A 72,089-nucleotide genomic window follows, 5' to 3' on the forward strand; every position below is an offset into this window, starting at 1 on the left:
TGTCAGTTAGCCCGTGTGCTTTATTGATATCGCAGAGTTCTAATGGTTTAATCAGAATGTCAGGTGGTACTAAGTCAAACACTTTACAAAAGTCTAAGTATATTACATCTACACCATTACCTTTTAAAAATCAAATTTGTCAGCTCAATGAATGCAATCAAGTTTGTTTGACAAGACCTACTTTCTATAAAACCATGTTGACTGGCATTAATTATATTCCTACCCTTTAATTCCTTATCAGCTGACTCCTGTATCAGCATTTCCATTATTTTGCCTGGGATTGACATCAGACTAATTGGTCTAGAGATTCCCAAGTCATCCCACTTGCGCTTTTTGAATACTGGCCTATTATTGTTATTTCCATAGCCCCTTGGAGCCCTTTTCCTATCTTCTGGAATTACCCTGGTATTCTGAGGCCTGGCCTACACTACGCGTTTAAACCGATTTTAGCAGCGTTAAACCGATTTAATGCCGCACCCGTCCACACTACGAGGCCCTTTATATCGATATAAAGGGCTCTTTACTTCGGTTTCTGTACTCCTCCCCGACGAGAGGAGTAGCGCTAAAATCGATATTACCATATCGGATTAGGGTTAGTGTGGCCGCAAATCAACGGTATTGGCCTCTGGGTGGTATCCCACAGTGCACCACTGTGACCGCTCTGGACAGCAGTCTGAACTCGGATGCAGTGGCCAGGTAAACAGGAAAAGCCCCGTGAACTTTTGACTTTCATTTCCTGTTTGGCCAGCATGGAGCTGTGATCAGCACAGGTGACCACATAGAGCTCATCAGCACAGGTAGCAATGCAGTCTCCTGAGAATCAAAAAAGAGCTCCAGCATGGACCACACGGGAGGTACTGGATCTGATCGCTGTATGGGGAGAGGATTCCGTGCTAACAGAACTCTGTTCCAAAAGACGAAATGAAAAAATATTTGAACAAGTTTCCAAGGCTATGGTGGCCAAAGGCCACACCAGGGACTCAGTGCAGTGCAGAGTGAAAGTTAAGGAGCTCAGACAAGCCTACCAGAAAACTAAAGCAGCAAACGGAAGGTCCGGGTCAGGGCCGAAAACATGCAGCTTCTACGCTGAGCTGCATGCAATTTTAGGGGGCTGCGCCACCACTACCCCACCCCTGTCCGTGGATTCCGAGGTGGGGGTTGTAATCTCAACCATGGCTGAGGATTCTGCGGAGGGGGAAGATGAGGAGGAGGAGGAGGAAGAGGAAGAGGAGGACGACCTTGCAGCGAGCACACAGCACTCCGTTAGCCCCAACAGCCAGGAGCTTTTTGTGACTCAGACAGAATTACCCTCCCAGCCCTCCCAAGCCACTAGCCCAGACAGTGAAGCCATGGAAGCGACCTCTGGTGAGCGTACCTTTGTAAATATAAAACATGGTTTAAAAAAAAGCGTTTTTTAGTGATTGATTTGCCATGAGGGCTTGGGATGCATTCGCGGCCAGTAAAGTTACTGGAAAAGTTTGTTAACATGTCTGGGGATGGAGCAGAAATCCTCCAGGGACATCTTCATGAAGCGCTCCTGGAGGTACTCCAAAAGCCTTTACAGAAGGTTTCTGGGCAAGGCAGCCTTGTTCCGTCCACCATGGTAGGACACTTTACCACACCATGCATGAAGCAAGTAATCGGGTATCATTGCATGACAAAGCATAGCTGCGTATGGTCCCGGCGATTGCTGGCATTCAAGAAACATCCGTTCTTTATCTCATTCTGTTATTCTCAGCAGAGTGATATCGTTCATGGTAACCTGGTTGAAAGTCAGGAATTTAATTAAGGGGACAGAAATGGCCATTTTCCTACTGGGCTGTTGCTTAAAATAAATCCTTCCTTGCACGTAGCCAAGTAGGGGGAGGGGAGGAAGGATAGCACTAAGCTTTTTTGCGTTTGGCTAGCAGGAATCGTCCCGGCTACCAGCCAAGCGGTGGGGGGCGGGGGAGCGGTGATTAGCAGTGATTTTCCATGATACCAGCCATGCGGTGGGGGGAGGGGTAAAGCAATCATCCTAGAGAATTGGATGGGGTAGTTAGCTTCTTCTGCTGCATGTTAACAGGAAAGAAGCATCAGAGGGCACTGTGTATATGAAGGCTGGAGAAGCCAAAAGACAATGGCTTACCATGGCCGCATGCAAGCTGAATTGTGATGCCCGGACCTATGTCTGTGAGATCTGTAACACCAGAGCTGCAGGCACTCAATATTAAGATGCAAAATGCGACCTTGTAGTGAAATCACATGTGCTATGTAAGGTGAATAGTGTTGTTCACTGTGAAAGAGTATAACCATTGTTCTGTAAAATGTATCTTTTTAAATACTTCTCTCCCTTTTTTCCCCTCCCTCATGCAGCTGCACATTTTTCAAGCCTCCCTACTCCATCCCGAAGGCTCTCTCAGATAAGGCGGAGGAAAAAGAAGATGCGAGACGAAACGTTCTCGGAAATCATGGAAGTAACCCGCAATGAAAGAGCTCATCTGAATGACTGGAAGGACGTTGTAGCAAAGTACAGGAAAGATGCCAGTGAACGTGAGGACAGTAGGGACCAACGTGAGGATAGGAGAGACGCTCAAGATGAGAGGTGGCAGCAGGAAGATCAGAGGTGTAGGCAGGAAGATCAGCGGTGGCGGGATGCAACGCTGGAGCTGCTGCGTGATCAAACTGATATCTTCCGATGTCTGGTGGATCTTCAGGAAGAGCAGCGGGGTCACAGAGTGCCGCTGCAGCCCCTGTGTAACCACCCGCACCACTCACCATGTTCCATATCTTCCTCACCCAGACATGTAAGAACGCGTGGGGGAAGGTTTCGTGCACCCACTCACTCCACCTCAGTGGACAGTCCAACCAAAAGGCTGTCATTACATTGAAATGTATTTAATGACCTTTTCCTTCCCTCCTATACTCCTCCCAAACCACACCCGGGATACCTTGTCAGTTCTCTGCCTCTTTTTATAATTACTTTTTAATAATGAATACATGATTTTTAAACGATAGTGACTTTATTTCCTTAAGCAAGCTGTAATCGAAGGGGGAGGATGAGTTGCTTACAAGGCAGGAGTCAATAAAGGGGGGGCGTTCATGAAGGGGAAACAAACACAGCAGTTACACCGTACCGTGGCCCGTGATGAAACTCGTTTTCAAAGCTTCTCTGATGCGCACCGCTTCCTGGTGTGCTCTTCTAATCGTCCTGGTGTCTGGCTGCGCGTAATCAGTGGCCAGGTGATTTGCCTCAGCCTCCCACCCCGCCATAAAGGTCTCCCCCTTACTCTCACAGAGATTGTGGAGCACACAGCAAGCAGCAATAACAATGGGGACATTGGTTTGGCTGAGGTCTGAGCGAGTCAGTAATGTGCACCAGCGCACCTTTAAATGGCCAAATGCACATTCTACCACCATCCTGCACTTGCTCAGCCTTTAGTTAAACAGCTCCTGACCACTGTCCAGGCTGCCTGTGTATGGCTTCATGAGCCATGGCAGCAAGGGGTAGGCTGGGTCCCAGGATAACTATAGGCATTTCAACATCCCCAACTGTTATTTTCTGGACTGGGAAGTAATTTCCTTGCTGCAGCAGTTTAAACAGAACAGTGCTTCTGAAGACGCAAGCGTCATGAACCCTTCCTGGCCATCCCACGTGGATGTTGGTGAAACGTCCCTTGTGATCCACTAGTGCTTGCAGCACCATGGAAAAGTACCCCTTGCGGTTTATGTACTGGGTGCTCTGGTGCTCCGGTGCCAAGATAGGGATATGGGTTCCATCTATCGCCCCACCACAGTTAGGGAATCCCATTGCAGCAAAGCCATCCACTATGACCTGCACGTTTCCCAGTTTCGTAGCAGCAGCTTAATGATTGCTTTGGCTACCTGCATCACAGCAGCCTCCACAGTAGATTTTCCCATTCCAAATTGATTCCCGACTGACCGGTAGCTGTCTGGCGTTGCAAGCTTCCAGAGGGCTATTGCTACTCACTTCTCCACTGTGAGGGCTGCTCTCATCTTGGTATTCTGGCGTTTTAGAGCAGGGGAAAGCAAGTCACAAAGTTCCATGAAAGTGCCCTTACGCATGCGAAAGTTTCGCAGCCACTGGGAATCGTCCCACACCTGCAAAACTATGCAGTCCCATCAGTGTGTGCTTGTTTCCCGGGCCCAAAATTGGCATTCAATGGCTAGAACCTGCCCCATTACCAGCATGATCTCCAAAGTGCAGGGGCCCGCGGTTTGAGATAATTCTGTGTCCATGTCCTCATCACTCTCGTCGCCGCGTTGCCGTAGCCGCCGCCTCCTCCTCACCTGGCTTTGCAGGTCCCGGTTCAGCATAGACTGCACGAGAATGAGAGAGGTGTTTACAACGTCCACTATAGCAGTATTGATCTGAGCAGGGTCCATGCTTGCTGTGCTATGGCGTTTGCACAGTTCACCCAGGAAAAAAGGCGCAAAATGGTTATTTGCTTCTTTCACGAAGGGAGGGGTGAGGCTGTACCCAGAACCACCCACAACAATGATTTTTGCCCCATCAGCCACTGGGCTCTCAACCCAGAACTCTAAGGGGCGGGGGAGACTGCAGGAACTATGGGATAGCTACGGGATAGCTACCCACAGTGCAACGCTCCAGAAATCGACGCTAGCCTCGGACCATGGACGCACACCGTGGAATTAATGTGCTTAGTGTGGCCGCGTGCACTCGACTTTATACAATCTGTTTTATAAAACCGGTTTATGTAAAATCGAAATAATCCCGTACTGTAGACGTACCCTGAGACTTATTAAAAATTAATCTCAGCAGGCCAGAAATCTTCTCAGCCAACTTTTTTAGAACTCTTGGATTCAAGTTATCTGGGCCTGATGATTTTAAAATGTTTATCTACAGTAGATGTTATTTAACATCCTCCTTTGTTATTTATGCAAACACATGAATGCACAAACCACAGTGATTTATTCTGATGGGGTCTGATTTCACCACCTTTATGCCCACTGAGCAGTAACTTACCCTACAAGTATCCCCCTCTCTGAAATCAGCTTTCCTGTATTGTGGAGGAGTGAGTCAGTGTGAATTATTCCCCATTTAGCACAACACCACACAGTGAATTATGTCAGTAGCAGATTTCAATGGGACTCCTACTGGTGTAAAGCATATCTCAATATAAGTAAGAGTGGCTGGAACATATCCATATAGCTAATGCAACATGCGTTTGCAGCGTTCTCCTGTCTCCAAACAGCCTTGCAAATAACAGTCACCTGTATGAATCTAAATAGAAAGCAACTAGTGTTTGCAACACTTTCTATCTGAACAAATGTCCACACAGTTTTCTCAGTGTTCACCTAGTTCTCTCCCTGAACTCCTTATCAATTATTTTGCCACAGGTTGTGCTAAACCATTCCGGAACTGCACAACAAAAAAATTAACTAAAGGAATGTTTCCTAAGTGAACTTATATTAGAATAATCAATAATGATATCCAAGTTAAGTCCCAGCAGTCCTTTTTCAGAGATGAATTTGAATTTTACTTTACTTAGGTTTCAACCCCAGCAGTGCCACCTATTGGAGATTTTAAAACAATGTTATGTCAGAGACTTGCTATGCATATAATATACCTTCTAGGCTAGAGCTTTTGTAAGATTGCAGATGCAAAACCAGAAGCTATTTGCAGATACAAATAATTTCAAGGACAATTTTAATCCACTATTAGGTGATGGTACCACTTAGACATGGGATCATGCCACCCCAATCTGGAAACACAATAGGGGCCAAAACCAGACAATTCTGCCAATGCAAAAACTGCATTGACTATTGCACAGCATAGACTCCCACAGGCAAGCCCCAGCAATGTGGGTCTGAAGAGGCGGCTGTAAATTAGAGGAGTTCCTGGGGCTGCATACACTATGCCATGGACAGTTTTGGCTCCCAGAGCAGTTCAGAATTTGGAGCACACAAGTGTAGCTTAAAACCACCTTAGTTTCCCCTCCCTCTGGGCTACTGCCCTTCCTGGAAGCATCAAACAAAATCACAGTCTTAGATCCCACATACCTGACTGCATCAGGATATTGGGTACTTAAATGGTTAAATAACGTAAGTTGTGCTTGCAATTATTTGTACTCAAAACTGTTTAAAAAAAATAAAGTTCAGTTAAGGTGAAGCTGAAAATCAAACCCTAAGTGTAAACATGTGTTGTCTTAAGCAACTAATGAACATACTACCTGTCCAGGTTCTTGCATGGTCTCCATGATCCTTACAATACCCCTGTGAAGTGGTTAAGGATTAATATCCCCTTTCTAGATGGGGAATTAAGGCACAGAAAGGTTTAATGATTTGCCCAAGGTTCCATATGACATTTACAGCAGAGTCAGGAACTATATCCAGAACTGAGTTTCATGCCTTAACCACAAGATCAGTCTTCCCTTGTCTTTGCTCTCTATACACTAAAAAGTAAGTTAAGACACAAAATTCATATCCAGATATTGATATCAAATACCCCAAAGTTAAGAAGGGTTTGGATCTGGTGCTTTGGTTCAGCCCATTATAAAGAGAGGCTCCATTTAACAAATTCCAATTTGGGTCTAAGTTTAGCTTTAGTTCCCATTTCAAGCATATACCCATTTTAGAGTTATGCACAAACCATTAGTGTCTCCTTCCTTCAAGCCATTCTTGACTCCGTCTCAAGAAAATGTAACAGGGGCTGAAAGAATGCACTCTGACTGGACTGATAATGGAATTTTTTTTGTAATATAATTCATGGCAGGCCCAAGCTCTTACCCTTGAAAAGTGATGACGGGATTGAATGTTTAAGTGATTGTGACAAGATTTTGGTTTTGTCTTCCTATCAGTGCTCTCTCAGGCTGACAGGAAGCAGCGAAATCAGGACTGAAGCAAATTGGGTTTTGTCTGTAGTCTTACAACTGGGTCATTTGAAGCCCTAAGCAAGCATTTATTTGTCAGCCATTCAGAGTCAAGCCTTCCCAATAGCCAGTGGGCCTCAACATGGTGGCTGGTGCCATAGCCTCCCCTTTCCCACGAGCTTATCCCAAAGCCAGATGCCACTTTACCACAATGGATTTTTATCAGGTTAAAAATAAACTGATGACACTTTCTGGCAGCGAAATGTTCTGTGGACAGCTAGGGAGAAAAGGTTTATTGCCGCTTTATTAAAATATATTAAATAAATTGGAGACACGCTACCCAGCCAGCGGATTGAGGTAGAGCCTCCCTGTAGATATTTTTGTTTTGCATTAAGAAAGTTGTCACAAGTAATTTGGACTGGAGCGTGAAGTTATAGACTGTCAAATGTTGATTAATTAAGCCCATGTTTGGATTAGTTCTGCTAGATAGTTTCATTAGGGAAAATGACTGAAAATATGGAATAAAGCAACCGGGGGAAATAAAGGGAGGATTTGTATGTTAGTGATACCTACGACAAAGAACAGGGACTGGAGTTGAACTACATAACACCCTGCATCCCCTTCTTTCCCCCAGTACTGGAGCGGAGATAGATACCATGGACCTTGACTTCAAACACCTGAAAACTGAGCCGATCCATGGAGTATCATGCTATGGCCAGGAGATGATGGGAGAGGTTGAGTAACTAGGCATAGCCTAACGGGTCTTTTCCCCTTGCTAAAAGTGAACAAACAGCAAAGGAACAAAAAAAAAGTATTCTAATATCTCATTTTGGCCTAGAGGTTAACACACAAGACTAAGAGCTGGAACCCCTGCATTCTAGTCTTGTCTCTTCCAAGATGTTATTAGTAGAGCAAGTAAAGAGGATTATGATTTTTTACCTGATAATGTCCATTGAAAATAAACTACAGCTGAACAGAGAGATCTTGTAGTCTAATATTCAGCTAGGCACCCAGGTGATAAACAGGCCCTTCAGTATCATAGCCATCACATCATATTGCAAAATATCTGCATAGAACCCATTCTATCTACCTGAAAATTAGGTGCAGGATTCCTAATTCCTCCTAAATCACTTAAGTGCTTTTGAAAATTCCACTTGATAAGAAAATATTTTATTTACACACACACACACACTGCAAAATCTAGCACACAAAAGTTAGGAAATACTAGAATTAAGGTTAACCGTACAACCTTTATTTGGCCCCTTAGTGTGTATGCATAATCATACAGATTTTTAATTACATGTACTATTTTTCAACAGCTCCTACCCTCTTCAGTGCACAGGATGGATGGTGCTCATCTAATAAGCAGCAATTCAGTGTTTTGGTTTTGCCTGGCTGTTCAAAGTGTGGCCCCCAAGCATTATTTATTGCACAATATTCAATATTCAAACCCTGCTCTGAAGAGAGAATTATTAATTTCCTCCTGGACTTTTCTGTGTTGTTTCACAAATATTAATGAATTGATTTTCACAGCACCCCTGCGAAGTGAGCAGGTGTTATCCCCATTTTTTGGATAGGGAACTGAGGCACTGAAAGATAAAGATCAAATGTGTCCAGGATTTTTAGGTGCCCAATTTGAGACCCCTAAGATCTGATTTTTTTCAAACTACTTAGCATTACAGAGCACTTTATATGTTCAAAGCGCAGCTCCCATTAGTTTCAGCTGCAGCTGTGAAGAGTTCAGCTCCCCCCAACTCCTCTCAACTGTAGTCTCCTCAGAAACCACTGAACCACATTGACTGAAATTTTCCAGAAAATTTCAACTGGAGGCAGAAACCTGGCTAGGAAAATCTCAGCCCAAATGATTAACGTTCACCATGGGGCTTATAATGGGAAGTGCCACACAACCTTCATAATAGGTGGTGCTACCAGCCCCTCTGATGATAAATCATATTTAATTATAGGGTAAATACATATAGGAGTGTTCCTGTTTCCTGGCCTGAGAGTTGGCACTGTCCTTGCAATGACAACTTTGGGGCTAAATTGGTCACTCCTATTTAGCCATTGTCAGCATGTAAGGACAAGGTGATACTCAATTAAATTAAAAGGCAACTGACGTAAGGAATGTCTTTATGTAGTGAGGGGGCCCCACTCCCCCGCGTTCCTGAGGAGAGCAGGCCAGAAAGGGCGCAGCCATGGGCAGAGCCCCCGCCGCCTGTCCCTGCCCCCCAGAAGTCAAGGGGCGGAACAGGACGTACAAAAGCCCGGCCCCAGAGCTCAGTTGGGGGAGGCTGCCAGAGAAGGCAGATGCTAGGGCCCGAGCTCCCGTTGGGCCCAGCCTACCCCGTGCTCGGTACCCGGAGGGGTACTGGCCTGACCTCCCCTGGGGCCAGTACTCAGAGGAGCCGACTGAGCGGTCCGACGCTCGGCCTATGGAGGAGCTGCCTGGACCTCCTGAACCCCAGTGCCCCGAGGAGTGGACTGGACCTCCCGACGCCGGACACCCTGAGGAACCCATGGTCTGGGACCCCCCCGGATGATGCTAGCAGAGGACAGGTACCCGGTGAGGGGGAGGTTGGAAGTGGCCCGGGGGCAGCCGACCCCGATCAGGCTGCAGGCTCACCTGAGCCAATGGCAGTGTGTTTCGGTCAGGATTCCCCACTGACCGTCAGCGGCGTTAACCGCTGCTAGGGCCCCGGGCTGGAACGCAGTGGAGTAGGAGGGCCTGCGTTCCCCCTGCCACCCCTTCAAGGGTGGCAGACTCCCCCTCTCCTGACCTGTGGAGCCTATATGCTGGTCCCTAGTGCTCAGCCCCACTGACAAGGCCTGAGCCTAGACTGTGTGTGTTGCCCCGCTCTGCCCAAGGGCCTGGGCGTACTTATCTACTGTTCCCTGGTGCTCAGCCCCGCTGACGAGGCCTGAGCCTAGACTGTGTGTGTTGCCCCGCTCTGCCCAAGGGCCTGGGCGTACTTATCTACTGTTCCCTGGTGCTCAGCCCCGCTGACGAGGCCTGAGCCTAGACTGTGTGTGTTGCCCCGCTCTGCCCAAGGGCCTGGGCGTACTTATCTACTGTTCCCTGGTGCTCAGCCCCGCTGACGAGGCCTGAGCCTAGACTGTGTGTGTTGCCCCGCCCTGCCCAAGGGCCTGGGAGTACTTATATACTGCAACCTTGTCACTCAGCCCCTGCTGAAAGGCCTGAGCCTAGGCTGTGTGTGTTGCCCCGCCCTGCCTAAGGGCCTGGGCTTATATATATATATATATATATATATATATATATAGTGTTACCTTGTCGCTCAGCCCCTGCTGACAGGCCTGAGAATAGACTGTGTGTGTTGCCCCGCCCTGCCTAAGGGCCTGGGCCACTTGCTAACTGTTGTGGGTTCACTCCGTCCCGCAGCAAGGGATGGGCCCTGAGTTGACAACGCGCGGTGGGACGGTGTGGCTATCCTCCGCCCGCAAGGAGGGTTGAGCCCCGGCACCACTCTACTACACTTTAACCTCTCATCGTTAACCTGTGGAATTCACTACCATAATATATCATTAAATCTAAGAGCTATTTAAGAAAAACATCCAGAGTGACATAGGATAAACAAAATGGAGGCAATATAAACCTTCATATTTCGGGGCATAAGACAACCATTAATTGCCTGACTTAGGTAAAAACTTTCCCTATAGGCAAGTTATTCTGCAATAGTCAATAGTAAGGGACTTTTATCTTCTTCCATGGCATTTGACACTGAGCTTAGTCGGTGATGAAATACAGATAAGTCATGAGTCTGAGCCACTCTGACAATTGTTATGTTACAAAAAGTTGAGACAGGGGTTGAAAACTAAAAAGAGCAAAGACAGAAATAAAAAGCCCGAGAGAGAAAAGAGGGGAATGCAACAATGAATGGGTCCGATTGTGCCATTTGAGGAGGCTGCACTCTGGTTTCCACACTCTGCTCCTGGAATTTCACTTTATCAAGGCAGAGTCCACAGCACTGAGCCACCAGGAAAGCAATAGGAAACAGCCACTTGTATCCCATAAGAGAAGTTCTAATACAGAAAGAGAACTCATCACGCTTGTCATGATTCATAACAAATCATTCTGCCTGATTCTAAATACATTTCACAGTTGTGCTACTGCACAGCAATGAGAGATACAGTACTAGGGTGGAGCCATACAAGCTCATCAGTCATCAGCTGCAATATTCAAGCAGAAGAAGGTTTGTTACCTATATTTCAGCTGTTTTAGTGTTTAGATCTACAGACCCCCCTTGGCATGGAAGGAACTCCAGAGACTTCATGGTTAATATTCTTATAAATCTGATTTTGCCCCCACGTAAATACTAGAGGACTATTTTAAGGCAGTAGTTGTCTATTTGAGCAGTATATTTTGTATAGGGAAGGGAAGGAAAGAGAGGTAAGATCCATAGCGGGGGGATGGAAATGGGGCTTTTCAGAACTTGCTGATCACTCACTCTGTGAAAATCTGGCCCCTTTAAGGTTTCTCAGGTTTTGTACCCAAAATCATTTGTCACTTTTCAAAATGTAAGCCCCCACATTTTGCACTATTGTCCTCTTCCTTCAAAGCTTGTTTTTAATCCAGTTAGAATATTAGAGTATTAAATCTTAAAAAGGAGATCCTAATCCTAATGAACTCATAGATGCATTTGTAGCACTATAGAAGATAAGCCTTATGTATAATATCAAATCACCATTCTGACTATAACCACTACATAAAATTTGATCATTTTCAATACTTATGCCCCATTAAACTTACTGTCAGGTGGGTTTACCATCCATGAGCATCACTTTTAGATAGAAGAGAATCATGCTGAGGTTAAGAAATCTCAGGGTGTTTGGAGAAATACTTGCAAAACAACATCTGAAGAGATTAATGTGAGGTTAAAACAAGTCAACCAACCAACCACTGCACTGGTCTTGGCTAATGTGTATTCTTCCCTATTAGCATACATGGTGAATCGAAGTGAATGGGTTGTATGCTTTTGGAACACGCTGCTTTGCTCTTTTCACATGTCACACTGCTCGTATGCTGGGAATAATCCTCTAATGTTATTTCAGTATAAAATTGACACAAAAGGCTACATTTATCCCTTGTGTAAGTCCCGTGAAGCTATCTGAAGTCAATGGAGTTATATCAGGGATTAATTAGGCCAGTTAGGTCATGACCATGAAATGTATAATGGTTGCAAGATATGCTAATATTTCAACACTTCACAAAAATATTGCTGCTCTATTAATTGTTCGCCCTTGTCCCTGATCCCTAACCTCCCATTCCCCTCACTGTACCACTCACTCCATTTCCCCTCACTGCTTTCATTGGGATTAGTCCTCAAACTACTGTCTCATTTGCACCTCTGGTGGTTTAGGAAAGACTGTTTTTGGGAGCCAGGAGATCTGGGTTCTGTCACTGAGTCCCTGTGTGACTCTGGGCAACTCCATAAATCTTTTCATACCCCAAATTTCCATTCTGTAAAGTGGGGACAATAATATTTTATCTCATGAGTATGTTGTGAGATGTAACGGTTTAATGTCTCTAACGCTTTTTCAGATCAAAGGCGCAATAGGAGTGCAAAGTACTGTAATAAATCCACAGCTCGCTAGGGCATCAGTGCTGTTAGTATGCTGCATACTGTGGCCACTCAGAATGTCCAGGGGGAAGTGGTGAAAGAACAGTCCCCAGCCCTCTGACTTCAAGGTGAAGCTCCATGAGTTGTCAGCAATGTAGGGTCTATGGCACACAACTAAGCAGTTTGGAGTCCATCCATCAGATGACAGTAACACGTGCTAGCAAGTTCATTACACTATTATTTCCATTCCATCTCTCTTTTACTTTAAGCCCAGTCCATTTCCATGTTATTTTCCCCTACTTGTCTGTAGATTCATGGTACCAGGCTCCATAAAGCCTTCATCTCTACTTTTTGTGTGTCACACATCTGAAATGTTATTTGTACAACTAATTGTACCCTATTGATCCAATTTCTAATAAAAATCACTGGTGAAAATTGCCAAATTTCTGTATTTATAGAAAGATATCACCACATTTCTCTGCTTAATAGGAGTTATAGCAGATGTAAGCAACAGCATGATTCCATATTTTTAAAATGACAGTTTTCTATAAATACTGAAATTCTGTACTTACCACTCAAATTACTCATCAGAATTCAAAAATAGATAAAACAATGAACAAGAGTACAATCTTAATGTTAAAATACAACCCAGCCACCCCCAAAATATCTACCAACCTTTATTCTTGTGATGTACCCAGCCCCCTTGTAACATGACTTGATGCCATGAAAGCTGCTACATCTGCACACCTGACAACTAAAATATAGTGGGTAAGCAGGTTATTTTTGAATTGGAAACCTAATATATCTGACAGCCAGTATCAAACTCAAAACCAAAGCGACCAGTTGTTGGACAGATAAATTAAATCATTTTGAACATATTCCTTTTAAAATCCATCTGGATGAAGAATTCATATTTCCTCTAGTCCAACATAGCTCCTTATAAGTCATCATGAGCTGAACCTCCTCACTGGTCTCTGATTTGGTCAAATTCTTTTGACAGGGCCATAATTAACCCCCGGGAAAGAAGGAGGAAGGGTCTGACAGCAAAAGAAATATACCTAGGAGGACTTGAAGAATAGAATCAATGGCACAACTCCCATCGACGCAAAAGCAGCAAGAATAGATGCCAGATTTTCAAAATGGCCTCAACTCTCCCTCTAAATTTATGCTTTCAGAATTGGAACCGCGAACACATGATTTGGGGTGTTGAAATTTAGAAGTCATGTTTGAAAATATGGGTCAAAACATTACTGTGTATTTGGGCCCTGATTCAGCAAAATATTTAAGTGTGCCTGGCATGTGCTCAGTGGAGATGCATCAGTTTCCAGCTGCTGAGGATCTGTTCCTGACATGAGAAATCAGTAATAATATTTTATTTCCATAAAACTCCTTTCATCCAGATACATCCCAAAGCACTGAACAAACCGTGTTCATGCAGCACCACTGAAATATAATCATCTCCGAGGTGGAGGGCAGTAGCCAATCAACACAATACACTGATGCCTGAGCAAAGGGAAAATTTTGGCCATGACAGCAGGATAAATCCCCTTACAGAAAGTAACATGGAATCTATAAACGTACGTACAGAGCAGATCTGGCATCAGCTTTTAAGGCTGCTTCTGATGTTAAAATTATGCAACTATCATTCACATAGATTGTTCTTGCTTACTTGAAAACTACAAAATCGGGAAGATTTCTTAGGTTTAGGATGGAATTTATGGTCAAAACCACACACACACACAAGCAGTAGCCACGGCACATACCTGGGATGTTAGAAACCTAGATTTAAGTCCCTGCTATGAATCAGGCAGAGAAGGGATTTGAATCTGGGTCTTTAAGGCCACAGATGAAGGGCTTAACCCCTGGGCTCTTCTGGTATGGGTGTCCCTTGCTATGGTTCCCCCCGACCCTCCCCATGAAACATTTCTAGCAACTGGTCTCATCCCACATCTGAACAGAAGCAAATGTTAAAACCTTGACAATTTTTTGTGAAACTGAAATCTTGTTTTCCAGCCAGCTCTGTCATAACCTCCCATATGGAGCTCGCAGGAAGCTGTTGAAGTTGATCGTTTAAACTACTAAACCCATTTTTGGGTATGAATTTAGTGCTGGTGAAGGTGCCAGATGGACAGGACTGGAGCCTAAAATTCATTATGTATCCACATAACAGGTACAATGTGGACAACAGCAGAGAAGACTTCTGTTAACATGCCCCCTGTTAATATGCCTCAGTCCTGACCTAGAAGAATCATCTGAGAGTTTGAAAGATAGTTCAGACTCCATTCCTATTCTGTTCTTGGCTTCTCTGGCAGGGCTGCCCAGAGGTGGGGGCAAGTGGGGCAATTTGCCCCAGGCCCAGAACCCCACAGGGGCCCTGTGAGCCCTGGCCCAGCAGTGGTCCAAGTCTTCAGCCAGCATTTCAGTGGCAGGGGGCCCTTCAGTGCTGCCAAAGACGCGGAGCAACTGAAGGCCCCCCCCAGCCACCGAAATGACGCACAAGACCCAGACCACCGCCTGGTGAGTACAAGCATCGCAGCTCCCCCACTTTGCCCTAGGCCCCCTGAATCCTCTGGGCAGCCCTGTTCTCTCGTGTGAGTGATAATGGGTATGTCAATTATGGTGGCAGTCTTGACGGGGGGAGGGATAGCTCAGTGGTTTGAGCAGAGACCTGCTAAACCCAGTGTTGTAAATTCAATCGTTGAGGGGGCCATATGGGGAACTGGGGTAAAAATCTGGGGATTAGTCCTGCTTTGAGCAGGGGGTTAGACTAGATGACCTCCTGAGGTCCCTTCCAACCCTGATATTCCATGATTCTATGTGGATATTTATCCTCCAGGATCTGGACTATAAGGTGAATAGAAAGCTGGCTAGATCGTTTGGCTCAATGGGTAGTGATCAACGGCTCCATGTCTAGTTGGCAGCTGGTTTCAAGTGGAGTGCCCCACGGGTCGGGCCTGAGGCTGGTTTTGTTCAATATCTTCATTAATGATCTGGAGGATGACGGGGACTGCACCCTCAGCAAGTTTGCAGATAACACTAAACTGGGAGAAGTGGTAGATACGCTGGCGAGTAGGGATAGGATACAGAGGGACCTAGACAAATTAGAGAATTGGGACAAAAGAAACATGTTGAGGTTCAACAAGGACAAGTGCAGAGTCCTGAACTTAGGACAGAAGAATCCCATTCACTTTTAGAGATTAGGGATCAGTTCCGCAGAAAAGGATGTAGGGGTTACAGTGGATGAGAAGCTGGATATGAGTCAACAGAGTGCCCTTGTTGTCAAGAAGGCTAATGGCATTTTGGTCTGTATAAGTATGGGCATTGCCAGCAGATCAAGGGACGTGATTATTCCCCTCTATTCGACATTGGTGAGGCCTCATCTGGAGTACTGTGTCCAGTTTTGGGCCCCACACTACAAGAAGGATGTGGAAAAATTGGAAAGAGTCCAGCGGAGGGCAACAAAAATGATTAGGGGGCTGGAGCACATGACTTATGAGGAGAGGTTGAGGGAACTGGGATTGTTTAGTCTGCAGAAGAGAAGAATGAGGGGGCATTTGATAGCTGCTTTCAACTACCTGAAAGGGGGTTCCAAAGAGGATGGATCTAGACTGCTCTCAGTGGTACCTGATGACAAAACAAGGAGTAATGGTCTCAAGTTGCAGTGGGGGAGGTTTACATTGGATATTAGGAAAAACATTTTCACTAAGAGGGTGGTGAAGCACTGGAATGGGTTACCTAGGAAGGTGGTAGAATCTCCAGCTTTAGAGGTTTTTAAGGTCAGGCTTGACAAAGCCCTGGCTAGGATGATTTAGTTGGGAATTGGTCCTGCTTTGAGCAGGGGGTTGGACTAGAGGACCTCCTGAGGTCCCTTCCAACCCTGATATTCTATAATTTTATGACTGAGCCATCAGCTCTTTTCACAAAGGCCATCTATGACTTATGAATATCTTCATTAACACCACTAAGGTTGGTTGGCTTTGATCAGAGAGGTGCCTATCATCCATTGTTTGTGTGTGGGGGGGGGTCCTATTGGTTGACAGCTGAGGATGCATTCAAATAATGACAAAGCCCCAATGTGTCAATTTCAGCAGGATGGATTGTCCACCAGAAAATTCCTATCAGAAGAGAGAGACTGTCAGCTCTTGTTGTGGCTGCTGTTCTCCTGGTTAAAAAGTTTCAGTCATCCAATCAGGGAGCAGAAACAATATCACGTGACTACATTATTAGTCATTCACCATGAATAATAAGTAGTCAAAGCACAATGTTTCCAATCAACCCAGAGGCTGAAAGTTGCTTTTACAAAGTACGCAGGAATTACTTCTGAATAGCAAACACATTTTCAGAAATCGGAGTCTATTCTTTAACAGTGCATAAAGGGAAGAAAAGGGCAACATTTGTAACAATCATTGCACCAGATCCTCTGCTGCACACTCAAGCGCAACTCCACGCAGCAAAGACAGAGGACTAGCAGGGAGCTACTTATAGATCCCTGGTTCTTTGCCTGGTCCCTGGCACCAGTGCAAGGGACAAGGCTTATCCCAGCTGGCAATGATCTTGAAGAGTATGTCTATGCTGCAGTTGGGAGGACGGATTCCCATCCCAGGTAGACAGAGAAGCTCCAGCTAACATGCTAAAAATAGCAGCGTGGCCATTATGGTATAGGTGGTGGCTCAGGCTAGCCACCTGAGTTCTGGCAGGCTGGCACTCCGGCAGCTAGCCCAAACAGCAGCATGTGCCGTGATGGTTGGCCCATTAGCTTGAGCTCAGCTAGTGCATGTTTATCTACCTGCAGCGAGAATCGCACTTTCCAGATGTGGTATAAACACACACACGGGGCGGTGAGTTGTATGAGCCCGTGGTGCCCAGGCTCCAGGAAATTCAGGGCCCGGGGAACCCAGCTCCACCAATGTTCAGCGTGGTTCTCTCCCCCAGCCCCGTCTGCTGGCCCTGCGCGCCTGCCCCAGAGCGGTCCCCCGGTCCACCTGCTGCCCTCACGTGCCTTCCCCAGAGCATCCCTGTGTACCCTACGCAGTGGGCGGCTGCCCCCTGCAGCTCCGCACTGTGCTCCCTCACCGGCTGCTGCCAACTGTAAGGAAGTGGCACTGGGGACAGACTGAGGCAGCTGCTTCACCTGTGGAGGGAGGAGGTGTATGGCAGTCCACCTCCACCGGCCACGTGAGCATCGTTAGAATGCAAAGCTTTCTGGCCACTCTTCTGCCCTCCCCCTCCCAGACCATGAGACCCCTCCACCTGCCTGCCCCCTCCCTCCCCACCAGAGGCTGCATGAGGGGTAATGTAGGAATTAGCTATGCTAACTCTGCACCTGTTGGAAACTCTCTCATGTTGGGGGGTATCTCTAGCAGTGGATTGAGAACTGATCTGTGTTCCTTTTGTACCACAGGGGCAGCATAGGCCATAAACTCTGGCCTGTTAGAAAGAATTAGACTAGCTCTAGTCCCAACCCAAACTTCCATCTTGGGTAATTACATTCTACTTCCCTGAATTCCCCTGTGCCGTCAATGGAAGAAGTTACTTTTTTCTTCCTACAGAAGTGTTGCTGGCATATTATGCCCCAGAGCAGACTATATTTCAGTGGTAGCTGAGCGATTCCATTACATACAGCCTGCAGAGAGCTTATGGTCCCTTCAAGATGAAAGATGCTATATCAAGGCATGTTATATATTTTAGTAATATGCACTTAAGTGTAAGTTCTGCGTTGTTAGAAACGCTTATGGTCTCCAGCAAGCTGCTCGAAGTTACTAAACTGACAGTCGGCAATGGCAGTTTTGTACCGTGCTTATTTCAGAGCCCCCACCTTCTCCCAGCAAACTGCACTTTGTCAGACAAAAAGCTTGCCTAGCTATAGTGCCTCAATGTTATCATAAGGATATCAACACCTTGCCTTTTCCATGGCGCTGAACTGTTATTAGTAGCAGGGTAGTTTTAACATCCCTAACAGTTGCATGGAAACTCAGCCCTTGTTTGGGAATCATTCATTCTGAGAGGACAACTACATGCAAAACAAAACAACAACAACAAAAATTCACAAAGCAAGAGGCCTCATCACCTTTTGTTTCCTTGCTTGGTGTGCTGTATCTTGACTATCTGGAGGCAGGTGACCTCCTTAATCCGAGAGTACCCAAGGGGCTTATGCTAATGATCTTTTGGAAAGTCTACAGTGCTGAAGCATCAATGAACTGCCACTCACATTTTAACTCTCTCTCCCCCTCACCCTTCTGTTTGGAAATGAGGAAGCTGGGAAATAAAGCCTGAGCTCTAGGATGGTAGCTAGCTGCCAGTGGTCTCCAGGCCACAAAACATGCAGCTGGAGAAAGCGAAACAGCCACTACTTATAGCCTTGAGAGTTGCTGTGTTGCAATGTGTTCTTCACTGAGTGGTTAATATATTGGCCGCTGAGCATTACAAGATAAAATAAATCCCAGCGGTGCTGGTGACAGAGCTCTATTCTAATTCAGTTGTGTGTAACGCAGAGATGGTCATTAACGTGATTTGGTGAGTTAGCAGGTGGTGGGTTTATTTAGGGCAGAGAGCCATTCACAGGAGATGCAGGTGAGCAGCAAGACTCCATCTGGGACTAGCTGAGATCTAATGGGACTTGGATTATTTATTTATTTTGCTTATTAAACCTGAGTGGAAGCTGTTCAGTCTGGGAATCGGAATTTCCACCTCTTGGCTCACAAAAGCTTGCAGGTTATAACACCCTTTTTAATTATTTTTTTTTTAAAACAGGGACTTTCAGACCAAGGAAGATCTCCAGATACAACATATTTCAAGACAAATTTGTTTCCTTCCCATGAATTTTACCTAAATACATTTTTCTAAATACAACAACAAATCCAAGGCTGCCTGCTCTGTGTCTTCATGGTTGTTAATTTGCTGCACTCTGTGGCCGCTAGTCAGTATATGGAGAAAGAAGGGCTAGAATTCACACCCTCCATGTCCAAATGCATATCCACCCCTACTGTGTAGGCTGAAGAAGAATCTTCTCTACATATTAGCAGTAGAGGAACTATGAGACACAGCTGAGGAGTTCTGATTCCCTGCAGCAGGAGGGATGTGTACACAATCAGATCACTGAAATACCTTACATTACCATAACCACAAAGGAGCTCAAACTGTAGCCCAAATCACACCCTCTTGGGTGAATAACATACAGGAGGAGCAAATGTCAGATGGAAAACACCATGACCTTGAGTTTCAAATGAGACATAAAAAACAACAGCTCCAGCAGCTCAGCACACCAGACTGGGCACATTGAGGCCTGATCTAAATCCCATTGAATGCACTGGATGCCTCCTAGTGACATCGATGTCCTTTGGAGCAGGCCTTGGCTCTGTATTGACTCACCAGCAAGAGGCCCACCTATTGAACTGCCAGCCCCCGTTCATGCAATGCCGGCTATGATGAACCCTAGTGAGTTTGGGGTTGTCTCTTTCCCATCTGTTGCCTCTGGGAAGATTTTGTAATCTAGTTTTGGCAGGAGAGGGGGTCTGTCCAGGACAGGAGCGAAACACTAAAACATCCTTCTCCAACAGAAGTCTTCCTGAAACTGTCTGTTTGCCATCTTCAGGGAACTACTTTTCAACTCTCATTTGCTTTATCACCACCTGCTACAATGGGGCTAAGGTATCTAGCAAGATTTTTACAAAGTCTCCCTGAACAACCACCTGTTCATGGGCTTTACATTTTTTCCCCATTCATTTAATAGTGTTAATTCTTCCTCTGCTCAGAGCTTAATGAGATGATCCTTCTGTTCATTCTGGGGGGCTGGGGAGGCACTCACCTAAGTGTATGGTCAGCCATGCAGAGTGAGAGGCATCTGTCACTAGCTCAACAGAGGACCATTTACAAATGTTCCTACAGTGATTACATTCTTGGGACCCGATTCTTCTCTCAGACACCCTGGCATAATGACATGGATGTCAGTGGTGTTGCTTCTGATTTACACCAACATGAGTGCAAAGGAAATCTGGCTCTTTCCACCTTGGTTGAGGGTGTCCCTGCAATGGGTTGGTTGGTTGCTTTTCTGTGATTCTACTGATTGACCCCTAAGTCACCAGACCAGGCTTGCTCTGCTGCCATCCTCATAAAAGATTAGTTTCTGCTAGCTCCATTGTACTGCTCCTTTATTGTTGCAGCATATGGTGAGCTGCTGTTTAACTCTCTGGCCCAGGTCCTGAGCAGCAGCTGAACTCTGCTCAGGAGTGAGTGTAGGGAAAGCTGGCTTCCAGCCATCTTCACACTGGTGGGAGCATCTGACTCTTGGAGTGGTCCTTGGCATAAATTATAGACTCACCTTCCTTCTGCATGGATCAGAAGAACATCAGCACATTCTTGCCCCCGCAGGGTAGAATTAGGGGTTGATGAACCCAGTGGAGCAGGAAGTTAAACACAGACTAGAGTTTGAACAAACTCTGCAAACTGCTGGACCTTTTAATCTGTAATTTAAACCAATGGCTTTTTGTAAAGGATGCATCAGTTGATAAAAGCAATATATTATTCTGGCTCAGGCAGAGTTTTTATAATGCATTAGGGATAGAACACCACCACTAACCAGTTCAGCTAACACACATGAATGTGATATGTACACAGTTTGGACCAGATTCTTTCCTCACTGGGGGCCACTTTGCACTGCTCCAGTGCCCAAAGAGGCCAGAAAGCCAGTAAATCTCCTCAGCTTAAAAGCAGTCCCCAGCTGATGTAGAGTGAAGGAAACAGTGCTACACATGGAGTGGTGGGGAGTAGAGGGGTGTGTTTAGAGTACACTGCACTCCACTCATCCCCAGCAAGCAAATGGCTCATTAGGGGTCACACTGAACTGGCACAGATTAGAGCAGCCAGACAGAGCAAAACTCCTTTGCCCTTTTACCCTTGTTCCAATATCTTCTGCAGCCAACCAAAACTAGGCACAGTCGAGCACTCAGTCCATAAAGAATTGTCTTTTCTCTTCCTCTGCCCCCACAAGTTGTGGGCTTGATGCAGAAATCACTTGGTGAAATTCTATGGCCTGTGTTATACAGGAGGACAGACTGGAAGATCACAATGGTTCCTTCTGGTCTTGGAACCTACTAATATAAAAAACTACCCCTTCCCCCCAGCTCCACTTTTAACCTGTTTTGCTACAGAATTTTTTATATGTCCTCTTCCTTGCTCCTTTTCTTCAGTCTCTTCTAGGCACAGCCCATCACTGGTAATGGTCACATTCTAGCTGGTATTTCAGATGCAGGATGTTCAAGCATGTTTGAAGGTAGAGCAAATGTGCCCATTGCTTGTTTATAATCAAATGTAGAAACAAACAAACAAACGAGAAGCCCATCAACACACTTGATCCATGAATAGAAGCAGAATTTAACTGTACAAACAAGCTGATATGTAAAGAGACAAAATGTATCATCAAAGCAGGAATGAAAGGCATTAATTTAAAGGACTGACACACTAAACAATTAATTTGATTTAAAGAGGTACAACACTGAGCAAGATATTGATGGTAGATTCCAGATTTTTTTTTTCTTTACACAATTCAGGAAGATCACTGCTCTACTCACAAATCAAGAAAGAAAGATATAAACTTCCTAAACTAAGTGATACATGGTTTGGGTATAGAGTAGGAGGATAATTTCCTTGACATTAAAGGATTAAACCCAGGCAAAATGCCAGGGGCTGATGGGCACCTCACCAGCTTCTACAGTGAATTTAGACTAATTTTAAATGAAACACTTCTGGAAGCATTTAATCCTGGCATTACCGCCCTGAACTCTGGGGAAAACCTTAGGCCAGATCCTCCGCTAATCTAAATTGGTGTTGCCTCATTGAAGTCAATGCTGATTTACATCAACTGATTATCTGGCACAAATAATATTCTCTAAATCAGATCACTGGGCCAATTTTCTTAAGTAAATTCAGATGCAAAAAGTAATTGCCAGAATCCTAGCACTGCAACTCACAAAGATCATTAGTTATTCATTAAGACGAATCAGTATTCTTGTGTATAAGAATGTCAGAGTGGGGACCCTCTCTACCTGCATGTTTGTACATTGTCTAGAACAACAAAGTCCCATCCTACTACTTTTGGAGTCCTGCCCTCTGTGCAGGATCACTATTGGAAAGGATTCACAAAGAACTGGAAGCAAGCCCAAATGTTGTGTAGAGGCCTGGCATAAAATGCAAGGTGGAATCATGCACATCTAGCATATGAAGATCCAATGGCAGGAAAGTGTAGTTAGAAACATCCAATATGGAAATCAGTCATAATATTTTTTAACAATAAGGGTAATTAATCACTGGAAAAGATTACCTAAGGATGTAGTGGATTCTCCATCATTGGAAGTCATTAAATCAAAATGGGACGTCTTTCTAAAAGAGATGCTATAGTTGAGGCATAAATTATTTTGCTCAGTTCAGGAATCACTGGATGAAATTCTATGGTCTGTTTTATACCAGAGACCAGATTAGGTTACCATAATGGTCTCTTTGGCATCAAAAATCTATGAATGTGTAGTCACTGCAGGTTGACAAGAAAGATAGAAGTTAAGAACCTCTTGTATCCACAGCATTACCCAATAGGCCTTAAAGAAGAATAGCGCTGGACTTGTTTGAGAAAAAGAGACATTGGTGTCTGGTAGTGTTATGATGGAAAAGGTTTGGGATCAAAGGTGTTATAAAAACTTCCTTTTGATCTGACAACATTGAACAGTTAATTGTGGTTCAAGATTTGTGTAACAGGACTCCATCCTGTTTGTACCGTAGCCACCACATCACAGAAATCCTTGACATTTATTAAACATACATGAAAAACAAGCCAGATAGAAACATAATGATACTTGGAATTCAAAGTTAAATGGCTATTCAGTTTGTGAAAGCTCCCTTTTCTTCCATTTACATCCAGCAAAGCCCTTCAGAGGGAACGATGTTGCTTAAAGGTCTCTGAATGGTACCAAAAGTTTTTCTTGGGAAAATAAAGGAGCTGATTCTCCTTTACACTGCAGCCCATTTACACTGCTCTATGAGTGCAAAGGGGGTCTTAAAGATGCAAAATAGAGTTTAGCCTATTTTAAGGCCCCTATAGACTGCCACAGCTGTGTAAAAGGAACTTTGAGTAAACGAAAGGCAGGTCCAAAGAGTTGTCTACTGATGGATTTTGGCTTAGTGATTTTTGCTAAGGTTATTCCTGCTCTTAAGACAAACTTGACAAAATGCACATAAGGGAAAAAGGAGAAAAAAATAGTTGAATGATCACATTGGTGAGCTACAATGTGCTACAGACAGGGGCACTTTAACTGCCCTGTTTCCACCTTCAGTCTGAGCCAATATCTGGCTGGCTTGCTCTGACTTCCACTCTCTGCTTTTCCTTCATGTTGAAGCAAAGCTTGTTCGTGCCTCAGCTGCTCAAGTTGGTCATGTTAATGGTATCATGAATCTCAGTGGATTCCAAAACTGGTCACTTCTTGAAATCAGTTTGACAAAAGCCACAAAAGCAGGATAGGAAAGAGAGAACACAGAGCGGGGATGAAATAGCACACAAGGAAAGGGAGAACAGGAAACTTACATTTTAAATCCCAGAGGTAGCCAGTTATTCAGATACCACCATGGTGATTAGCCTGATGTTCTCATCCGTACCGTTGTGGCCTGGATGTGTCAGAAAATTCCCCCAGAGTTCACAGGTGAAGATGGAGTCCCTTGAATAAACAGTGCAGACTTTAAGATCCTGAACATGTTAAAGATGCCCCTGTACTTCTCTCCCAAGTACACAGAAGGGGTGTGGTCGCACATCAATCTAACCAATCAAAAGCAGTTTCCAAAATCCCAGATACAGGCATTTCTTTCTGTCTCAATGAATTCTTAGCCCATATGACAATGTTTAATCTCAGAAGAGTCCATGAAGATCACATTTCAGGCTAAACAAATACAGTTAATGCAATTCCTTTGACTCCAGTTCTTATATTAATAGATTTCAAGGCCAAAAGGGATCATTATGATCTTCTAATCCAACCTCCTGCATAACACAGGCTATGTAATTTCACCGTCGTTCTTGTATCAAGCCCATCACTTGTAGTTGAGCTACAACATATATATTTTACAAAGATAGCCCTCTCTTGATTTAAAGACTGCAGTGATGGTAATGGAGAATCCATTGTACCCCAAAGTAAGTTGTTCCAATGGTTAACTGTTTTATTATATATACCAGGGGTAGGCAACCTATGGCATGAGTGCAAGGCAGCACATGAACTGATTTTCAGTGGCACTCACGCTACCCGGGTCCTGGTAGCGTGAGTGCCACTGAAGCTTCTTAAACATTTTAGAAACCTTAATTACTTTACATGCAACAATAGTTTAGTTATATATTGTAAACTTAGAGAAAGAAACCTTCTAAAAATGTTAAAATGTATTACTGGCACGTGAAATCTTAAATCAGAGTGAATAAATGAAGACTCGGCACACCACTTCTAAAAGGTTGCCGACCCCTGATATATACATATATAAACAAATTTCAGTTTACAGCTGGGGCGGCTCCAGGCACCAATGCACCAAGAGTGTGCCTGAGGCAGCAAGCCGCAGGGGGCTGCATGCTGGTCATCATGAGGGCTGCAGTTAGGCTGCAGGAGGTCCGCCGGTCCAGCGGTTTCGGTGGCGGGTATGCCGAAGGTGCGAGACCGGCAGACCTCCCGCAGGCATGCCGTCGAAAGCTGCCTGACTGCCGTGCTTCGGGCAGCAAGATACATAGAGCTGCCCCTGCTTACAGCCATAGAATCTTGTTACATTTTTGACAGATAGTGCAGGGGTCTTTTAATCCATCAGAAATCGACTGCCACTTAGGGTCTTCTAATCTAACCCATGTAGCCCATGTTCAAGCCACCTCTTAAACCTTCTCTTGGATAAGCTAAATTGAGAGACAAAAGGAGCTCAATCTCTGTAAATCTAGTTTTCTAGACCTTGAGTCATTCTTGCAGCTCTTTTATGAACCCTTTCCAATGTGTCAACTTCCGGTTGAAGTGTGGGCCCCAAAAATGGACACAGTGGTCCAGTAACAGTCTCACTAATATCATGCACAGTGGTACATACACTTCTGATATTCCATATTCCCATATTTATACACCTGTGGATCACTTTTGCTGTCTTAGTCATCACATCCCAAGTGGCCGTTCTTAACGGATGTGATGCTGGAAAAGGTCAAGTCTAGGAGGTTTACTCTTTCTTCTTTAACCATCAGACTGCGGCCCAAAGTAGACTCAAATTGAAAACAGGAGACCCAGGAGATTGGATGAGGAAAAATATTGGGCAATACCAGCTATTGTCATTGGATGTAGCTGCATCTTGAAGACTGATCAAGTATTCAGTATGGAAGAAAGAGGAGGCATCATCAGCTGGTTCCAAACTCAGTTGGATTATCATACGATCATAATAGCAATGGTGTTCATGTGATAGCCTTAATGAAGGGAGATAATCCTGTTGAGAAGAGTCCTAAACCTATGCAATAGGACTCCACATCTTTCAAATTTGATAACTAAATAAATCAAGGCCAGAGCACGCGGGTCTGGATGAGAGGTAGGGAAGTCAGTGATTTAGCTAGATCTGGATTAATATTCTTTGTCTGAGATTGTTTATGTAGAAGAAAGGGTGAATAGGAGAGGGTATGTGTACTGTGGCAGGAAGGTACTGCCATGGCCAGTAGCCCTAAAGTGGGTCAGAGAGAGTAAGCCATATTAGCTTTAAGACTAATACTGTTTTTTGTATGCGAAGAAGAGTCCTTGTTCAGTATTTTAGGAGAATGACTTTCTGTACTGTAAGCAGAACATTTCATTATGGAAGAGTTGACTAGGGTGGTGAATTTGGCAGCTCAGGGGAGGGACGGAAAGGTACTGTGTGAGCCATTACTATAAAAACCTCTGAGAAATTGATCAGGGACTGGTTCACCACTTGTACTTTCTGCACTCATTGCTACTAAATAGATGCACTGTTTATTCCTGAATCAATTGCATTTCAGCTCCATTTCATTCTAATCAGATAGTCAATAACCCCTGGATAGTATTTAGCAGCTGGATAACCACTAGCTCTCTATTTTTTTTTCTTAATTGCTATTTGGAAACTAGTGTATTCAGTTTCTCCAGCACAGTCTATTGCAACCTTATTTAATACACCAAGCAATTGCCTCGGCAATTGCAGCAGAAGTGTTCATACAAAGATCCTTTTTTATTTTCTCTGAAGTTATGCAAATTGAGACATCTACTAGTGTGACATTCTTTAGTATTTATTGTAAAAAGTACAGATCAGGACAAAACTACCCCAGGGATCTAGGACCCAGAAGCCATATTGAAGGCTGACAAATGGCCATTCAAGAAGGATGGTTGTACTTATATTTCAAATGTTGCTGCTAGGCATATGAGTTGATAAATGATGAAGCATGGAACGAGGGAGCTTGAGGGAATGATCCAGTAAAACACACACACACACACACACACACACACACACACACACACACCATGTAGGGGAAGAGCTGAAATGATTTATCTTCAGGTCTCTGCTCTGACTGTTTTCCCTTTGCTTTTTTATCCTCAGAAAGACAGATGTTGGAGAATTAGGAACTGATTTTTCTACCTTTGCTCACATGAGTGGTTGTTAGTCATGCAAGTGACCACAATGAAGATTAAGTGTTGGATCCTCTTTGTGCTGCTCCACAAGTGGCTTGAAAGCTGCACTTACCAACCAGATGGGGAGCTTGACAGCGTAGGGAAATCCCTGCATGGCATAAAACCAGTTCTTCACCTCTGACGTAGGGGTGTGGCATGAAAGGACACAGCTGGCTCTGTTTTTCCTTTATTTTTCAAAGTCAGTGCTATAGTCCCAAGCCAGTACTATACCAGGATATCTGTCTTGGGTTCCATGGGTGTATTTTGGCCCCATTTCTACCTTTCCTTAAGAATGTGCAGCTTCCATTGTTTCAGCAGGAGGGCAGAAATTGGCTTTGTTTCTGTAGAAAAGTGGACTCACTGCAGGCAGAACAGCTACATCCTCAGCTAGACCCCCCTGCAATCAGTTACTCTGGCCCTACAGTGGTCTTTCTTTTCATGATTTCACACCCCCCAGCTAGGACACTTTGAAACCTCTCCCCTTCCCGGGCAAACAAAGAGTCAAACATACATAACTTTTTGCCCCTACCTGAACTGACTCCACAGACTCTTCCCTGCAGAGTCTAGGAAGTGGTGGTGTCCTCCTGCTCTTGTACAGAGCAACATCTCCCAGGGCTTTCTTCCTGGAGTCCCAGGTCGAGACTCAATAATCCTTCCCCTCCTTGTATCAGGCTGTTTCCAGATCACCTTTCCCAACAGACAGACAAGGGGAACCAAGACCCCCTCCTCTGGGTTACAGGGACTCTGTGATGAATGGTTAAAATCTTCTCCCTCATACTTTTTGCTGCCTCTCTTGTCCTTCATTCAGGTTCTTTCCCACAGCTCCTCCTTCATTTTACTATACACTTCCCTCTTTCTAAGCCTGTCCTTCCTTCACTGTCTAGCAATCAGAAACAGACTGCCCTTCCCTCAGTCCCTGCAGCCCCACTCTCATCTGGGTTTCTATCCTCACCAAGCTCCTCCTCAGCTGAGTTTCATCTTCACTCAGGCCTGGCCCTTCCTCCAAGTGCAACCAGGTGCCTTAATTGAGCTCTCTAGCTTCAGTTAACCCTTTCAGTGCCAGTGTGGGGTCTATATTATATCACAGTTGCATACTTCATGCCTGTCTCCTCACACCAGTTTATCCCCTGACTTCAGTAGGATTATGCCTGATTTACACAAGTGAGCTCAGAATTAGTGCCTTAGACTCACGCAAGGCTTGTAAGTAAGCTAGCAGAAGGATCAGTCCCTTCCCAGGCAAGGCATCCAATTCACTTTGGTACTAGGATGTTACAAGAACATAATCTGGGGAAGAAGGGAGAAGTCTTGCAAAGCTAATCCTTTTTTGGTGTCTCCAGATGTCTTACTCTTAATCTAAGAACTTGACTTTATTATAGATAAATGTCTACTCATGTTTCTTTCTTCCTCTCTGCAGTGTGTATAGTGATAGATATTTACATGTTCTTTAACAAAGCCGTGTCTAAACAATATGAAATCTATATTAGACATTCATTGGTGCCTATTCCCAACAGCTGCTTAACTTAACCAATTTAAAACTAGCTGCATTTACTTTGAAAGTAAAATTCTGGAGCTGATTATAAAAATATTGCTTCCGATATGATAAAAAGCACCAGTACATTGGATTCTGCAGTTAAATCTTTGTGCTGTCTAAAGCTCACCTGTCCACAGAGGCTATATTGGAGTCCCAGAGTTCTATTTTCCTTCAGGCCAGATTTCAGTAAATGAAGAACTCTCCCAGGGCACACATTTAAAAATCAACTAAACATTTTAATTTGGATATTTATTTTTCAACTCGGTGAATAATAGTCTAAATACAAATTTGAAGCACACAAAAAAGCAGCGCAGCTGATCATAAAATGTTGTGTGGAAGAAAAAGGATAAATTTTTATGAGTTCTTGGAAGATAGAGAAATATGACCAGAATCAAAGTGCAATTATGGAGCACTGGATGGCCCAAGGAATGGGAATACAAGACAGAACCTTCTCCCTCTAGGTTGTTGAACTGAATCCAGCCCAGGTTAGCAGTCATTGACTGTTGTTGCCCTCAGTGAACTGCCTCTGCAGAACTGGTAGTTTTCAGGCATGTTCCCAGAGGGAAAGCTGTCTACACCACAAAACCTCACCACAGTTCACACTTGTGGCACAAGAGAGAGGTCACGTTTTGTATGGATCATGGAAACTGATCTACAGTGAGGGAAACTGGACTTCACTTGAATGTGTCAAAAATACTCCAGGGGGAGATTTTTCTTGGCAATTTCAGGTCCCAGATGAAATCAGGAAGCACAATACTTATTTCAAATACAGAGAAAATAACCCAAGTTTTGGAAACTCAGGAACATTTGAGGTTTGATTTGAGTTTGGGTTGAAGGGCTGTTTATTGCATCTGAACTGGTTTGCACATTCCTAAGACAACTGACCTGAAGAGAGAGAGAGTGTGTGTGTGTGTGTGTGTGTGTGTGTGTGTGTGTGTGTGTGTGTGTGTGTGTACACACACACTCACCAGATTAATAGGGGCTATTGATGAATACATCAGTGGCAAGATTGGCCATGAGCCTTGTGTGGATAAGCTGGAATAGCAGACTTTAGGAGCCAATGCAAAGGCTAGTTACAGCCACAGTCCTTGTGCTCAGGAAGAGCAGAGATTGCTCCCTCTGTGCATTTCCAGGGCTGCATATTGACCAATAGCTCTGCTCCTACACTAGCCTACAGAGCTGAATGTCCATGGTGGGGAGAACACATGGCACCATCCATCCCAAGGGATAGTACAGTGTGAGTGCTCCTTTTGACACTGAGGGGAGCATTGTGCCTTTTGAAGCACAACCCCCTACCAATTCCCCCACAAGGCACTGAAGCCCCATACTGGCCCCAGTAGAGCAGATTCTTCCCTGTCTTGCACGGTCACTTACACCTGGGCAAAGTGGGCTTAAAATGCTCCCATTCTGATTTGGCGCAGTGTAATTAACACAATCAGGCTCCAAGAGCCTATTTCTGCTCTGCGTTACAGCAGGAATTACCCTGCTGAAGTCAATGGTATTAATTTTAGCTAAGTCCATGGGATCAGCACCTCTGAAAAACTCAGATCACTTTTATCTAAGCATGGCTTTAGGCACCTAGGCTTGAAAGTGTTAGCATTTGGACCTGGTCCTGGGAGTTGCTCCAAGTAGAGAGACACCCCCATCCCAGGGCATAAGGAGGAAGTTCCACCGGCTGAATTAGGACTTGAGTTGAGTTGAACTGGCCCATCAGACTGAATGATCAAGACTTAACTGCTTTGAGGCACAGAATACACCATGTCTAGATCTTGGGGGAAGGTGAAATTGAGTGTACCTGTAATACCTGGTAATCTAAGACCAGGGCAATATTTCATCCACCACATGTACCCAGACTCTTCCAGATCCAGCCTACATGCCCACATTGGCATTGGCAACAAGTAAAAATCAATAGTCTACTCCTGTGGTTTCTCCCAGTCATCCTAGGTAATTCAAACAGCAGCAAAAATCTTGCACTGCTGATTTCTGAAGAGAGGGTGGAAATAACCCAGAAGTTGTCCCAGGAAGAGCCCCTCTAGTATAATACATCCTAGACAGCAGGTGCCTGAAATTTATGGAACAGTAGATAAAGTGAATGATAACATTATAAAATATAAAAGGATATTACAAAATTGTACCATTTACATGACAGTTAAAATATATGATTTGACACATCATATATTTTAATCTTCACTCTCTAGGAAAATTGTAATCAGAATCCTTTACTTTTCAGAGGGAGTTGAAACATTCCAAGGTAGAGTCATACAGGCTAGAATAGAGACAGCAGGGAAAAGTGAAGCAGAGAAGACAAGGTGAAGGGTAAGACTGAGTGTCCCCTAGAGGGGATGGCTCCAAGGAGTCAACTGAGTACTACATTTTTAAACCCATGTAACTGAAATCAGCATCTGGCCCTTATGCTGCTGCGCCTGCCTGTTAAATGCCTCCCACACTCTCAGCTCTAGACAAACACATGACTAATAATTCACCATTTGGATCCCAATCCTGAAGCAGTTTGGGGAGCTGCACTTGACATGCAAGTTGGAGTGTCCAGGGAGGACTGGGAATCGAGAGTCAAGTATTTTCCAGAAAAAGAGCCACAGCAGTGCAAGTGCTATCCACTAAAGAGCACTTGTTGTGTTCCAAAGATGACCTGGCAGACTGACAGCTTGTCCTCCACCCACCTGCTTCAGCAGGAGATTAAGCAGGTGCATAGCACTCCATACCTCTTCGCACCCACACAGGGGCTAGAGTGGGAGTTCTCACTATCCTTACCTTCCTGTACAGGCAGCAATACCACACATACTTTAGCCCAGAGACATCGAGAAGGGCCCACTGGGATTTTGAAGTCTTTGGATGACAAATACACAGCAGACAGAGAGGGAGACACACACCTTAAGTCCTCTGTTTTCAGGGGACTGCCTATCTTTGTCACCCCCTTGTGAGTTAAATAATAGACCATAGAAATAAAACATGGACATTATTAATAATGTATCCCTCCTCCTTCTACCGGGGAGCATGGGAAGATTTAGATCCAACTTTGGCTCTTATTTATTGTAGATTTGGGCACAAACCAGAATTTTTCTTTTAAACTGGGTTTGTCTATCTGGTAAGCACAAATATGGAAGAAAGCAGGTAATGGCACTGAGATTATGGCCACGTTAGTCCTGCCAGCACAGTCAGCCATGACCGAAGAGGAAGTAACCGTGTAGTCAGCCCTGTCTCGCATTTGTGCCAGCCCAGCTAAGTTATAGCACTACTTCATTCACAAAAATCCTTCCTTCTCTTTCCACTTGCTCTAACCCTTTGTTTGGCAGAGCTGAGAATGGTATAGAAGTAAGAGAGCATGGCCTTGTGCAGGGACCAGGAATCAGCACTCATGGGTTCTATTCTCAGCTCTGCCACATATTTGTTGCCTGGAATAGGTCACTTGAACCCCTCTGTGCCTCAGTTTACCCATTTGTGACATAGGGGATAATGATACTAGACCTGGTGGGAAATATTTTGACAAATTTCCTGTCAGAAATTGCCAATTTGCTGAAACCAAAACTGTTGCAAAACAGGGGCAGTTTTGAAATTAAAAAAAAAAGTTGAAAACACTTTTGAAATTGTCAGTGTTTTGCTTTGACATTTTGAAAAGGAAAAATTCCAGCTTTCTGATTCAAAATAACTTTTCAATTAAAAAATTCAGCTAATTATACTGAAAAAGGGTTAAATAAAAGAAAAAAGGTTGAAATAAAAATGAGAGACTTTGAAACACTCAGAACTAAACATTCTGGTTGACCCAAACTAAAAATGTTTTTGGTTTTCCAATTTGTGAACATTTGAGATTTTGACTTTTCATTCTGATTTGGGACAGTACACATTTTTGAACTCTCTAATATTCAAAGGGTGGGGAAACGATTTCCGTGTAGCTCTAAATGATACCCAACTACCTCCCTAAAGTAGTTGGAGGTTAGTTTAATGTTGGTGAAGGGCTTTCCGTCTCTCACGGGAAAGGTGTTTCATAAGGCACCAGAAGTGTAATTAAGAGAAGGGGGGAAGGGTCAGTCCAGCAGGGGCTGAAAATACAGTAGTGGCAACACATACAGCTCCAAAAAAGGAGAGTTTCCTGTATCCCTCCTGCTGAATCAATGAGTACCTGTGTGACTAAGTAGCGTTCAGCGTAAGGTAGTGCTCCTTGCAAGGGAAAAGGCAGTAAGAGGAAGAGAAGGTAAATGGTCCTGGGAATAAAGAGAGGATGAATGAGAGAGTTTCTTGTAAGCCCCTAAGAATCTCATTAACAGCTTTTATTATGACCCAATAAAATGCCCCCTGTTGGTTTAACCTTCTACTCATCCTTTGCCTCACCAGAACCTTATGGAATAGGCAACAAACTCCTCAGTGTCCCTAGCAAGGGGCACTCAGGCAACCCCCTCTAAGAGGCAGGGGAGTCATGCAAGGCCTTTGTGAATGAACATTAAAGAATGGGAAGTCTCTCTACCTGCCTTCCTAGTATAGGGCTCCCATCACTGTAGCATGATAAAGCTAAGAGGTGGTCCTCTCCCACCCAACTGAAGAGAAAAATAAGCTATTTTTTATTCTCACATCAGTGAGACTTGGAGTGGAGTGAAGAGATCCTATGAGCCAGAATATCAGCCCTTAGTCCCCAGATCCCAGACCAACTTTCCAGCTGGGAATTTCATGTGGGATGTGGGCACCAAATATAGGCACCTAAATCTGAAAAAAGTCAGGCTTCCCATCCGACGATAACACAGCCATTTCCCTCCCTACCATTTTTTTTTTACCCTCCCTAAATAAGATAGAGGCTATAAAAGCTCCAAAGAAGCAGCGTCCTTCCCTGTAGAGGGTGGCACATGAAGGGTCTCAGTTATAAACATGCTTGGCTTTATGCTAGGTGAATGAAATCACAGATTCATAGGATCATTGGAGTGAATGACAGAAAATACCCCTTACACCATCCAGCCCTGCTGTCTACCAGTGCTGGCCTGGTTTCAGCCTTCTCTTCAATTCACTCCTCTGCTTTGGGAGCCAGGCTAACAGAATCAGATTATACTCTCCTTCTCTGTCAGAGACCAGCTGCTCATGGCTGAGTGCTAACCATTTCAGCTCCACTTGGAAAGGATCTGCAACAGGGCTCAGCACTGTCTGATTAATACCATTGTCAGGTCTGCACTTCCTTTCAAGCTTTGTCAAATCCATGAGAATGATGCATTTCCCCTGCCAGAGTCTTTTCTTACCTTATATTTCCCCAGACCTTTCAGTTCTTATTGAAGGGACGGATCATTGCATATGGTTTCAAAGCACATTTTGTTATCTCAGGTAAGGCAGACACACACAGCTAACCCTTACATAGGCAATACTTTCACACCCTCTCTCTCCTATACACTCCCCACATTCTCAAACCCACCCTTTTGTACATATACCCTCCCTCCCTTTCCTACACAGGTCCCTCACACTCAGCCCACTCTCACATATACCAGCCAGTCCATGCACACACACACACCCTTACATTCTTCTAGCCCCTACAAATGTCTATCTTATTCACAATCACCCATCTCATCCTTCACACTCCCTTCTGACCCCCACATACCGCTTATATCCCCCTCACTAATCTCCCTTTTTAAGTACATGCTTCTGTCTCACACCTCCCCCTCTCCTGCACATATCCATCCTCCATGCCATGACACACCCATCTCTGCCAGACTCACCCCTCTCCTGCACATATACCTCTATTTATTCCAGCTGGCCCATGGGTGCCCTCACTATGCCCCTTCACCCTCATGCACGTGTGTGGATACACTTCACACCCACTTCTAGCAGCAACCTCTCCTGGTGGGGAAGCTCAGAGGCTCAGGAGGCAACAAAAATGATGGGAAAACAAGGGCATAGTAACAACTGTTTGCCAAAGATTCTTTTGAGTGAAGGCTCCAGTGTGCTTTAAAGACACATGGCCCCATATTGGGGGCATTGTAATGCCACAATGTCCTAGTGGGAGCTCCAGGAGACCTTATAAGAGAGATTAGCATGGGGAGAGAGCACCTCCTGCGACACTCCAATCTGCAGCTAGGTAGCTCTAGTATAGTGGGAGAGGCAGGGCCATGCTTGTCCTCCTCTGCCCTTCCGCCCCTTTTGGGGAAGCCAGTAGTGTTAGCTGAGGGCAGTTCTTGCACTCAGGTGACCATGAGAACTGCAGCTGTGGCTCTTTTCCACAGAGAGTGGAAACAGGGAAGTTCTTTGCACTTGCCCCTCCTCCCACTTTCCCCATCTGCCAGGCACAATCTGGAAATGCCAGAAAACAGACAATGATGCCACAGGCTTCCTGAATGAGAAACATTCTACCGAGCTGCTCTACCACTGAGCCACTGCTATTATCCAGCCACCTCAAATGAAATTAAATGCCATTCCCACTGGGTTCTTCAGTTACAGACCATGGCTCACCATTACTCTCAGTACAGTCAAGGACAGATTTATATTCTGTTTGCAGAATGAGAGAGTTATGTTAATATCCACACAGAGCTTATGACAGGCATTCCAACAGCCCTATGGCCACAGAGAAGACATGTATTTGCAAACAATAGAAAAGGCACCAAGACAAATTCAAGTTGCAGTCATGTCAGTGTAAACTTGGAGTAACTCCACTCATTCCAGCAGAGTGGTTTAGTTAAGTAAAGGAAAGCTAGACAGACTCAGAAGAACTGTGTGAGGTTTAATTTATTGCTGTTTGTAGATCACTTTGAGATCCTCAGATGAAAGGTGCTACACAGTGCAATGAAAATGTTTATTGCAATTGTGTCAGTCCCAGGACTTCACAGAGACCATCAGAAATAAGTCACTGTGAAATGTGACTATGTCGCCCACTAATGGCTGGCCTCAGAAAGTGTTACAACCTTCTGGTGACTCTCAGCTAAAGGAGATCTCTGAGGGAGGGCTTGCACTTTCAGTGCTAAAGAACCAAAGTTTAACCCTCACAGACAATCCACACCATCCATAGGCATGGTTCACTCACAGCTACACCCTGAAAATTATTGTTAAAACAATATGGGATTCTTTGTTTAACTCCCACCCCCTACAGCTTTCAGATGCATCTTGCTCCATTTTTAAAAGGAAAAAGATGACTTTTTTTTTTAAAACTTGAACTAGTGGCCCTGCAAACTCCTCCTGGGATCCGATTGCCAAGCCTCTAACAGTATTACCAGCAGTAAAGGATTCTGTAGGGAGTACAGAATTCACAATTTAGGCAAGGATTCAGTGAGCACAATGGAATGCAACTCATTTTCCTATAGTTGTGTTGGATGCTTAGGGCTAACAGATGCAATGACTTGGTTCCGATGGTATGGTCGGCCAGTGGGACTTGGTGTTATTCAGGAGCCAGCATAATCACCCTCACATCAGCATCTTCAGCTAAGCAGGTAACCCATGAGTCTCTATAAACTCTCGGCTTGGCTGGTCCACACTGCTCCATCACTTACCGTCTCTTGTAACAGTATGTTGAGATATGGTAGGTAAACTGATTTGTTTTCCCTCAGAAACACCAATCAGTAAAAAAATCAGCTGTAGCTCATAAGTGTCTTCAGCAGAATATTCAATTAGTTTGCAGAGCATTCCTAATAATAATTAATTAGGGCATTATGAGCTCAATCACAGGGACTAAAAAGTAGCAAAAGCTCAGTTGGATAACAAAAATGTCTGGCCACCTGAGAGCAGTGACAGGCGCTCTCTCTCTCTCTGGTGTTGCTCTGTTCACAGCCCTCGCTGCTCAGACAAGGAGCCTCTGAAGCACCACTACGATTCCAAAATGAGATGCTAACAAGCATACAAATGGTGTACAGGCAAGGAGCTGGCATTTGCTAAAGGGTGTGAGGCTGGTTCTAATTAGCACTGGGGTGCACTTGTGCTGACCTTTGCTTTCCTCCAGTCATCCTCTACCTGGCACACTCATTTCTCTCAGGCCTGTGTAGATGTGCAGCGCTAGGAAGAGAGCAGAATAGCATATCAAAAAGCTTCTGAAAGGTGGCTGGTGTTTGCTGAGAACACAACACTCTTCCCTGTTGGATGGAAGACAGAACAAGGTGCAGAAAATAGAACTCAAGCTCGTTCCCAGCGCCTGGGGTCTTGTTTTCAGCACCTCTTGCCCTTTGGTCTTGGCTGCCTGTGCCCCAGAGTTGTGTACTTGTGCGTGTCTGAAAGGGTTATGAAACAGCCTCCCTGTATCTCTTCATCTCATTCTGTTTCTGTTTAATTTCAAATCTCTGCTGAAAACCACTCGTCTCCTTTGCCTCAGCCCCACCATTTCTTCCCTGAGCTTTTATTCATTCCTTAACTCTGCACAGTATTCCTTGGGATAACAGAGTTTTTGTGGGAAGATGCTCTACAAAAGAAGGTTGCATTGTCCTATTTTAGTTGCTGCGGACACAGATAACAATTCTCTGTGAGGAGGAAGTGATGATCAATGCATTAGCTTTTTTGTTTTCCAGGGAATTAGGCCATTTAAAAAGAAGTGTGGTCTTGTTGCATAGGGACTGGACTTCAGCAGATGTGGTTCTCTTCCCAGTTCCCTCAGATTCAGCAGAGCCACAGCTGCAGTCCTCATGGTCACCTGAGTGCAAGAACTGCCCTCAGCTAACACTACTGGCTTCCCCAAAAGGGGCGGAAGGGCAGAGGAGGACAAGCATGGCCCTGCCTCTCCCACTATACTAGAGCTGCCTAGCTGGGCAAGTTATTAACTCTGTGTCCTTTGGGTGGAGATCTGCAAAACAAAGGGCAGAGACAGGGAAACCCTGGGTCTGTTTTATCTATTATGACTAAAGAACTTCAGGGCAGGGTTGGTCTCTTATGTGCACATACAGCACCTAGCGCAATGGGGCCCCAATCATGGCTGGGACTTCTAGGCATCCCTGTAATACAAAGAAGTAAATGATAATAGCAGCTTTAACATAAAAGTGTAGCTGTGGTTGAGGAGAAACTGCCTTAAAGATCTGAGAGGGAGAAAAGAACTGAGTAGCAGTAGTACCAAGGGGTGGAGAATAGAGCAATGCCATTCTGAGCTTCAGTAACTGAGATGATCTCTTGGTAAAGCTGACTGAATAATTGGTAATCAATAATTTGTCTGATAGATTTTGCCTCTGTTTTATAGAAAAATCCACTAACAGACTGATTGTCTCAAATTTCTTTATTTGATGGCATTTTCATTTGGGTCCATTAAATCTGCAACTTGGTACCTACACTCTGAGATGAGAGCAGTGTGGTTTCATTATGCTAAGTGACATCATTTCTGCTTCCTGATTGCAGAGACGCAGTAACTCTTAGCATCAGGATTCTAGTGCAACTGTTTGTGGAAAGCAAATCAAGCATTCTCTTTCCACAAGTTCTTGAGCACCTTGAGCAAGCTTAAAATTAACTTTCCATCATGGGCATTTAAACAATTAAATTTAACCAGCTTAAACAAGCTGATGAATGTTTGAAAGGGGCATGACTGTGGCCTAAGTGAATCCATTTAGAAAGTCAAGAATATTTGCAGATGGTTGCTGGTTGTATTCAGACACCTCTAATCATTATCCTTGCCCTCTTTGGTGGGGAAAATCAGAACTCCAAGGCAATAATCAGAAGGAAAGGCAGTGCTGGCTTAGCTATGGAGATACTCACGTATCTCACCCATTCACCACAGTATCAGTATACCTCACTAATATTAATACACTCATCCTCACACCACCTCTAAAACAGAGAAGTATTATTCCCATTTCACAGATGGGAAATTAAGGCTCAGTGAGATTAAGGCCATGTCTAATCTATGGACTCTACAGATATCCAGGTGCACGATTGTGCCATAACCACCCTATTGTCTACCTAGAACCCCCTGAAGCATGTGTCTCAGAAGAAGCAGATGCTGAGCTAGCTAGCTAGCCAGAGGGGTGTGAGTAAGTACAAATTAGCTGTAGAATGGCCCCCTATGCAGTCCACTCTGCAGTGCAGAGGCAGGTAAGAAGTAGGTACCAGGTCTCGAGTTTTCATAGTCTTCCATCCACATTCTCACAATGCAATGGACCCTTTTCTACCCTTACAAAATCTACAAAGGACCCCTTCCTCTTGCATGTTCCAGGAATAGCATGGTGCAGACCACATCCGATCACCTTTCTCCTGCTCTCTATAAAACCAAGAGCAGCAGCATGTCCCACCAATCATACCAGAGTCTGATAAACCTCTGGGTGGAGCAAGCCATCCTCCATACTTTGGGCCAAAGCAGCAGAAAAGTATACTTGTATTGGGAAATTTCACAGAAGCTGGCAGAGTCAGGCATTCACTGGACCCCATTTCAGAGCAGTGAATGGATGAAACACTTGAAATGGCTGTACCGGAGAGCCAGAGACTCTAATAGTCAGGTTTTTTTTGGGGGGGGAGGGGTTGAGAGGGGGAGGGTCATGCAAGATGACCCTTCTACAAGGAACTTGACAAGGTGCTGTCTATGGAGCCTGCTCAGTATGTCCTGCTGAACCCAGGTTGTCTAATTGTCCGACGGGACTGTTATGAGGAGGAGGTGGCGGCAGCGTCTGCAGGGGCTATCAGAACACCGGTAAAGTAAGGAAGAGACAATTCTGCACCTGTATCCAGAGGTCCCCCAAGATCATAGAAGCCCCCCAGTGATGAGCCTTAAGAGAGACTGGGTGCCTCAGCAGGTCTGACCCCCCAGTCTGGTAAGTTACAACCCCATCACCTTATCCATTGTGCAACTGCCCTGCGAAGAGGGGTCTCAAAATAGCCTTTAATTGCAATTGGAACTGGCTCAGTACAGATGTATTCTTTCCACCCAGCAATCCCTCCCCGTGTCTTGAAAGTGTGCAGGTAGATCTGACAACAGGGATCTCTGAACAGGTGTGAGTTGTGGCAGGCACTTAAGACAAATCCAGGCAGAGAAGGACTGCACTTGATGCCATCACTAGAAAAACCCCACACAGTAAACAGGTTCCAGAGAAGCTGAGAGGAAGGGATAGAATCAGCTGTTAATTGTATTATTCAGTGAAGTACTTCAAACCCCACTGGGTAGCAGATAAAATTTCAGCTACCCCTAGCAGCCAGTAAGCGACACATAAAAGTGTTGTATAAAATAGTGCTAAGTGGCACTCCCCAGACAGTTGTAAACTGGGTTGCAAATATAAAGTGACAAGCTATTCAGTATTGCAGCATCTTCAGTTGTCACTGGCAGCAGACCCACCTCGAGACTTCAGGCAGCTCTACACTGCAAGCTGCTTCAGCAGCACAGCTATGCTGCTGTAACACTGTAGTGTAGATCATTCCTTTCTTTGACATAGGAGGCATCTGTCAATGTAGTTAATCCATCTCTTCCAGAGGTGGTAGCTAGGTCAATGGAAGAATTCTTCCATCCACCATAGCTGTTTCTACAGCAGGTCAACCTAACGATGGTGTTCAGGACACAAAAATTTTCCACAGCCTGAGTAATGAAGCTCGGTTGATTTAATTTTTAAGTGCAAATTAGACCTTATGGACAGTTAATCACAGCAGATGAGATGGGTTACATACAGGTATCACTAGTGACAAATATAAGCACATTGAACAATGAATGCATGCATCATACCAGTGTCACAACTGCCAACAGTGAAACCCCACCCCAAGGTGTAAACACAATCTTGGTACCCTGTAATGACTGCCTTTAAAATAGATGTGCAGTGTGACATGCATAAATGGACACAGAACTTCAGCAAATACAAATCAGAGAACAAAACTCTTTTAAGGCAATTTTGCCCCATTCGTATGTCTGTACTTTCTGTCATGTACAGTTAAAGCGCTTCACACAAAGGCTATAAAGCACTTGGCAGATGTCATCCTCTGCCCCCCTCCAGGAGATGTGAATATATTGCATCCCTAATTTGTCTAGCCTGCCTAGACTCAGGACCAGTATGCATGTGTGTAGGATCCAGTTACGTCTACAGAGCTTGCACATTTGAATTGTCCAGCATCCACTTTGGATAGAAATATTCACCTTCACAAGTGTTATGCAGTGTGCAGCGGGACATGATCATACAAACAGCATTTGCAGCACTGGCAACCTGATGGGTTTGTAAACAATGCCAACAAGACTTTAGCCTACCAAACACGCATTTTACCATCATCCTGTAACGGCTGAGTTTGAAATTGAATTCCACTTTTCTGGGGGCCATAATGGTTTCATGAGCCAAGGTCAGAGTGAGTATGTAGGGTCCCCCAAATTAACAGTTGGTGCAGATATGCCATTATAACCGCATTGTTTCTGGGAAACAAAAGCCCTGCTGCCCCCTTCAAATACAAGCCTGATCTCCTCAGCATCCTGTCATTATGAACCTTTCCCGTGAGTTCCATATTAGTATTCATAAACCTACCTCTATGGTCCACTAAACCTTGCAGGACACATACTTGCTGCTTGTGGCAAGCAAATGAGCACCATCAATAGCCCCTGAACAGTTGGGGAATCCCAGCCTCTGAAAACTAGCTATTCTTCTTCGAGTGCTTGCTCATATCCATTCCAGTCAGGTGTGCGCGCGCCGCGTGCACGTTCGTCGGAGACTTTTTACCCTAGCAACACTCGGTGGGCCAGCAGGTCGCCCCCTGGAGTGGCGCCGGCATGGCGCCTGATATATACCCCTGCTGGCCCGCCCGCTCCTCAGTTCCTTCTTACCGCCCGTGTCGGTCGTTGGAACTGTGGAGCACGCCTAGCCGTTCTCCACCTCCCTAGCGTTTCACTCTTCTGTAGTCTAGTGTATATAGTTTAGTGATTATAGTGTTAGTTGAAGTTATAAAGTTAAGTGAGTATAGTTGTAATAGTTATACGGAGGATCGGGGGTTCGCCCTTTTTCCTCCCCGCGGTGCCGGGGCCCATGCCCGGTTCACCCGGCTTTAAGCCTTGTGCGGCCTGTCATCGGCTGATGCCAACAGGAGACCCGCACGACTCCTGTCTGAGGTGCCTAGGCGAGTCCCACCTTGTGGACAAGTGTCGGATCTGCAAGGCGTTCAAGCCCCGAACTAAGAAGGAGCGGGACAGTCGCCTGAAGCAGATCCTGATGGAGGCAGCGCTGACTCACCCACCGTCGGCACCGACTCCGGCACCGGGACCAAGTGTTGCCTCCGCTCCGGACCGCCCAGCGCCGGCGAAGGCTCCTACTTCCCGCTCGGCACTGGCCCGGCACCCTAGCCGGCACCGCTCCCTCTCCCCGAGGAGCAAAAAGCACAGGGCTCCTGCGGTGCCTGCAACTGCACCACAGTCAGAGCGTGGCTCAAAATCTGACCGCCCGGCACCGTCATCTGCCGCGGCACCGAGCGTCGCCGCACCGTCGACTCCGGCCCCTCAGAGGCAGTTGAGTCTGGTGCCATTCAGCTCCCCGGTGAGGACAGGGGTCGAGCTCGTCGCGCCCTCCACGCCGGAGACCTTCTCAGCGGCACGCGACATCATTGCGTTGACAGAGCCCGAGCTGCCCCAACCCCCGGCACCGCCGGTGCGGGTTATACAATCGCTGGGCAAGCCCGCCATGGTACGGCCGCATTCGCCAGGCACTACCGAGCGGCGGTCATGGTCTAAATCGAGGGACCACTCACAGCGCCGCCGCTCGAGATCTAGACACTGCTCGCAGTCCCGAGACCGCTACCTGCGGCACCGGTCGTACTCGCGGCACCGTTCGAGATCCAGGTCGCCGTCGTACTACTCTCGGCACCGGTCTAGATCGCGGCACCGACGTTCATACCGCAGCCGATCCCGGCATGGCAGCGGCTGGCACCGGTCGACCTCCCGGCACCGAGCTGGTAGCAGGTCCCGGTCTAGATCGCGGTACCGCCATGACTTCCGGTACCGTTCACCGGCACCGCGCAGTGACGTCGGGATGCGCAGAGGCCTGCCACGGTCATCGGCGGCTCCTCCCTGGCCTTCGAGGCACTCGTCCGCTTCGTCCCATATGGACAGCGCCTCTTACGGGGGTTCAGATGTGCACACCCGCACGGACCAGGGTCCACCTCAATGGTCCTTCTGGACGCCCTGAGCATACCACCAAGCCCAGGGCGAACCTTTGGGACAAGGTCGCTCCAACCCACAGGAGCGTCGTGCACCAGAGGCCACAATCAGTCGGCCCCCCCCCTCAGGTACGGAGGAAGACCCCACGGATACCATGGGGCAGCAGGATTCCCGGGAAACGGAGGCCCCTCTGGAGGAGGCTTCAGTACAAGAACTGCTTCTCCCTGGGGTATCTTCGTCCTCGTCCCCGGATGAGGCGGTAGTGGGCACGTCTTCATCAGGGCCCCCGCCGATCGATCTCCGGGCACACCAGGACCTGTTGAGGCGAGTGGCCCAAAACATAAACCTTCCTGTAGAGGAAGTACCGGAAGTAGAGGACCCGGTAGTAAGCATCCTCTCGGCGGAGGCACCGACCAGGGTAGCCTTCCCCTTCATTAAGTCGATCCAGGCAAAGGCGGACACCATCTGGCAGTCTCCGGCCTCCATTCCACCCACTGCCCGCGGCGTGGAAAGAAAGTATATGGTGCCATCCAAGGGGTATGAGTACTCTACGTACACCCCGCTCCCTGCTCCTTGGTGGTACAGTCAGTCAATGACCGGGAACGCCACGGCCAACAGGCTCCTGCTCCAAAGTCCAGGGAAGCCAGACGCATGGACTTGCTGGGACATAAAATTTATTCTGCTGGAGGCCTGCAGCTCCGTGTGGCGAACCAGCAGGCCCTCCTGAGCCGTTACAGCCACAACACCTGGGAGGCTGTCGGCAAATTTGCAGAGCTGCTCCCTCAGGACTCACGCCAGGAATTTTCATCTCTCCTGGAAGAGGGCAGGAGGGTCGCCAAAACCTCGCTACAGGCGTCCTTAGATGCCGCAGATTCAGCAGCAAGGACTCTGGCGTCGGGCGTCGCCATGCGCTGTATATCGTGGCTGCAGTCTTCCGGACTACCGCCGGAGCTGCAGTACACGATCCAGGACCTGCCATTCGATCAGCAGAGCCTCTTCTCTGAAAAGACGGATCCCAGGCTACAAAGCCTAAAGGATAACCGGGTCATCATGCGTTCTCTGGGAATGCACACGCCCCAGACTCAGAGAAGGCCATTCCGCCCCTACCATCAGCGCACTTACCCCCCGCCTCGCCCCAGACAAGACTTCAACCGGAGGCGAGGCCGGCCAAATCGCAGACGACAGTCAGGTCCTCAAAGGGGTACCACTTCCGGGTCCGAAAAGCCACCGCAGGGACCCAAGGCGAACTTTTGAAGGTGCGCCCGAGAGCAGCTTACCAATCCCCTCTCTGGATCCACTTCATTTCCTCAGCCGCCTCCGCCACTTCCTACCGTCATGGTCCCAGCTGACTTCGGATCGTTGGGTCCTCAGCACGGTGCAGTTTGGTTACCATCTTCAGTTTGTTTCTCCACCCCCCTCCCATCCTCCCTCCTCGTCCCTCTTCAGGGACCCCTCTCACGAGCAACTGATCGTCCAGGAGCTTCACAAGCTCCTGTACATTGGGGCTATAGAGGAAGTGCCAAGGGAGCTAAGGGACAAGGGATTTTATTCCCGGTACTTCTTAATCCCCAAATCAAAAGGGGGCCTACGACCCATCCTGGACCTGCGAGGCCTGAACAAATTCATCAAAAAGTTCAAGTTCCGCATGGTAACATTAGGCACCATCATTCCTTCCCTGGATTCAGGAGATTGGTATGCCGCTCTCGACATGAAGGATGCGTACTTCCACATTGCGATCTTCCCCCCGCACAGACGGTATCTCCGCTTTGTGGTGAATCAGGACCACTACCAGTTCACGGTCCTCCCCTTTGGGCTCTCCTTGGCCCCCCGAGTGTTCACCAAATGTATGGCGGTCGTCGCTGCTGCCCTGCGACGTCGTCGTATCCATGTCTTCCCTTACCTCGACGACTGGCTCATCCAAGGCACGTCGGAAGAGCAGGTGACCGGACGCATCGCCATCATCACGGAGCTGTTTGCGAGCCTAGGCCTGACCATCAATCCGGGCAAGTCCACTCTGGTGCCTACGCGGAGCACAGAATTCATAGGGGCAGTGCTGGACTCCAACCTCGCGACGGCCAGCCTCCCCCAGCACCGATTCCAAGCCATAGTGTCCATGGTCACAAGCCTGCGGGCCTTCCCGACCACATCGGCTCGAACGTGCCTCACTCTCCTGGGGCACATGGCAGCATGCACCTTCATGACCAGACACGCAAGACTCCGCATGCGCCCGTTGCAGACCTGGCTAGCATCGGTCTATCGACCACGCAGGGATGCCATAGGCACAATTGTAACGATTCCACCGAATGTTCTAGGCTCCCTAGGCTAGTGGACAATGCCCTCCCAAGTGTGTGCGGGCCTCCCGTTTCACGCCCCACAGCCATCAGCGTCCCTGACAACGGACACATCATCGCTGGGCTGGGGGGCGCACCTGGGGACCCTGCATACACAGGGCCTGTGGTCACAGAGAGAGTTGACTCTTCACATCAATGTGCGGGAGCTACGGGCCATTCGCCTAGCATGCCAGACATTCCAACGCCATTTGCACGGTCGTTGTGTTGCGGTATTCACGGACAACACAACGGCCATGTATTACATCAACAAGCAGGGCGGGACCCGGTCCTCCCCACTGTGTCAGGAAGCAATACGTCTGTGGGACTTTTGCATAGCCCACTCTATTCATCTAGTGGCCTCCTTTCTCCCGGGAGTGCGGAACACCCTGGCGGATCACCTGAGCAGATCCTTCCTGTCCCACGAATGGTCCATCCGTCCGGACGTCCTCTATGTCATTTTCCAGAGGTGGGGGTTTCCCCAGATAGACCTGTTCGCCTCCAGATCGAACAGGAAATGCCAGGTGTTCTGCTCTCTGCAGGGCCACTCCCCGGGCTCCCTGTCGGACGCGTTTCTCATACCGTGGACGGGTCGCCTTTGCTACGCCTTCCCACCCTTCCCTCTCGTCCATCGAGTCCTGATCAAGGCCCGGAGAGACAAGGCCCGCCTCATCCTGATCGCTCCGGCGTGGCCGCGACAACCTTGGTACACCATGCTGCTCGATCTCTCCCTGGCAAATCCAATTGCCCTACCTCTTTGGCCGGACCTGATCACACAGGACTTCGGCAGAATGCGCCATCCGGATCTACAATCCCTCCATCTGTCTGCATGGCTCCTGGCTGGTTAAGCCAATCCGAGTTGCGCTGTTCCGATGCAGTACAACAAGTGTTGTTGGGCAGCAGGAAGCCTTCCACGCGTTCAACCTACCTAGCGAAATGGAAACGCTTCTGCTGCTGGTGCAGTCAGCACAACCACGATCCACTCGCCGTACTAGTCCCCACCATCTTGGACTACGTGTGGTCTCTCAAGCAGCATGGCTTGGCGATCTCCTCTCTACGCGTCCACCTCGCGGCTATATCCACCTTCCACCCAGGCGAGGCTGGCAAGTCCGTCTTTTCTCACCCAATGGTGTCAAGATTTATCAAGGGCCTGGAGCGGCTCTACCCCCAGGTCAGACGGCCTACCCCTACTTGGGACCTGAACCTGGTTCTAACCAGGCTCGTGGCGCCCCCCTTCGAACCCTTAGCCACATGCTCACTGCTGTACCTATCCTGGAAGGTGGCCTTCCTAGTCGCTATTACATCGGCCCGGCGAGTCTCCGAGCTTCGGGCTCTGACCGTGGACCCTCCGTACACGGTGTTCCATAAGGACAAGGTACAGCTGCGACCGCACCCGGCGTTCCTCCCTAAGGTCGTTTCTGCCTTCCATATTAACCAAGACGTTTTCCTGCCAGTCTTTTACCCAAAGCCGCATTCATCCCGAAGAGAGCAACAGCTCCACTCCTTGGACGTCCGAAGAGCTCTCGCGTTCTACATTGAGAGAACAAAACCCCTCCGGCGTTCAACACAATTGTTTGTGGCAGTAGCAGAACGCATGAGAGGCATGGCAATCTCCTCCCAGCGTATCGCATCCTGGGTCACGTCCTGCATCAGGACATGTTACGACTTGGCCAGTGTGCCAACGGGATCCCTGACCGCCCATTCTACCCGGGCTCAGGCTTCATCGGCCGCGTTTTTGGCTCATGTCCCCATACAGGATATCTGCCGTGCGGCCACATGGTCTTCTGTGCACACCTTTGCATCACACTATGCGCTGGTGCAGCAAGCTAGAGACGATGCCGCTTTTGGCGCAGCGGTTTTGCAGTCCGCAATGTCTCACTCCAACCCCACCGCCTAGGTAAGGCTTGGGAATCACCTGACTGGAATGGATATGAGCAAGCACTCGAAGAAGAAAAGACGGTTACTCACCTTTGTAACTGTTGTCCTTCGAGATGTGTTGCTCATATCCATTCCACACCCGCCCTCCTTCCCCACTGTCGGAGTAGCCAGCAAGAAGGAACTGAGGAGTGGGCGGGTCAGCAGGGGTATATATCAGGCGCCATGCCGGCGCCACTCCAGGGGGCGACCTGCTGGCCCACCAAGTATTGCTAGGGTAAAAAGTCTCCGACGAACGTGCACGCGGCACGCGCACACTTGACTGGAATGGATATGAGCAACACATCTTGAAGAACAACAGTTACAAAGGTGAGTAACCGTCTTTTATTTCTGGAACATTTATTATGCCAACCATCCGAGGGTAAGCCACAGTGTCAATTGCTTCACAAACCTCTACAATCATGACCCGAACAATGGGCTTTCCAATGGACCTATAGCTGTCTAGGGTAGCCAGCTTCCACGGGCAACAGCAAATCACATCTGAGCCAGCATGGCTTCCCTCAAGCTAGTGTTCTGGTGCTGGAGGATTGGTACAAACTCCTCACATAATTCCATGAGGGTCTGTTTCCTTCTCTGGGACCTCTGCAGCCACTGCTGGCAGTCCTCGGTCTCCAAGATGACATTTTTCTTACCATACCAGGCTAGCTCTCCTGCATTAGAAGCAATGGTGCACCATAACGGATTGCGTGGTGATAGCAGAATTCAGCAAAACTGTCCACAGTGACAAATGAATTTACATCATCCCTCAAGGCCACTTGCCTTCAACAGGTCAGTTCCTAGCCTAGAGCATCTCCGTGTGATGCAAACAACCCTGAGATACAACCCCTGTAAAGACAGTGCTAACTCGTGTGCCTACAGCAGCAGTGTGCATCTGGATAGATGTGTGTACACTGTGTTCTAGACGCGGCCATGTGACACTAAAAGCATCCCGTATTCTCACTTTACACACCATTGTAATAATCTTTACACAAAATATGCCTTCTGAGGAATCATTTAAAAACTCACTGATCATTAATATTCTCATGTGATGTATGTACATGACCAGTACAAAGAGTGATGAATATATGCTGGAATTATGACTAAAGTGTGCATGAACCAGGTATGTCGGGGGAGTTGTTAAAACAGGTCTATCCTAAATAAAGGAATGTCTGCTTACCTCAATTTACATTCAAGCAGTAAACAGACCCATCAAGCTAACAAGCGATGGAGGCAAACCTCACACTGACAAGTGGAGGGAAAAAACAGCCTGGGCTCTACACCCAGCTGGAGAGAGAAGCTTGGTTTGTGTTTTGCTTTTCAGAAGAATCAATTTCAAAGGTTCACTGGTCTGTAAAGACAGGGGGTCTGATCCTTAAATGATATGCAACTGAATCAGCTGTTTGTATACAATATTACTGTATTATAGAGTGTGTAGAGTGAGGTCTTTTCTGAAAGCTAATGACACAGTAATGATTAATAAAATTGTAAAATGTATTACACTATAGAAGGAATAATGAATACTCACTGATATATTTTAAAGTGTGTGGCCAAACAAAGGAAGGAACATTTCCCACAGAGAGGAGGGGAAACACAGCTATTTACCTGACTCCTATGTAAATTAAGCACGGTGCAATCAGAAACAATGGAAGACCTATTTACATAAAAATCATACGGGTGGGGGGAGGGGGATGGGAGGCTCACAGGAACGGAAGAACAGCATGAGGCCATCCAGATTCTTGAAACAAGGTCAAGGACAGAAGCAATCTTTGGCATCCACCTCTAGATAGAGAGAGGCCAGGGGTCTTTCAGGCCGAGAAAGATGGGTGAAGGGGGAGGTGGTGTGAAGCCTCTGGAACTGAATGTAGATGAGAAACTTGCTTAGGCAAAGATCATTCTCCTGTGGTGACAAGGGAAGCCAGCACTTTGTACTTTTCCTCAGTCAGGATCGGAAGGAAGAGGACTGGTGAGAGGAACTATCTTGCTAGATTAAGTTTTAGACCTTTACAAGGGTATTTTATTTTACTTGTAATGATATTCATTCCTTATGCTTTAAGTCACTTAACAAAATACACCTAGGATTAATACTTTTCATATTTCCCATAAACCAACTCATTGCTGTGTGTAAAGGGAAGGGTGTATTTAACCCCAGTTAAGTTAATAAGCTGTGGTGTTTGGGGGGTGGTCTTTTATTTCTTTGCACTGTCCAGGAGAAGGCTGGACATTGCAGAGCACGTGGTTATCAGAAAATTCAGGACAGGGAGTGTGTTAGGGTCACTCTGCAAGTAGCAAACAAGGCTGGTGGAAGCCAGAGTGGGACTGCAGACAGGCTGCTGGGGTCAGAGCTGCTGAACCAGGGCTGTCTAGCACACAGACACTCAGGGTGTAATCTGCATGCTGATCATTTGGTTGTGAGAAGCCCAGGTTGGAAGCTACAACAGCAAAGCATTGTGAGGCACCCAAGAATACAGGGCATGTGGTAACCCTTCAGTGGTCTGGATTGCAGCCTAGAGTGTGGCAGTCCAGCAGACTCTCAGGGTGGGTTTGGTCTGGTATGTAGCTGCATGAATTTGAGCCATTCCTGGGGTATGCATGCCATCCTGGGGTCTGTAAAGATTGTGTAAGTGATTTATCACACAGGAAATCTGTGGTAAGACCAAGAATTGAACTCTGACCTCCTGAGTACCAGTCCAGTGCCTTAACCAGGAGATCCTGCCACCCTTTGTTTCTCTCATCTATTTCAAGTTTAGGACTTTGGAGTGTTGACTGTCTCTTACCACGCAGACATAGGGCAGTGGGGCCCCAATCTCAGCTGAGGCCTCTAGGCACTACTAGGTAATAAAAATCATCATCATGATCCCAGAAATCCCCACTACATGCTGCAGTGTCAAAGGCGCTACACTTGTACCATGCCCAAAGCCTGAGCTACAGCTAACAACAGAATGGTACTTCAAACCCCAGACACAGACTTACCAATGGCCACTGTGCTGCTTCAGCAGCAGAAGTAACATCAGTATCATTACAACTGGTCAGAAAAGTTTAAAGGACACTTTTTTCATTGAAATTTGCTGATTCACTGAAGTTGAAACATTTCATGAGATCCTGGCCATGTCAACAACATTCCATCAGAGATTAGGCAGGCTTCCATCAGAAACTTGCCTGGTATCCCATCCCATTTCTCAGCGGCCTGTCTGGCAGGCTGATGGAGTGTTAAATGAGGAGCCTGGAAGTCCTGGGAGCCCCAGCTCCCAGATTAGCCGCTCCTTGGCAGCCCAGACTCTGAGGATTGCTGGGTGGAGAACAGTAATTTTGTTTCATTGAGCACTTGGAAATATTTGGGTTTGGTTTCATTTCGGTTTGGAACAAAATTTAGAAATCTTGAAATCCTCCATTAAACACATTTATAGATGAGCTAGTACGAGAAAACAATATTGGTGAGCATAATAGGCAGTGGTCTCAGTGCAAAAACAGCCTAGCTTTGTCAAGCCTTTTATTTTATTTGGGGGGGGGGGGGGAAGTGGGAAGACACGCATTGTGGTAGAGAGTTTTAAGGAAGGTTTGGAAGTAGGATAACAAGGTACCTTTGTGGATGTTCACAGCCAGCTCCTCCCAAGCATGTGGGCAGTATGGGAGATAGAATGAAGGCAGGGCCAGCTTTAGGCCCATTCCACCAATTCCCCCTAATCGGGCCCCGCACCCAGTAAGAATCCCTTCCCTGGCTAGAGGTGCCTTTTTAATTTTTAATCACCTGGTGGCACTCCGGGTCTTCAGTGTCATTTCGGCGGCGGGTCCTTCGCTCGCTCTGGGTCTTCGGCGGCGGGTCCTTCAGTGCCGCCGAAGACCTGGAGCGAGCGAAGGACCCGCCGCCGAAATGCCACCGAAGACTCAGACCACCACCCGGTGAGTACAAGCCCCACATGTTTTTTTACATGTGTTTTTTGATTGTTTTTTTAAGTCATCCCTGCCGGGCCCCCCTCAAAACTGTTCGAACTGGGCCCCACGCTTCCTAAAGCCGGACCTGCATGAAGGTGCTTATGCGAAAATTTAACAAGTAATTGCTGGAGGCTGGAGTACTGCTGACATCATCATTAATAATATTCCTGCATCACCAGGGGAGTAAACAAGCTATGTGGATGAGGGAGACATAGGGCTCATTTGCTGCATGTGCTATACAGGAGAGGAATCTTATCAGGGAAGTGTGTTTTAGTCTCTTATTCCCAAGGGCTATTACTAATAATAGAGGGTAAGAAAAAGAAATTAAAATCCATAAAAAGCACTTGACAGGGTCCCTTTTTAACATCACCATTGATTTCTGAGCACCCGGCCCATGTTCATTAAGCTGGGAGAATTATAGCCACCCAATTTGGACAACGGCAATGTTCTCTCTTAAACAGACTCATGATATATAATTTGGCTTTAGTTACCGGAATAGTCAGTGATTTCCCTTTCATGGCAGCTCCGATTTCACATATTAAAATTATACAGCTCTGGAGTGATGAATAATCTCCACTCCAAGAACTCTCTCTTATGAGCACTGTAATATCATGTCAGAGTATCAGTCAGATCTTCCTAATGGCTTTTTGATACAGGTCATTTTCCTTTCCTTGTCCTCCACTCCATCTTCCCTTCTTTCTTCAGCTTTATTTTCCAACTCACACCCCGTGCCACGGCCTTCCATGTAGACAGATCCATCTCCCTAGCTTTCTTATGTACAGGAAAGACTCAAGGAAGGCAGGTCTTTCCTATGGGTGGACAACTTCATACTTCTCATGGTGGATTTGCTTTTAAAGCTGACATGTTAGACTACTTACCACCAGGTAACAACATGCATATTGTGTGTGCAGAGGGCCTCTTCAAATGGATTTGTATTCTTTTACTTTGACCCGCATGCAGAACACATCCATATATATGCAAAAGTGTTAGAACATCTAGATCCCCTAGAACTGCAGGAAGGCAGCAGGGCCCAGTAGAGGTCACAGTGGGCTAGGAACAGGAGACCTATGGTCCCTTCCTGATTCTGTCATTAACTAGCTGTATGACCTTCAGCAAAGCTCTTCACCTCCCTCTACCTGTGTTTCCCCACCTCTAAAATATGGAGAGTGATATTTACCTTCTATTGTGAAATATTTGGGATTTTGCACTGCAGAAAAGATAATATAAAGCTTCACATGCCAGCAAAGTTAACTCATCTTTCAAAATGGCACCAGACCCTGCCATAGCAGATGCAAAACCTGCAGACATATCTCCACTGTTATGATCAATACTCCCCATACAACAGCTTTCAAGATCCATGAGTCCTAGACAAATGCCTCTGACAACATACAATGTACTCATCTAGTTGCCTAACTACACCAAAAACAGATACGTGGGTGAAACCAGACACTCTCTATGCTCTTGAATGAACTCACACAGAAAAAAAATTAGACAAAAACACCATATCATCCATGGGTGAACACTTTTCACAAAACAATCACTGTATATCTGACCATTCTGTTCTTGTCCTCAAAGGAAACCTGCAAAACACCTTCAAAAGATGTGTCTAGGAGTTTAAATTCATAACTTTTCTAAGACGCTACAAATTATGGTTTTAATAAAGACACTAGATTTGTGGCTTATTACAACAATGTGTAACACACTAACTCTCCTTTTCTGTCCTATGACTGCAGAAGTGTTAGCAGGCCACTTCATCTTGAACAGTCCCTGAGAATGTGTTAACTACTTATACTAATTCTGTTCCACTTGTATTTAACTGCGACACTGATGACCTTGCCTAGACCTGAAGAAGAGATCTGTGTAGCTCAAAAGCTTGTCTCTTTCACCAACAGAAGTTGGTCCAATAAAAGATATTACCTCATATCCTGGCACTGACATGGCCGAAAAAAATCATCCTCCCAAGACAGGCAATTTTGGAGTACTACACAATTCTTTTACATGAGACACAAGGTCTGATCCTGCTCCCATAGAAATGAATGGAAAGCACCTTATAGAAGCAGGGTCCCACTCTTCATAACCATGTTCCTATCAGCCATCTATAGACATTATGTACAAATGGCACCATCTTACTAAAATGTTCTGCTGGCTTTGTGTAGCCAGAGTCACATCCACTGATTCTAATATAACATTATATTAAGTTTTACTTTTTTTCATCCTACAGAGCCCAGACAGCTATGAGAAGGGGAAGTAGATTCCATTCCAGTTCATGCCTCATTAATAGAAGTGTTAATGAAGCTCCATTTCTGGAATCTCATTACTGGTGATGATGTCTGACCCAGAAAGAACCCAGCTGGCCAATCAGATCCCGGAGTGAGGTTTCAGTGCTCGCATTTAGAATACTGCCGGGTAACATGTAATCTGAGTACACCTGATAATGAAGTCATGAAGGCTAGGTCTACATTAAAAGGCTAGGAGTGTGATTCGCAGCTAACATGCACATTCTCACGCTAGTTCAATGACAGCTCGCCTGAATATAAATAGCAGCATAGGCCACAGTAGCTTGGACAGCAGCAGCAGCATAGCTTAGTTGTGCCAAGTTCATACCCACCAGGTTCAGGAGGGTTTGTACTCGGCATGGCTAAGCTGCCTGTGCTACTGCAGCAATACTACTATTTATACTTGTGCCCAAATCGCTGTATGTGAGCTGGGAATTGCACCACTAGCTCACAGAGACAAACATTGAGCCAAGACAAATAAGTCATATTTACACTGTCATTTTGCAAAGAGTTTGTAAGAATAGGGGCTTGTCTCAATATCTTTGAGTAAAACTGTCCCTCCTCCATTTTCATGTATCATGCTATATACTAGTTGGCTGCTGCTTTTTGCCCCAGGAATGGTTGCATTTCAGGGATGCTCTCTGTATCCCTTGCAATGTCTAGTGGAGTGAGTACAGACATTTAAACCTAGGATATGTGAGCCTGGTCTTCCTAACTGCTAGGGCCCATAGAATTGTGAGCTAATCTCTGCCATTTACTCGGTGCAGCCTTAGACAGGTCACCTAATCTCCCAGTGCCTCAGGTTCCTCATCCATAAAGTGGAGCAAGGTCAGAGCTGCAAGAATATCTACCTATTGCACAGGACTGTTGTTAATTGGTGAAGCCTCACATTTGTATAAATGCCAACTGTTATTACATAAGCAACAATTGCTATGAGTGGCCCTTCTGTGTATGGATGTGAAATCTTATCACAGCATGTGTATTTGCACTGAGTGCTGGGAATCTGGCAAACTGGCTGTTGCATCCCATCTGGCATGCAATGGTCACAAGGTGGGGAATCCAAAACTTGCCTTAAACACAAGAAATGGAAATATGTGCATGGGATCCTGGGTATTTGGAAGCCCCGTGTAGACTTACACTTCACGGGTTCAATAAGCCCTCAAGCCATGGGCCTGAAAGGGGAGGAAAAGTTAACTGCCCAGTATACCCATCTGGCTGCAAGGGACCCTGAAAATCACGTACTGTATGGCTACATGTGAAACTTCAAAGCGCTGCCGTGGCACTGTTTACACTGGCGCTTTATCTTGCAGTGCTCAGCGGGGTGTTTTTTTCAAACCCCTGAGCGAGAAAGTTGCAGCGCTGTAAAGCGCCAGTGTAGCCAAGGCCGTAGACTGCATATGTTATGTGAGAATCTGGCAGCATCACTCATTAAACTTTTTTGGAAAATTTCAGCCAAAATAGTTAAGCCAATTCTGAACAAGGTTAGGGGAAAATATGTTGTTTTGCCCATGTTAAAATGTGCCAGCATTTTTTCATTGAACAGTGCAGCACCCCCATGCTTTGAGGCAGGGAGTTGAAATTTGGCAGGTGGGTAGCCTGTCTGGCAGGGCTGTGCCTTTTGCCCATCACTGCGAAAATTCTCCCAAATCATAAGTGTTGAGGGGATGGGGGGAGGGGGATGAAGTCAGCTTGCACATGCTCAGAAGCTACTTTGATTTTAGCAGCTATATTCTCTAAAGATTCCGTCCACTCTGGGCATGAACCCAGCTGGCCTGAGCAGAACTGGGGACAAGGTGGTGGTGGATTGGCGGAGAACTGGGAATGGTTGGACAAAGACTGGGACAGAAGTGAAATGCCTAAGGAGTGGAGACTGGGATTAGCTCAGTGAGGACAATTGAAGTGGAACAGAGAGCCAGGAGTGGGGAAGACACCCAACAGGGTAGAAGGGCTCAAGTTTTGGGGGAAATGGGCAGAAGAATCTGAGCCCAGTAGAGTACACTCCCCTCCTGAACCTGAAATTGAAACCAGAATTCCTGAGTCTCACCTTTCTTCTGTCGTCAGCAAATGGCTGTTAAATTCTCTGGCAGAGTGTCCCAAAGTACTGGTCCACATATAGGATGAAAACTTACTACAGCTATCAGTTACTCCGTTAGTTCTAGTGGCAGAGGTCTGTGCAATAGATCTATCTACATTTGAAGATGGGGGTGTTATTCCCATCTTGAGGAGACATAATCAAGCTAGTTCTCATTGAACTAACGTGCTAAAAATAGTAGTCTAGCCATGGTAGCAAGGGCAGTGGTGAGAGACAGGAGGTGCTAGCTACCCCGAGTACAAACCCACCTAACCTCACAAGTACGTACTCAGGCAGCTAGCCCAGGCTGCTGCCTGTGCTACTGCAGATATACTACTATTCTCAGCTCTTCTAGAGCTAGTACTAGTTTGTCTACTGGAACTCCAAGTACCGGCTCCAAGTGTAGACATGCCCTGCATTTTCCAGACTTGCTGTTGACCTTGTCGGTGTCAATATGATGCCATTTTATCCCCTAGTGTAGATGCAATTACAGAGACTCAGAACCAAAAGAGAAAGCCCATAACTGGTTAACACATTGAACTCTGATCCACAGGAAGTCTCCAAAAGCCAGCAAATTGCAGAAAGGGCTTACTGGTGTCTCCTGAAAACAGGGAGCTTCTGAATTTTGGCCAATTGAAGAGATACTGAGAAGTTCTGAAGGGAGTTTCAGCCAGCCCTCCTTTAGAAGGATAGTGTCACAGTACATAGAGCCGTTACAGTGAACATTAAAATGATCAGTTCCTCAGGCTGTGAGATATACATCAAGAGCCATGCTTCCACCCACTCTCTCTCTCCACACACAGAGCATCTTTGCCTTACCAGTAGTTTGAGGCATGCTGAAGAATTCCTTACCAAGTAGCTCTCTGAACATAGAGTTTATTGTCCCCCTATCTCAGCAAACAATAGCCAAATCTGACCAGAGCAGGGCACGGTTCTCTCTTCTTCCCCAGATCCTGACATAAATATTTAGTGTAGCTTGCCAGCAGCTATATAAACAAGTAATTGATAGTATCTGAGTGAACTGAGGGCAAAGTGGCTATGATCTGCATTTGTCAGGATGAAAAGAGGCTCAGTAGTTCACTGCAAACACAAGCACTATGGTGCAACTAAGATTTCCCTGGCTGGCATGAGGAAATAGACTGACATGACAGAGAAAGGAGACTGGAAATGAGAGAGACAAAGTTGGAAAGAAACATTTGTTGACATAAGAAATTTGGAAAATAAATATTCATGGAAAATTCCTACAGGTTTCCGTGGTGTGAATTCAGAGTGAGGAAAATTTTCAAAAGCACTTCGGTAGCTTGAGTCTGTAAGTTATTTTCAAAAGTGATTTAGGTGACTTTCAGTGACAGTTAGACTCTGAAGTTCCTAAGTCACTTTTGAAAATGGGACTTAGGCACATAAATAATTTGGGCCCAGGTTTTTGAAAGGTGTTTTGTCATTGCTGCGCCCAGTGTGGACACCTAACTGATTTTGAAGCCTACATCCCTTTAGAAAATGAGATTCAGGTTCTTAGGAGTCCAAAGCCCATGGGATTCAGTGTCTAAATCCCTTTTGAAGACATACAACCTTTGAAAATGAGATTTAGGCTTCTCTGTCAATTAGGTGTTGTGAGAGCGAGTGCAGCCATACCTAAATATTTTTAAAATCTAGGCCTTTGGCACTTGAAAGTTTTACTCAGCCTAGTTCAGCTATCTGTGTGGTCAAGCACTAAACACCGCCTTTTTATTATTTGACTCCCACCAAACATTCCTGGTCTACCCAGGTATAGTGCTGCTAAACACTGCAGGGGCCAGATCTTCAGCTGGTATCAAACGTTATAACTCCCTTCACTTCAGCTGAGCTATGAGGAGTACACAGCCCCCCTAGGGACAGTGCCCCTGTGGTGCTGCTGAACACGCTTAAGGAAGACCATACCTGAAGGGTTGTCCAAGATTCCAGATACATCTGCTGTGCTTCTGGACAGTGAAGACATGCCCTCATGTTCCATTTATTTAACTGGAAGCTTTGCTGCCCTTGTGCAGTATAGAAAACTCTGTGGCTCTATATGCATATGGGTAAAATAATAATACCTGTTTAAACAGGTAAAGAGATCCTAGCCTCCAGTCCTGTGGTCTATCAGCTCATTTCAATGGAGATGGCTTATTTTGTTAGCTGGTCACCCATTTTATTGTTGTTCCTCCATGATGTATGCCATCCATTTCTGGTAACTTACTGCTCTTTCACCTATCAATTTAACCTCTTCATTTCTAGCTGTACCTCTGTGAGCTACCCTCAGTAATTCAATTCATCGCCCTCTCTGGTATTCACACTCATCACATGTGTAGTGCCCCGCCCTCCACAGGTTGTTTTTTTTTTGTCTATTAGCTCACACACACAAAAGCCGGATCCAAACACACTGAAGTTAATGAGAATCATTTCAGGACTTCAGCGGGCTTTGGGTCAGGCCCATGATCTTCCTTCATAAATCACTCACTCCAAGACTCATCTCTGCACTCCTTCCACTTTCGTTTAATAAATGAAGGGAAAAAGAAGAAACAGTGCCGTGATTTTCCCTCCTCATAGCCTGCCAAATAGTCAGGTCTCCTTTTCAAGCTGAGCTTTCTTCATGCTTTCAAGTTCAGCCAAAGTCCTTCCCTAAAAAGGCAGCAAGATGTCTGGCTGACAGAGAGAGGGAGGGAGGGGGAAAGAAGATCAGACTTCTAAGCAGAAAACCCCAAATTTCTGAGCCATATGGATTATGAAGGGTACATATGCCATTCATTCTACATCTGCAACGGGTGAAGCGAGGTGAATATGAGATTTGTAATTCCTTGTAATTCTTTTTGAAGGCTTTACTGTGCAGATCTGCTGTTCAATTACCTATAGGGCAGCAAGGAGATTAGAAAGGGAAAGAATTCTGTGTCATACAAAGGGACTTAAACCTGAAGAGAGAGTTAGAAATTTAGCAGGCTGAGCAGCGTGGTATCTTAAAAGGAGACAGACAGAATTTTCCCATATAAATTCAAGAACTTCAGTTTCATTCAAGCCACCACATTTTCAGAGACTTGCATGGGGTGGGAATTGGCCACCCCTGCTTCACCCTGTCTTGTCTTTCATGGGGCTCATACAGAATGAACCCTGTGCACCTATTGGATCGGTAAGTATGTTCTCTGACTTGCTTTGATCAATAACAAAATGGGCTTGGAAGGAGCCAGGGCTTCAATTCCAGACTTGCTTCATGTCACTTGTGTGAATCACCATAGTCATGGAGGGTCATTTTCTAAGAATACCAGGATCACAAGCCACTCTTACAATGGCACAAGATGCTTCATGTTCTGTTGGATCCACTGCTTAGATTTTTCTTTCCTGCCTATGTCCCTTCAACAAGCTTACATGCAAAGCTGCCCTGTTTCCTGGTCCTGACTGTATGGGACACCTACAAAATGGGTCATCAGTAACTCAGCTGTGCGGCTGTCCTCTACTCCAAGCCAGTCAGAATTGTGCCAACAACATAGTGTTTCTGTGTAGTGGTTCATTAGTCGGGAGTGTTGTCACTGACTATCCTGGAATAGGGTTGCCACCTGGCTGGTTTTGACCAGCTGGCTAGGTGTTTTATGGATTTGCCAGTTGCCAGAAAAATAATTTAATCTGTTGGGTGTTTTAATGTGGGTCTAAAGATTTGCGTTAATCACAGTGCACTGGGATATCAAATATTAAAAGTTGCTATGTCCAGCTAAAGGTGCTACAGTGTTCCCACTTCTGCAGTTCAAGCGATAACAGATCAAAACGGTTGAAAATACAGCAGCAGTCTTCCCACCAACCTGTTAGCACGCTGCAAGTGTGTGTGTGTGTGTGTGTGTGTGTGTGTGTGTGTGTAAGTGAGATGGTTTGAATCATGCAAGAGTGAGGAGACGTGATGTTATCAATCATCTCTGTGTGTTCTCTTTCTAGATACTATAAGTGATTGCTGAAGGGGAGAGTTGCAGAGTTGCCTTGTGAGGGAGGCATGCTAGGGTTTTTTTGGGGGGGCGGGGAAGGGTGCATTTCAAAGGCAGTAACAGAGTGGTGCGTGTGCACATGTTGAGTTCTGGAACTTAACCCTAACACTAGTTTTCCTGCTTATGCCGTTGAATTTAGGACTTAAGAGTAGACTCACTCCTGTGCAGCGGGCCAGAACAAGGCCTGTATTCCACTTAAGATCTGTTCTGATATTGGAATGTTTCTCCCAGGGTGGTAATGAGTAGCAATGGCTCAAGCTGCAAGTCCTCAGCACATGGCTATCCTATTGACTTTAAGGGGAGTGCAGTGCATGCAGGCCTTGTAGGATAACATACGTAAATATTATTTTGACTGCTGTAGCATCTAGAGGCCCCCCATTAGGGATCAGGGCCCACCTCAATGATTCCAGACACATAATTTAATGTCAAGATATGAGCACTGCTCCCTCATCTTCTAAAGGCTCTTTGCCCTTTGCAGTCACCTAGGGTTAGCCTAACCTTTCCACACTAAAACAAGCTGTCCACAGCAGCATTAAATACCAGGACTGGGGGGATCTTTTCAGAGGACTCAAGATCCCTTCCACTTGGCTGCCTCCAGGTTTGTTTTAATAACTCAGCTGTCTGAGTATCATTAAAATGGGTCTTACTGGAATCTGCGATAAGACTGCGATCAGCTCATGAACCAACGTGACTCACTCCACAAATTATATTTGCCTGTACTGTTAAGAGAATAACGAAGCAGCTGCTGCAAGGAGTTCTGCTGGAGGAGAGAGGGGGAGAAAGTGATGGGGAGGCTAGAGAGAGGGCAGCTAGAGTAGCTTGCAGGCCGGCCCAGTTAGTGCAGTAGAATTTCTCTCCTGGAAACTGAGGTTCAAATCCTGACACATCATGCGTCACCCATGCCTATGAGTTGCAGGGCCAGGGGAGGAGATCTCAAGTTTGTCCTCACTTGCACCACACGGCTTGACAGGTTCTTCTCAAGAATGGCCTGAGTAGCAGCATAGCAATGGATACTGCAAGTTAGAATGTGTATCACCTTTCACAGAATAAGGGATTTGGGACTGTGCTCCAAAGGGTACTCTTTATCAGGGCTGCTGGACACTGCCGGACCTTGTGGTTACCCCCACTCTGTCTAGATCCTTGATCAACGCAGCTTGTCCTGCCTAGTGTCACCACAGAAGGTCTCTGTGAGCCTGGACTAAAACAGTCCTGGAAAAGACTGCTGTCTGCACTAAAGAAGTCAAGTGTATTGACACGGCTGCATCACTGTGACAGTACAGAGCAGGACTGACGTACCAAGGCAGTTATATGGAGGAAGTTTGCCCAGTACCTGCCTGTACTGATTCTGGCTCTATCCGATGCTCCCTTTCAAGAGCACAAAACTCCGTCAGAAATCTAATTTAAAGGAACACATCAAAGAGCAGGGTAATGCATTCCCACCCTGTGTGCAGGGAAGACACCGAACATCTTCATTCAAATTCTGCAGGTATAATCAGTCATTCTGCAAGAGGAGAAAGTGAAACCTTCCTGGCTAATAACCTGCATTGTCCCAGAGGGGACTCTTAGTGCATCTCTACAACCTGCAATTAAAAACCCATGACTGGCCAGTGACAGCTTACTCAGGCTCTGGGGCAGTTTTAGTTGCAGTGTAGACCTTCAGACCAGAGCCCAAGCTCTAGGATCCTCCTCCTCCTTGCAGAGTCCCAGAGCCCAGGATCCAGCCCGAGCCCAAACATCTACACTAGGGATTCTCAACCTTTTTCTTTATGAGGTCCCCTAACATGGTATGAAAACTCCATGGCCTACCTGTGCCACAACAACTGTTTTTCTGCATATAAAAGCCAGGGCCAGCGTTAGGGGGTAGCAAGCAGGACAATTGCCTGGAGCCCCATGCTGCAGGGTCCCCACAAAGCTAAGTTGCTCAGGCTTCAGCTTCAGCCCCAGCCCCAGGCTTCAGCCCCATGTGGTTGAGCTTCGGCTTTCTGCCCTGGGCCCCAGCTAGTCTAATGCTGGCCACACTTGGAGGACCCCCTGAAACCTGCTTGCAGCCCCCTAGGGGATCCAGACCCCTGGTTGAGAACCACAGATCTACACCACAATTAAATAGCCTCTAAGCCCAAGTCAGCTGGCACAGACCAGTTGGGGAAGGGAAGGTACTTTAATTGCAGTATAAATATGCCCTCAGGGGCTTAAGAGCCACTCATTAAAATCCTGCCAGCACACTGAAAGGAAGGTTAAGGGTAATTCCAGGCCTTTGAGGGAATGAGCCCTCCCTGGATAGTGTAGCACTATCAGTCCAGAGGAGTTCTCTCTGGTGTTCATAAATATGCTCAGAAAGGGGAAAATCCAATGAGTCTTTTCTCTAACACTGACATTTTCACATGGGAAATTTTGATTTTGCAAAAAGGACATTTTCCATCAGAATTATTCTGCTGGAACACTCCCACCTAGCTGCTGGGGCTGCTCCTGTCAGATTCATTTTCCTTGGTCCCTGAGGTCGGTTCTGTCCCAGAACAGTTCTCTTGGTGCAGCCCATGTGGTCCTGGGGGGAAATGTCACTCCTGCACAATACTGGGCCTAGAAAATGCTATAGTGCAGGGCTGGTCCCAGCTGGGCCTCATCTTTCTCCCTCCCCTCACAGTGCAGTACTTTCTGCAATGGCTTCAGTTTCTTTGCCTGGCCTTCTTTCTCCCACCTTGGCTATGCTTATAGCTGGGGGAATACTTCAAAACTCTGTCAGATTCACAGCATGACCTTGGACAAACCCTTTAATCTCGCTATTCCCCAGCACCCCCCCATATGTAAAATGAGAATTATAATACTTCTCCCACCTTTTGTCCTGTCTCAAATGATTTAGAACTTTAAATCTAAGCTCCTTTCTCTCTATGTGCACATACAACACCTAGCTCCAGGAGGTCCTGATCTTAGTTAGGGCCTTGAAATGCTTCTGTAGTACAAACAGGAATTGAATGAATTTGCTTCAACTGCTGTGTGTTCCCTTCCCACAAACAGTTCACAGGCGGGAGCGTCTGGTGGAAATGGTGATGTTTGCATGAGCACTCGAATTGAGAATGGCAATGTAGCATGTCATCTGGCCAATCAAGCCAGCAAACACTGAGCTCTGTTGATGTGTTACTAGCAGACTACTCAGGAAGAAGAGAAAACAAGGGTTATCTGCAGAAAACACTCAGCAAATAATTTTAAATCAGGAATAAATTTGAAGTAACAGTAGGTTGTTTGAGCAGATCAGGAACAGAAAGATGAATTTCAGATCTTATTTTCTATCTAATGAATTATTCACGGTGAATTACCTACCACCACCTGGTATTTATATAGCACTTTGAACATACAAAGCACTGTACAGGCACTGGACTCATCTACATGACAAAATTGGCACTGGTTTGATGACCTTCATGTTAAACCATTGTAGTTGAACTGGTGCAAACGCCTATATGGATACTCATTTTCATAGATTCCAAGGCCAAATGGGACCACTGTGATCATCTAGTCTGACCTCTTGTATAACAGAAGCCACAGAACTTCCCCAAAATAATTCCTAGAGCAGATCTGTTAGAAAAATATCCTGAATTAATTTTAAAATGGTCAGTGACCCTTGTAAAGTTAATGCTTCTCACTTAAAAATGTATGTCTTATTTCCAGTCTGAATTTACCTAGTTTCAGCTTCAAGCCATTGGCTCACATTATACCTTTTGCTGCTAGACTGAAGAGCACAATATCCAAGATTTGTTCCACATGTAGGTATTTATAGATCAGTCAAGTTACCCCTTTACCTTCTTTGTTGCACTCAGTCTAATTAGTTTAAGAGTGATTTATTGCAATTTAACTTTAAGTAATTTAACTAAACTAAACTAAGTTTGGTTTAAATCAAAATAATAATGCCCACACTGGGGGTTGCACTGGTTTAACTAAATCAGTTAAAAAAATTACACCTTTAAATCGGTGCTACCTTCTCATATGGAGAAGTGACATTTTCAAGAATGCCTAAGTGATTTAAGAACCTAAGTCACATTAAAAGTCAATGAGACTTAAGTGCTTTGAGGATCTGAGCTTAACTGCAATTGATTTCAAATACACCTTTGAGGACCTGGGCTTTAGGCTCATAAATCATGTTGGCACTTTTCAAAACATTACCCAAAGCCATTAACTCCTCACAACAGCATGGAGAGGTAGGTTAGCAAGTAATATCCCGGTGAACAGAAGGGGAAAAACAGAAGAGATGTGACTTGCCTGAGATCAGAGAGTTAGTGGCAAAATGAGGAGAACTCAGCATCTCCATGCTCCCAGCACCTTGTTCATTACTAGCACTGGTCAGAAATTCTGATGGAATGTCTGTAGAGACAGCTGGATTTTGGTGAAGGTCTAATTTCAGTGCAGGTCTGAGGGAAACCTGTCTGTTTTCCTGCCAGCTCCCCACCCAGTTCAGCAGCTTACTTGGGGGGAGTCTGGGCTTCCACAGCCCCAGCTCTTCAGCAGCTACCAGCTGGACAAATGGGGAGCAGAGAGCCTGGAAGCTCTGGGAGTGCTGGCTCTCAAGCCTCCAGCTCCTTGTCAGCTCAGGTTCCCAGGGCCTGCAGGTCTGGGGCTACCACCCATGCAGACTAACTACCATTCTCCACACACCACTAGTCATTATTCCAGACTATACAGCTTCTAATTATAGAGAAGAGAAAATAAATAAATAGCTTCTCCATGCCTTCATCATTTATTAGTAGATAAAGAGACTGGGTATAGCAGCTATACGGCCAAGCCCTTTGTAGACAGGCATGAAGGCAAGCTCCCTGCCCACAAGATTGTATCATCAAGATAATCTGCTAGGAGGAAATAAATGCCCTGGATATCAAGGGACAAAGGAATACTTCCTAGATATCTTGCTGGACACTCAACAGGGCTTGAGCCAGAAAAACTAGATCTAGAAGGCACCAAAGAAATGTTATGCCCACTCCTAACCCAGAATTCCTGCCCCCCTGGAATATTTTGATACATCAACATTTCTTTCCCAATCCAGACAAAGCAGGACTCAGCAACTTCCCACAATCAAGGTGTCTGAAAAGGCCTTTGTAGAGTGAACTCATCACTAGAGTACCCCCTTATGGCATTGCAGCTCTTTCCTCATCTAGTATCCCCTGCCAACAGCCACTATGGCCATGACCTGCAAGGTCTCTCTTCTCACAACTCAGCCCTCCAGTCAGATCACAATTTGTTTCTACCCCTTCTGGGGTAACAAAAGTTCAACTAAAAGCTCAAAATGTCCCAACACCAGAGCCAATTCTGCCCCCTCTTAGGCTGTTCCTCAGCCTATCCTTGAGGCTCAGTCTTCAGTCCCACACTGAGCTCAAGAGTGCATACATCAGTCTTATACCCCCTTACTAAGGGCTGGTAGGGAACCCAGGTTCACCCTCTTCTCTAGGGTTGTCATCTATTCATGTTTCCCTCAAGATCATCCCTTTTCAAGGTAGCTGACATAGGAAATCCAGAAAGATGCTCAGTTACACACTGCTAGCTATGTGGTTTTATAGGTTCAGGATCACCTCAATGTTCCTGGCATCTGTACTTCAGAAGTGGCAACCCTATTCTGCTCTGGGGTCTGGCCCAGTGCCCATATTAAGCAGCTAGGCTTATTCCTTCAGATATACTACTGTTTCTTTGGGCCATTTCCTGCCTCCAAATCCCTTGTGCTGCTTCCCTGCAGTCTGTACTTAACACAGCCTCACCTCTGATTCCCAAGCCTCTAGCTTCTCCCTGCTGAAACACCAGCCCCTCAGGACTGCCTCTCTGTGCCTTCCCAAAACCCACCACAGGGATTAATTCCCCCCCCACAGGGATTAATTCCCCCCAAGACCTTCTTCAGTCTGCCTTTCCCAGGCCCCTCTCAGAGTCAGAAAACTACCTTCCTCTCCTCTCCTCTGTCTATCTTCTCAGTATACCCTGCAACTTTTGCTTTCCTTCTTTCAAGAGGTCCAACTCCTCCCCAACTGGACTTAATAACAAGTCAGGCCTGACACACCCTTCAGGTACAGCAAGGTGGACTAATTAAGCTTGCAGAGTCCAGTTAACTCTTTGCTCTCCCCTGTGATGGGGAAGGTACACCATCATAGCCTTATCAGTCAAGGTTTGAAGCTGATAGAGCGTTTCTCTCTTCCATTCCCTTTAGACTTTGAGTAGGTCTCACTTATAGTCTGGAGGTGCAGGGGGCTAGTACTTAACTCATCACAGGTGGTCCAGCCCTGCAACTCATCAAGCCTTATAATTGGCGCATGCAGCTAGCTTTGTGCCTTCTTTTATGCATGGACATGGCACTAATGGGTGGGTTCCCTCCCTCAATGAGAGCACAAGTGGGCTGTCTATAAAAAGGCAGGAAACAGAGAGGGTGAAAATGTGGTGGGAGGAGGGATAAACCTGTGAGTCTGGAGGGGAGTAGTCAGCAATAGGGGCTATGGAAATGGAAGCGTGATAGGGAACAAGTGAGTAGGGAGGAGCAAGAGGCTGACATGGCAGAAAGAGCAGAGGGGGACAAGAAAGTATCATGGGGCAAGTGGTGGCAGAAGGAGAGGTGACTCTGAGGGGATGGGAGTGAGTAGGGAGAGGTATAATAAAGAAGGAGGGATGTAGAGGGCATTTATGGTATCTCCCACATACACACCAAGGACTGGGGACAGTGAGTGGAGTCCCCCTCCCAGCAGCCAGAGTGGGATTAGGACTGTCATAAACAGATAGCTAAGGGTTAATGTTCTTTTACCTGGAAAGGAGTAACCTGAAACACCTGACCAGAGGACCAATCAGGAAACAAGACTTTTTCAAACCTGGATGGAGGGAAGTTTGTGTGTGAGTCCTTTGTTCTTTGGTCTTGTGCCTGTCTCTCTCTCGGCTATGAGAGGATTTCTGTCTCTTGCTTTCTAATCTTCTGTTTCCAAGTTGTAAGTACAAATATAGTAAGGCAGTAAGGTTTATATTGTTTTCTTTTGTATTTACATGTGTGTAGTTGCTGGAATGTTTTGAATTGTATTCTTTTTGAATAAGGCTGTTTATTCATATTTCTTTTAAGCAATTGACCCTGTATTTCTCACCTTGATACAGAGAGACCATTTTTATGTATTTTTTCTTTTTTTTTATATAAAGCTTTCTTTTTTAAGACCTTTTGGAGTTTTTCTTTAGTGGGGAACTCCAGGGAATTGAGTCTGTGCTCATCAGGGAATTGGTGGGAGGAAGAAGTCAGGGGGAAATCTGTGTGTGTTAGATTTACTAGCCTGACTTTGCATACCCTCTGGGTGAAGAGGGAAGTACTTCAGTTTCCAGGACTGGAAATAGACAGGGTGGAATCCCTCTGTTTAGATTCATGGAGCTTGCTTCTGTGTATCTCTCCAGGAACACCTGGAGGGGGGAAGGGAAAAGGTTTATTTCCCTTTGTTGTGAGACTCAAGGGATTTGGGTCTTGGGGTCCCCAGGGAAGGTTTTTGGGGGGACCAGAGTGCCCCAAAACACTCTAATTTTTTGGGTGGTGGCAGCTTTACCAGGTCCAAGCTGGTAACTAAGCTTGGAGGTTTTCATGCTAACCCCCATATTTTGGACGCTAAGGTCCAAATCTGGGACTAGGTTATGACAAGGACATCTGTGATAAAGAGTTAGTCAAAAATAAATGCCTCCTGAATGCTACTTTCCCCCTGCTTCCAGTCTTGTTGCTCTCTGTACTTCCTCTGTTACTTCATCCTTGACCCAGCTTTAGGTCAGTACCTTGTTTATGAGCATGTGAGAAGTTTGGTTTAATTGTCAGTACTCAGTTCTGTCCAAGTTTATCACAGAAAATGTGGCCATTCATTGGCCCTTGTGGGCCAACGAGAGGTGGGCCCAAATCCAAACACACAGGGAGAAAGGGGGCAGAATCTGAACCCTAATTCAGAACTGAATTTTGTTTCTGGCATTTGTCTTCAGAAAAGGTGCTGGACTGGAACTCAGGAGATCTGGTTTCAGTTCTTGGCTCTGATGCAGGCTTTCTGGATGACTTTAAATGAGACACTTAATCTCTGAGCTCAGTTTTGTACCTGTTAAAATGGGGACAATAGTACTACCTTCCTCCCAACCATGCTTCAGGACATCTGGTGGAGCGTGGGTCCACTGCTCTATCTTGGTGTTTCTTTCTGACACACATCTGTCTCCACCGGAGAACTGGCAGGGTTTAGAGGGCTGGGCGGCTGCAGGGCTGTACAGGACTGCTCTGGTGCTTCTCCCTTTGGGGGAGAGTGTTTGGTGCTTAACCAACTGGTCCTATCCATGCTCTGGCACCGGTTCAACGCCCTGTGTCCTCCCCTGGTATTCCTGGCCAATCTCCAGAGGTTGGTTCTGGCGTATTTTTGGCTGGGACTGCACTGTTGTGTCTGCAGGAGTTCTCCATCTTCCCCTGGAGAAGGGAGGCTACGGCCTGATGTGAATGTACACGCAGGTCCATGTCTTCTGCCTCCAGGCCCTTCAGAGACACCTTTATAGTGCAGGTGCCTCTGCATGGAGCATATTGGCGCATGCCTTCCTCCGTCACCTGCGAGGGCTCCGATATGACCGGCAGCTCTTTTTTCCCTCCATCCAAGAGGTCTTCCATGCAACCTCTCTGAGCTGCTGGTCCTCTGGACCTGGAGGCTGGCTTCAGCAACCAGGTCCGTGGCAGCCATCGAGGGGCTAGATCTCCTTGTGGAGCCCCAGCTACACAATCCCCATCTTTGCGTTCAGGTGGTAGAGTCCCTCTTGGTGTGAAGCAGGTTGGTCTTGGCGGGAGTGACCAAGGTTGGAGACCTCCTGGACTACAACCTGGAGGGGGTTGGGTGGAAGCCCTGGTGCTCAGTCAGCGATGGGGCGCTCCACCCTTGCGACCCCCTGGCGCATTCTCCAGGAGGTGGAGGCAGCCTTTCCTCCCACAGCTTGGGCTTTCCTTGACAGGTCCTGCAAGAGGGTATGCCCAACCCACCTCTCACTCCAGGCCTTCTGGATCTTTCCATCGGCCCTGTGAGCTTTCCCGGCCTCCCTCTCCTCATATCCCTAGCCAGCTGCATGTTTTGCAGCCAGTTTGTTTTCGAACCGTGCCAAGAGACCATCTATATGCACTCATGCTGCACATGCTTCATTACCCCACCCTCGTGTCCCACCCAGATACTAAGTAGCAGGACCTTTTACCAGCAGTGGAGGGTGGGGAACCCCTGTGGGCCAGTTTATATTCAATCTCAGTCTCGCGGCCTGCCAGAGATATCATCTGGCAGCTCCTCCATGGAACCATGAGCACAGGTGTATACTTGGTGTGGTTCACCTCTGTCCCTGAAGCCTGCCCCTTCTGTGGGGTGAGGGAGACCCTGGTGCACACATACCTTCAGTGTGCCAGGCTGCAGCCCCTCTTCCGGCTCCTCCAGAACCTCTTATTGAGGTTCTGGCTACACTTTTCCCCGCACTTGTTTATTTATGCACACCTGATCAACCTCCTCCTGGCTATGGCCAAGGTGGCCATTCGTAACACCAGGAAGACGAGGTTGGCAGAGGGGGGTCCTGTGACTATGGTGCTATCTTTAGTTCTTTTACCCGTTCACGTATCCGGGCAGAGTTCCTGTGGCCGGTAGCATCCGCTGGCTCTGTCGATGCCTTCGAGGAGCAATGGGCGCTGTGCAGGGTTCTCTGCTCAGTGTCCCCTTCTGGTTCCCTAGTTTCGGCCCTTTGACCCCCCCTCCACGCCTGTTCCCATTATTGCCTTTGTTGTCCCCTGAACTTGATTGGGTTCTTGGTTCCGTAGCTCCTCCCTAGGCTGGGGGAGGGACTTTCAGCAGTGGGCAAGCTAGCGTTCATCCACGTCCTGGCACTCAAAAGGACCCTGTGTCTTGTCCATTTAGATTATAAACTCTTTGGGATAGCGACTGTCTCAGACTTTGTATTACACTAGTCCATAGAGACCCCAGTTCTGATTGGGGCCACCTTGTGCAAGGTGCTGTACACAAACAATGAAAATAATAATAAGCCAAGCTAAGCCACCACACCTGCACAGCTCAGACTTAAGGCATGTTTGAAATGTGGACCCAGGTTTTGTGATTTGAACCCATCAACAATGCAAATCTATAAATGCCATGTGTAGCATGTGCCATGGAAAAAGCCACTATAAACCTGGACAAAAAAAAAAAATCTATGAAACTTTTCTGACAAAAAGATGCTGTTTTGTTGAAACCAAAACATTTCACAAAATGGAATTGTTGTTTTCCAGTCGGTCCTAATTATAATACACGGCCACTGTGAAAAGAAGGCCACTGCTATTGGGAGTTAATATGATTCCTTACAATGAAATCGATGCCAGTGCAGCTGCAAAGACAAACAACTCTGTCCTGCAGGCAGCTTTAAGGAAGATTTTGTGACTAGTTTCAATGAGACAGTTAAAATCTCATTCATCAGTTTTGGGAAATTTCACTCATTTAAATTGTCACAGCTCAGTAACCCTGGGATTTAAGTGCTGAAAATGGTCTGGCTCCTTAGCAAAAACTCCCTGCTAATTTTTCAGAGAACAAAGAGAGCAAACTTTTGGAATCGCAGAAAAGCCCCAAACGCATAAGCATCTTGGATCTTGTCCATCCGATACAGGACTAAAAAAAACACTGCAGCGTGCTGAATTCTAACCTCAACAAGCCAGTGTGTTATAACGGACTTCCAGCTGCTGTCCATATTCCGGAATAGTCCTGATTCAGCAATTGGTGTACCTGCATCAGTATAAACCTCCTGTCTAGAAAAGGACATGCAGGAGTAAACCTCATATAGCTTAATGGGTGCAACCTCTGTTACTTCAGTGGATGCACAGCCTGGCTTGCCTTAGTCTGCGCTTCAGGGTCAGAACCAGTGCAGCTACACCAACTGCTGAATCAGCGCTGTTCCCAGGTGCAGATCCCTCAGAACAGTAAGAAATGCCTTTCTTTCAGGCATCCCTCCATTTCCTCCTTGGCCCCCATTCTTCAGCCTCTCTGAAGGATGTACCCAGCAGTCTGCCATTGACTTCTATGGGAATGGTGGGTGCTCAGCAAAGATATGCCCTCTCCAGAATCTCCCAGAAACTTTTTGAGGACGTGCTCTCCCCATATGCACTCTTCTCCACTGCAGTCTCTGCACAAGTCCTCCCGAGCTCTCTGTCTCAAGCATTTTCCACCCTGTTATTCCACCCTATGAGCACTTTCTTGAGTTAGTTTCCTCATGTGGAGGTCACATTCATGTGTCCGGTTAACATTATCTGCACAACTCACTCGCAGCAATGCATCTGACGAAGTGGGTATTCACCCACGAAAGCTCATGCTCCAAAATGTCTGTTAGTCTATAAGGTGCCACAGGATTCTTTGCTGCTTTTACAGATCCAGACTAACACAGCTACCCCTCTGATACTCGCAGCATTGAGGTTTCAATACATGGATATAATTATCAAGTGACAGCCTGAAACTGGAGACTTATTAGAGCTTGGGTGAGTTTCAGGGATTACTTTTTCGCCCTACTGTCCATGCTAAGACAGAAAGATAATGGAAGGTCATGAGGAGAAGCAAGCTGGCTTCATGGGGAAAACTCTGTGAAAAAATCCCTACTGGAAACGCCTTTAAATAGCAGCAAGTGAAGAACAGCTCCACAATGTGGAATGTATGCTCAGGGAGTCTGGGCTATGCCATAAATGTCCCAGAAAGAAAGTAAAGATTACTTTGCTGACTCAGGGAGTTGGCTAGAATAAAAAACTGCTTATGAAATGTGGAGTTTTTGTCTTCTAGGCAGCTAGCATGAATGAGGCCCAAACTGGAAGTGAATGAAAGTTGGTGGCCTGTGTGAAATGAGCTGGTGAGTTTCCATTCACTTCCCAGTAGATAAGTGTCCCATGAAACAAAAATTACCACCACATGAAAATTAATTGGCCTCTTTCTTGGCAGTCTGAGGAGATAAACCATGAACTGAATGAGACTAGGCCACACCAGGGCAGATATAATAAGACACTGGCTGGTGTTATTGGGGGGGAGGGGGGAAAGGTGGGAGGTTCATCTTAAATCAACTCAGAATGATTTTAGTTTCTTTTTTCCTTTATTTTATTTAGTGTCATTCTGGATGCTTTTTATCCTTTTTCTTGGTTGTATGTTATTAAAATAAATCTAGCTAAATTTTGAAATGAAATGTCATTTCAAAACAAAATTAAAAAAATGTTTCATTTTGAAAATATCAGAATGAAACTTTCTGACTTTAGTTGGCTTTATTTGATTTATTGTTGTTTTGTTTGGCCAAAAGTATTTGCCAAATAAACTATTAGTCAAAAAAAAAACATTCATCCAGCTCTACTCAGAAGCTCCTACCTCACATGCTAGTGATCAGGTCACTAAGCAACACAGTCTCCAGTCTTGTTGAACCTCAGAAGTCTGGAGTGTTGGTTCACATAAGAACCCAAGTGTATCTAAACTTTTTAGGTCCGCAAAATGAGGCTGGGAACCTCAGGTTTTCCCACCAGATTTCCAATCATTCCTCCGTACAGGCTTACTACCAATATCATAAAAACAGTCTCATGACAGCTAAATGCATAGTCCTCCATTAACTTGGGCAATGCTAGAAAATTATTTACCACATACGTCAATATTAATGTTGGCAATGCTAGAAGTTTCTCTCATAAATGGCAGACACATTGGGATGGAAGGGACCTCAACACATCATCTAGTCCAGCTCCCAAAGCTGAGACTAAATAAACCTAGACCATCCTTGAGAGGCACTTGTCTAATTAAACCATTAAAACAACCTCCAGTGATGGGCATTCCACAGCCTCCCATGATAACCTGTGTGATGGTACCCCCATATGGCTTTATGGAAATATGCTTATGAATATATATGACATAACTGGAATATGTTCCTGTGCTACATAGGCCATGTAACATATCTATGTAAAGGTTATGATCTACTGAATCTATTAATCCTATTTGTATGCATGTATCACTTTTGTACTCAAAGTTATGAATACTGGCCATGTACTGGCTTGATTTCTAAAT

Source organism: Gopherus evgoodei, chromosome 3, assembly GCF_007399415.2.
Source record: "Gopherus evgoodei ecotype Sinaloan lineage chromosome 3, rGopEvg1_v1.p, whole genome shotgun sequence".
In the NCBI taxonomy this organism is placed as follows: domain Eukaryota; kingdom Metazoa; phylum Chordata; order Testudines; family Testudinidae; genus Gopherus; species Gopherus evgoodei.